The sequence below is a fragment of the Silene latifolia genome, unplaced genomic scaffold (assembly GCF_048544455.1).
Source record: "Silene latifolia isolate original U9 population unplaced genomic scaffold, ASM4854445v1 scaffold_221, whole genome shotgun sequence".
NCBI lineage: Eukaryota > Viridiplantae > Streptophyta > Magnoliopsida > Caryophyllales > Caryophyllaceae > Silene > Silene latifolia.
In genome coordinates this window covers 65,262-137,350 of record NW_027413175.1, presented here as the reverse complement: position 1 = coordinate 137,350, position 72,089 = coordinate 65,262, and the positions used below count along the sequence as shown (strand labels likewise).

The 72,089-nt window shown below is 34.9% G+C and overlaps 4 protein-coding genes and 2 long non-coding RNA genes across 6 annotated transcripts; 2 read left to right on the top strand and 4 right to left on the bottom strand.

The window, feature by feature from the left end:
* Positions 1-4,285: 4,285 nt before the first annotated feature.
* Positions 4,286-9,048, top strand: LOC141638868 (uncharacterized). Its single transcript, XM_074448057.1, has 5 exons — positions 4,286-4,450; positions 6,469-6,718; positions 6,824-6,893; positions 7,463-7,628; positions 8,650-9,048. The coding sequence occupies exons 2-5, from the start codon at positions 6,565-6,567 to the stop codon at positions 8,755-8,757; spliced, it is 498 nt and encodes a 165-aa protein (XP_074304158.1). The 5' UTR covers positions 4,286-4,450; positions 6,469-6,564; the 3' UTR covers positions 8,758-9,048.
* A 22,107-nt stretch (positions 9,049-31,155) lies between these two features.
* On the bottom strand, positions 31,156-33,039 carry LOC141638867 (uncharacterized). The gene has a single exon (XM_074448056.1). It carries the CDS (start codon positions 33,037-33,039, stop codon positions 31,948-31,950), a length of 1,092 nt encoding a protein of 363 aa, XP_074304157.1. The 3' UTR covers positions 31,156-31,947.
* Positions 33,040-35,759: 2,720 nt separating this feature from the next.
* On the bottom strand, positions 35,760-40,446 carry LOC141638877 (uncharacterized). The gene is made up of 2 exons (XR_012542282.1): positions 40,056-40,446; positions 35,760-39,257 (listed from the first exon to the last, which is right to left on the bottom strand). It is a non-coding gene; the product is annotated as an uncharacterized LOC141638877 (long non-coding RNA).
* A 10,151-nt stretch (positions 40,447-50,597) lies between these two features.
* LOC141638872 (uncharacterized) lies at positions 50,598-51,403 on the bottom strand. Its single transcript, XM_074448059.1, has 2 exons — positions 51,276-51,403; positions 50,598-50,928 (listed from the first exon to the last, which is right to left on the bottom strand). The coding sequence occupies exons 1-2, from the start codon at positions 51,401-51,403 to the stop codon at positions 50,598-50,600; spliced, it is 459 nt and encodes a 152-aa protein (XP_074304160.1).
* A 2,008-nt stretch (positions 51,404-53,411) lies between these two features.
* LOC141638870 (uncharacterized) lies at positions 53,412-54,052 on the bottom strand. The gene is made up of 3 exons (XR_012542281.1): positions 53,967-54,052; positions 53,773-53,888; positions 53,412-53,501 (listed from the first exon to the last, which is right to left on the bottom strand). It is a non-coding gene; the product is annotated as an uncharacterized LOC141638870 (long non-coding RNA).
* Positions 54,053-56,651: 2,599 nt separating this feature from the next.
* Positions 56,652-62,061, top strand: LOC141638865 (protein yippee-like). Its single transcript, XM_074448055.1, has 5 exons — positions 56,652-56,909; positions 60,031-60,074; positions 60,805-60,913; positions 60,995-61,050; positions 61,547-62,061. Exons 1-5 carry the CDS (start codon positions 56,814-56,816, stop codon positions 61,641-61,643), a joined length of 402 nt encoding a protein of 133 aa, XP_074304156.1. The 5' UTR covers positions 56,652-56,813; the 3' UTR covers positions 61,644-62,061.
* Positions 62,062-72,089: the final 10,028 nt, after the last annotated feature.

The following is a 72,089-nucleotide window of genomic DNA, read 5'->3' as shown; positions in this document are numbered from 1 at the left end:
TCGAGTTCACAACGTGTTTCATGTTTCACAACTCCGAAAGTATGTTAGTGACCCGTCACATGTGCTTGAGGTTTAGAACATCGAACTTGATGAGTCCTTATCTTATGTCGAGGTTCCTAAAGAGATCTTAGAACCGCAAAGTACGAAAGACAAGGAATGGTGAGACCGTCTTACTCAAGGTGCTTTGGTCTAATCATAATGTGGAAGAGGCCACATGGGAACCTGAGGAGGCTATGAGAGAGCGTTTTCCCACCCTTTTTGATCAGGTATGTTTGGTTACGGGGACGTAACCGTTGTCTTTTTAGGGAGGGTAGGAGATGGTCGCATGTTTTTTTTCGAGTTAGTCTTAGTTAGCTTAGTGATGTTTTGTGTTAGTTTAGCAATGTTTGGGTCGTCTGGTCGGTTGTATTGGGTGTTTTGTTGGGTGTTTGTCTTAAGTAGTAGTAGTAGTTGTTTGGCTTTTGTTGGTCTTGTTTTCTGTGTATAGTGTGAACTTCGGGGACGAAGTTCTTTTTAAGAAGGAAAGACTGTAATACTACGGTTTTCCTAAGCTTGTACTCGGCCGAATATGCTGGCCTACTCGGCCGAGTAAAGGAGTCGTGTGTTTCTGGTCAGTTCTCTGTCCAGGAATACTCAGCCGAGTATGTGGAATACTCGACCGAGTAGAGGATACTCGGCCGAGTATACTCTATACTCGACCGAGTATCCGGTTTGACGGGTGTTATTTCTGCGGTTTGATTTAGAGATGATTAGAGTTATAAAAGACGCGTTAATCAATTCATAATCATTTTTACAAAACCTAAACATTTCAACGTAACTCTAATCCTCTCCAAATCTCTCTCAAGTGCGCGGATTGTTAGCAAGTCTTCTTCATCTTTATTTGTGTCGTCGGTGTCGGTAAGTTATTGATCTCATCATTTTTATTGGTTAATCTTTTAGGGTTTGTCTTGATTTATGAATTGGGGGAAAGGGGTTTTGCATATAGTAATTAGAGGTTATGTGATTGTTGTTAGGTGAGGACTTCGTAGAAGAGTCGTTCTAGATTGCTTTGCTTGTGTCTCGTTGCAGTTGTGCGAAGGTAGGATTTCCTACTCAGTTTACTGTTAATTGAATAAAGATTATGTTTGTATTGTGTACGATTGATTATCTGCTGATCATTGTTGGAGAGATGGAGTTGGTGTGGTTGTTGTGATAGTTGTTGAGTGGAGTCACTTGCGGGAGTGGCTTCACGCCCTAGTTTCGCCATCTGTGGAACCCGCCACAGAAGGGGATGTGCACATTAATGAACAAGGTTATCGCTCGTTGATGAGCGGGATTAGGTGGGGATTGGCTGCGGTCCCCCACTGGCGGCGAGGATTACCTGTTGCGATGGGTAATCTGGCAGGGCTACACACTTCGGTGTGTAGTCGGTTACTACGTGAGAGAGGGAGTTTGGAGGTGATTGATGATCAGCTGGTTGCCTTTTTGTACTTGTCTTACTTTGATTATACAGTAACTGACCTCGTTGTTGTTTTGTAAAATCTGTGGTGATCCATTCGGGGATGGTGAGAAGATTGTGACAGGTGATGATGTTTGCTAGCTATGGGGCCGTCATGGGGAGTCATCACTCGAGTCTAGCTTCCGCTGTCAAGAGACTTGGCTTTCAGTTTTAGTTGTTAAACATTATTGACAATACTTTGGTTTTGGTTTTGAGAACATGTCTTTTATACTTTAATAATTGTGTTTGGATTGTTAACTTTGATATACTAACCTGGGCAACCGAAATGGTGACGGTCTCTCATGCTAGGGTGGTCCTGGTAAGGCACCTTTGTATGTGGGGGTGTCACACAATCACCACTTCCCCGTTTTTTAAACTTTAACTTAATTATATTTATATATGCTCATGTAATTTTGCACGAGTTCTAAGCTAGTATGGATATAATATTAGCGGAATTTAACAAAAATAATTCAACCTTTGATAAGTCTTCCAAAAATAACCCAGACTTTTAACTTATATAGTAATAATCCAACCTTTGCATTTTTCTCACAAAAATATCCCAAAACCTCACCTACACATTTTTTTATCAAATATTGAGAAAGAATATTTTGTAAAATAGTTTCATAAATCTTTAAAGTCTATTTGTTTATTATTTATACAAAAAAATTGATAACCAAAAAACTAGAAAAATTATAATTCCCTTAATTGAACAATGAAAAATTCAATAATAAGACAAATATATAATTTTTGAAAAGAAATAAGATAGATTTTTAACTAGTAGAAAAATACTTATGGGAGATATACTTTTAATTTTTTTAATAAACCCATAATTTTGAGGAATCAAACAATTTTTAAAACCATATAATTTATGTCTTTTAGAATTTTGAATAGTACTAGAAATATTTTTCAACTTTTTTTTTCCATTTTCTAAAAATTATTTTCAAATTATTATTTCATAATTTTATATAATTGTTTTTGCAATATATGTCAATATTTTAATGAATTATGTTATGTATATGAGTAAATTATCATTTAGGAAATATATATGTAAGATGTCGGGATATTTCTATAACATAAAAGCAAATGTTGGATTATTCTTGTCAAAATCGAAAGGTTGGGTTATTTTCAAAATACGTGACAAACGTTGCGTTATTTTTGTTAAATCAATACTATATATTAAATCCAGAAACCAAGGAACTTCAATGTAATTAAAGAAAGTTATACAAATTAATTATATTATATAGTTTTAAATCAATAGCACCGTGTGATGGACCCAATTAAGGGATCTCAATGCAAATATTATATAGTTTGGGTTAAAATTAAATTATATAGAAGCTTGGTAATTTTCCTAAACATTTGTAAGAGACTAAAACATGGTCAATTTCCTTAAAATAAAACAATTAATTAAGATGGTCAATTTCCTTAAAATAAATTATACTATGTTGCATAATTCTTTCGATTTGATTTAATACATATATGTAATATATTTATATAAATATATAATCCTCTTAAAATTGCATGTCTAAGTAGTAAAAGTAATTTCGTAAATAAAGAAAAGAATTGTAGTAACATTGGATATAATTATATGATAGTAATCACTCATTTGAATAGTAAAAGTGACAATATTATTACCGAGATTAGTGAAAGTGGTAGAAACAACAACGGGAGTAGTGAAATAATCAATATTAATGCGGTAATAGTGAAAGTAACAATAATTACTAGCGAGTATCTTGAAATTATCAATATTAATGCTAAAAGATCGATCTTGTGATAACAATAATTACTAAGGGGAGTAGGGAAAGTAACAATGATTACGGGCAAGTAGTGAAATGTTATTACTATTATTTCATTAATAAGAGTAAAATATTAATAGCGGGAGTAGTGAATTTGTCTCAAAATTTATTTAATCGTAATTTTAGGATATGTCATAGAAAAATATATTAATGATAAATTTATGGGTTATGCAACTTTAAATAATTTTATTTAATGAAAAAAAAAAAATAATGGTAAGTAAAGGTAGCCCGGGCGGAGCCGAACACCAATACTAGTATTTATAATACTAGTATTGGTGCCCGGCTTCGCCCGGGCTACCTCTACTTACCATTAATTTTTTTTTTCATTAAATAAAATTACTTAAACTTGAATTATTTATAACCTACTTATTATATTTTTGTATGTTAAATAATTAACATCTCTATATATCTAATAAACTATAAAGTTTAATAAAATTGCATGAATTTTAAATTTAATATACAATTTTATGATAATAATAATTAATACCATAAGTGTGCATATTTATACTAATTAATTATTTTATTTTAAGAAAATTGACCATCTTCTAGTGTTCTATAAATATTTAGGAAAATTACCATGCATCTTTTAGTCTCCTTTAAATTAACCATTTTAATTAATTATTTTATTTTAAGGAAATTGACCATCTTAATTAATTATTTTATTTTAAGGAAATTGACCATGTTTAGGAAAATTACCAAACTTCTATATAATTTAATTTTAACCCAAACTATATAATATTTGCATTGAGATCCCTTAATCTATCCATCACACTCTTATTGATTTTAAACTATATAGTATAATTAATTTGTATAACTTTCTTTAATTACATTGAAGTCCCTTGGTTTCTGGAATTAATATATAGTATTGATTCGTACGAAATATATGAAAATGCATATCATATATACATATAGTAAAAACTGTCTGGCCGCGATGCTTGATTAAAACATGAAAACACGAAGCTTCTTCTTAAGAAAGAAAATCATGTATCGTATATTTTTGCTCGAGACCCCCCTTAGTACACACAGTGACACAGTAGCACACCCTTGCTCCAAAAGTACCAAAAAAAAACCTACACACCCGAACTCCCCACGCACAAATCAACACCCAAACCACCGCGCCGTCCACCGTTAACCACCGCGCTGGTCGTAATCGTCGTCCATCTAACCCGATATTTAAATTGTAAGTATAATTTTAATTATAAGGGTATATTACCGTTGGATGAATGGGAAATTAGGGTTTAATTCGGGGGATTTCAAATTAGTGAAATTCGATGTATCCTTCAATCTACATTGCTTATTTTCTTTGTACTGCCCTTCAATCCTTCATTGCGTTTTTTATTTTTGTTTTCATTGTACTGCTGGCTTTCATTCTTGTCAAGTGATGTGTCATTCATTTTATGCAAATTTGATTTATTTATTGCTGGGATTTTCTGGACACGGGAAACGACACTTCTTTAAAATTGCTTTGGTGAAACTAGGTTTGTAACTTGTAACGTAAATGTTTGAATTTGGATTTGTAACTTCATGTTTGATTTTGAAAGTATAAGACATTAATGTTTGTTTTTTTCATTCACCACTTGATTTAGATGTTGGTTATGAAGGGCTTCAAATTCCCTTGATTTTAATATGTATATTGATTTTTTTTTGCCGTGTCCTAAAAAAATTGCAGTATCATTTCCCGTGTCCGTTTTCGTGCCCGTATCTGTTTTGGTGTTATCTTAGACCATGACTACCTCTATTACCAAATTACTCCCTCTATTCCGGTCATTTGTTGTCCTTTTCCATATTGAGGTGTCTCACTCATTTGTTGTCCTTTCTATTTTAAGAATGAACTTGATGTACAATTTAATCATTCACACTCAATTTGTTCCACTTGTCATTTAGTAATTGGCCCCAACCTCTTTCTTTGATCTTTGTGCCAAAAAACAAAGGACAACAATTGACCGGGACGGAGGGAGTACATAGTTGCGCATCCACCATCTCCATCCCTCTATTCCGATTCAACCATCTCCGTCAATTATCCTATTAGCCTAATACCGTCGCTCTCGCCCCTGCTCGCCACCGATCTAACATTCCCCCTCGCCTCGTCTTCAAAACGGTTGTTCAACTTGTCATTTTTTCCATCATTTTTTGTAGCTTTAGATTTATTTGGTTTGTGTATTATTGTTGCTGTATGTATACATATGCTCAGCAACAACTTCGTATTCACTATCTGACTATCAATATCATTATTATGACGCATTTGCTTATGCTGTCTATTCTTCTGCTGCCATGATAATGGTACTAATTGCAAGTTTTAATTTAATCATAGTCAACTGCTCATTACCAATAGAGCAACACCCTGGCATTGACATAGCAAGGTTTCGGGTAAAGAATAGCAACCCAAACATAGGTTATACGCTGCTTTCACCTCTTTCTAAAATCTCAGTTGTCTGAAACTGAGGGACAAAATCGCATCAAAACCGGTAGCAAATTCAACACACTTTAATCATAGTCAACTGCTCATCTTATTCCTTCTTTTTTCTTTTCTTGAGTGTGCATCCCATTCCTTCTTCAAGACTTGGTATTTCCTTTATATTTCTCTTCCTTTTCCCCCCTCTTGTAAGTTAAAATCTTGATGATGCTCATCTATGTGATGATCATACTTTCATACATTTGTCATTCAATCTTCGTATGATATGTGTTATGGGTATGTGGCTATGTGCTTGTGCATGATTTGCAATCTGAACATGCCAAGATGATTCTTCATTGGAGTATCTTATTGACTTATTCTAGTGAATCTGCTTTTGTTTCAGCCAATTGCGAGATGTAAGCAAGGGATGTTTGTATGTTACGCTTATTGTCAGTAGCATCATAATTATAAATGATTGAAGAAATGCTAGTTACTTTTGCAGTTTTAATCTCGGCCTTTTTGTTTAGAAGATTGTTTATGTTTGATGATTTGGTCAATCTGCCAACTACAATTTGATAACAAGCTCTACTTTTGTAAAGAAATATGGAGTAATAAACAATCGAGATAACTCAATATGCTCCGTGGTTCTCTTTTATACTCCCTCCCGTTCACTGGAATTGCAACATTAGTTGAATATTTGTGAGTAGTATTTTTAATGAAATGTCGCAATTCCAGTTCTGCTGGAGGGAGTATTTACTTTGATGCGAAACAAAAATTAACCCGTTATGGCGTCCTATGAATCCCAGGTCTTTGGTTTTATATACTCCTTACTAAAGGGTGGTTGCGGTTGTTGGAAGTGAAGCAATTTATTTCACATTGCTGATGAGTATTGGGTTTCAAACATGGCTTATCCTAGATTTTTATGGGATGTTGCCAAGAAATGTTTTACTGCTGGCCTTGTAGGCTTGGCTGTTTCTGACCGTTTTGGGTGTGTCACTCACATTCGTGGATATTCCATGTCTCCAACATTGAATCCTTCAAATAGTAGCTTCACTGGTAAGGTGCTATGGTATGATGAATCATGAATGCTGTGATTATAAGAAATAGTTTTGCCTTCCAGCCAAGGATGATTTACCCTCTTCTTTTATTTCTATTCTGCAGATTATGTTTTAGTTGAAAAGATTTGCCTTCGGAGATATAGCTTTTCGCATGGTGATGTGATAGTTCTCTCGTGAGTTTCTTGTATGACTTTTGTATTTGTTGTTGGAAAATATCAAGAGATGCTGATATTGTTATGGCGCGACCCCTACAACCTGTCTCTCATGTTTAATCTGTCACATGGTTAGAGTTGTAGCAAAAAATTTCTCATGCAACCTAATTTAAAAGTAATTTGTAAATAATTAGGATTTGTTTGGGGGGAGGGGGTTGGTAAGTGTAGAACTTTGGAATGCTGATTGTTTCATCTGTTTTGCTAATTATTACTCCGTTATGAGTTGAAGAACAAGATTGCAAGTTCATCAACTAAAATATCAAATGATTTGGGCTCCAACTCTCTTGATCATGTTCAAATCTATGTTACAGTGGATGCAAGTCTGAGAGTTGCACACAACTATCTGGTGTTATTGTTCATGTTTTGGGCCTAAAATTAAGTGTAAGAGTAGTGTATTGTCGTGTTGTTTCAACAGTCAACACCAACATTGTCAAAGTGAGGTGTTGAAGGAACATAGTTTCAACTGTGATATCTTGTTCCATCCAATGCTTTGCTAAATTGTAACACTTTCTTTCGTGGAAACCCTATAGGTCTCCAACTAACCACAAGGAGAAAAATGTGAAGAGGATCATTGCTTTGCCTGGTGATTGGCTCAAACTGCCTGATATGCATGATACAGTGAAGATTCCTGCTGGCCATTGTTGGGTGGAGGGAGACAATTCAGCAGCCAGTATGGATTCAAGATATTTTGGTCCAGTATGTATTCTCTGATTGTAGTTTATTGTTACTCGGTGCTTTATTATTTTGCTTCGTATACACTTTTATTCCATCATTCTACTTCTTTGTTTACCCACTTCTCATTGATGGTTATATATTACAGGTTCATAGTTGTCCACCCTAGCTCACTTTAGGATTAAAGCTTCATTGGTGGTGTAGTTGTAATAGCCTAATGTGGCCTGGAAGTAATATATATGGCCTGATATATGGTCACGAAGCCATTCTGTTCATTCTAACATTTCCTTTTCTTTTTCAAACGGCAGAAAATTTTCTGAGAACTACTCGTATTAGTGTTTGGGCCATTTAAGGCATATGTTGTGACCAATTTGAGATGTTCCCCAATGTTGTGGCTCTGAATGCTTGAACCTAGTAGAAATCCTGACGTTCCCATGGAGTTGCTGTTTTTATCATCATACATATAAGGACATTGACATAATTGTTGAACCTCCAACTATTTTATGCAAATGAGAGATCTACAACTAGAAGTACCGAGCTAAGATTTGTGCTTTTATGCATCAGCCTGCCAAAACCCATGATGTGCAGATAAGGCGATGATTCTTCTGATATTATTTTCTTCACAGATTGTTGTGTAGGACACCACTAATTATCTGCTAAATATGTTAGTTATGATTATAAAATATATCATGATGTCTGAATATCATGATGTCTGAATAATAAGTAAATAGGAGTACTAAACAAACCCTAATATTTTTGGGCAATTCTTCTTTTGAGGCAGTCTCATAGTCTCATGTAATAAATCTGCTCTCTAGTAGAGTTTTAATATTTTTCCCTTCCCTTTTCTGACGATCAGTTGTGCTCCCCAGCCCTTGAACCCCAACAGTGAGAACCTTCAAGAATATTGTTCTCATTTACAGTGGATGGCAGTTTATCTCGATAGATAATCAGGATTACCCTAATCAAACTAAAATTTTCGGTATTGAATGATCTTTCTATGTTTTTTCTAAGATTGTCTCAAGTAAAATTTACATTTCTCTTGCAGGTTCCCCTGGGTTTAGCCCAAGGTAGAGTCACACACATTCTGTGGCCGCCTCAGCGAATAGGTAAAGTGGAATCACAAGTTCCTAAAGAACGGCTTTCACGGTTCTGAGTAGGCAAGCGCTGAAAACAATTGCTGCTCTTGCCGAGGTTTCAAATCCACCTTTTGTGCATTTCTGTTGAACTCCACAATTTTGACAGCAGTTAGTATTGTAGTTGTGCCTAAGACCATGAGGTTAGATATTGGCTTAAGGTTTACTTATCACAGTTTAGTTGCTGTTTCATTATGCAGTATGTAGTGAGCGATCATAAATGTGAAACACTAGTTGCGGTTGCTAACTTGTTTAGACGGTGAAGTTATTGAAATGGTGGTGGTATTCAACTATTGGACTTGATTTTGAAACTTGTCAGTATCCATGTTGAAGTGCCAAACGCTTGAATGAATCTTCAACAACATATTTGAATCTTATTAAGCTGCTTTAATTATGGTCTTACCCTTGATAACGAGATTTTTTTTTTTTTTATGAAAGTAAAAGATACTCCGCAGTAAAGCATTCATAAATTTTATATCCGAGTACAAATTTTCTACCAAGTAAAAACTCGTAAACGTTTTTGAATTTTTACCTTTCACCAATGAATTTAATTTAGACAAGAAGAAATGATTTTTGAATCAATTCAACGACCATCTCACATCAATCAAGTACCCCAACCCAAGATTAGTTTAATGAGCAAAGCCATCAATCTTGCGCTTAGACACTTGCAAATGGATCATTTGAATCACATCTTTGGTTAACTACTAGGTAGCACGAACACTTCTCTTAAGCACCCGTCCTGTATCGGACACCGACACTCCTCGGACACATGCCGAAACGTGTCGGACGCCTATAAAGCCGCGTCTAACTTTCAACATTTATTTGGGCACGTGTCCATGGTATTTGGGCCGTGTCCGACGCGTGTCTATAACATTTGGACATCATTTGGGGTGAATGATGTTCTTTAGACGGGAAATGAGCTGTTGAAATAGCTTGATTAGAAGATGGGTTTTGATGGAAAATGAAAATGAGTTATAATCATGGATAAGTTTTAACTTTACTTATTTAAATTTAATATCAAATACTTTTATAAAAATAAAATCGAATGTTTATAACTATAAAATATATATTTTATTAAATTTATATAACGTGTCCCGTGTCCTAAATTTCATGGGATGCCGTGTCACGTGTCCGTCTCCTAACTTTTAGGTTAGGTCAAAAAGTTCACTTTGGGTTAGAATGTGGTTTGAAAGATACCACTCTCTCCATCACAATAAATTGTTTACTTTTGGTTTTGAAGTCAATGTCAATGCAAACGAATAAAGAAGTACTTTATAGAACTTCGCATAGGAAGGTGAATACCAGAAATAGAAACGTGAATAAATGACTAGACACTCTAAAAGGAAAATGTAAACAATTCATCCGAACGAATAAGGTATTTCAAATAACTACTTTTAGATCATTTCAAGTAGCGCTATATCTAGATTGGTTATTCGAGGTTAATCATATTAATTTTAAGGCCATCTTTAAATCGTACTTTGCGGTTAGATCATATTTGAGAGAGACCCGTTAGAATTTAATGAGTTTGTCAATATGGATCTTAAGCGTTTATGTTGAATCACAGTTTATGTTGAAGTGCCATGTTTATGAATCTTCAACAACATATTTGAATCACAACATTTTTTAGATCTTCAACAACATATTTGAATCACAGTTTATGTTGAAGTGTCAAACGCTTGAATGAATCTTCAACAACATATCTTACTGTATTATTTTTTTCGAACCCCAAGGTCCAACCTACTTGATATACGCAATTGACCACGCATTCACGCAATGACGCAATAGTGCATTTACGATTCACAATTTATTTTCTCTGTATTTTAATTTATGAGGCTCCTTTACTATTCTTTGTTTATTTTTTCTCCTTCCTTTTTCTATGAGCCTCATATAATTTGTCGAGGCTTGTTACTCTAGACTAGATGTGATATTGTTTTTTCCGAAGCGTTGATATTAATTATCCGACTAAACTCAACTATCACAAAAAGTGGTGCCTAGAATACAATCTCGACACAATATAACTTAAGTGGCTCATTGAGAAATAATTCCAAATAGTTACAAATAAGCTCATTACGTACATAATTATTTAAGCAGTACAATATCGATAAAATCTCAAAATTCATGATTTATTGATAGAAATATCATGCAAGTATTACCAAAAGGTAGTGGTAAAGGGGTAAGGTAAACCGGGTAAAGAGGTATAAATATATAATTGTCAACTTCAAATATACTACTCCCTCCGTTGTCCCGGTTAATTGTTATCCTATGGCTTTGGCACAAAGAACAATGAATGAGGAGAGGGTCAATTATAAGATGATAAGTGGACTAAAATGAGGGTGAAGGATCAAATTGCTCATCAAATGTAATCCTCAAATAGAAAGGACAACAATTTACTCAATATCTATCTATATTATTAAAGGAAGCTTTTTACGAGCGATTATAGAGACTCCAAGATTTACAAAATACGTATAATAAAGGATATACAATAACAAATAATTTAAATCTAAACAACTCAAATCAGACTCCAAGATTTACAAAATACATATAATAAAGGATATACAATAACAAATAATTTAAATCTAAACAACTCACATCAAATTAAAAGATAGAGTTTGTAGGAATTATCGAACAAAAGGAAGCTTTTCCGAGCGATTATAGAGACTTCAAGATTTAGAAATTACGTATAATAAAGGATATACAATAACAAATAATTTAAATCTAAACAACTCAAATCAAATTAAAAGATAGAGTCTGTAGGAATTACCGAACAAAAAGAAGTCTAATATGACTCAAATATATTTCATAACACCTACCTCCAAATGTTATATATACTCCATGCCATAAACCATTTGACTTCATCTATTGTTTTTCTACGCAAGTTTTTTTATTTGTTCATAGTATTACGATAATGATTGCTGATTTCTTTCTTTCTTTGTTTTTTTTTCCTTTTTTGCGGCCCGTATCTAACTCATACAATAATGCTAATCTCATTACGTATGAAGGTATTGTCATGGCCTTAGCCCTCATGATATGGTATGAATTCCGTTTATTTAGCTTCAAACGATATATTATCTACTTCAATATACTCCTTTATTTTATTTGCTTATGGGATGTATGCATATCAATAATCTTCTTCGGTATTGTAGGACATAATATGAAGATTCAAATACGAGGATCAATTTTAGGAGCTTCAACCGAAGGGAGCACCGAGACCGGGTTAGTCTCCAAACTACAATTTCTTTGGTGTTTTTATAGTATTTTACTTACTCTTCTTTTAAATTGCGTTTCAATACTCCAAAGAGTTTGGTAATATTAGCATAATTCACATATTTACGTAATTGAAAAAGTGGTAGTATTGTCCTCAAAGATTATTCAGTTAGTTTGCCAAATATTTTTTTATATAATCAGCTACCTTATCAGTTTAGGCCTTTGTATGCATTATTATTTTAACCTTTGTAGTGTTAATGGTGTGCTTATTGAATATTGCTATACAAAGAGTTCACCGGTGCACTCAAAAGGCGTGCATATGATGGATACTAATTCATTACGAAAGATTTAGTGTTTATTCCATGCCATTAATTTCGATTTCATAACTATCATGCTGTGTCTATCTTCGAAATTCTAAAGATTACTTTTTTATTGCCTTCTACATGATGAAATAACAGGTATGGAGTTAATTCACACAATGCATCTTCCATGTTACCATGCATATAGATGTGTGTGGTCGGATATGCCAGCTCTGACCGCAAGGCTATACGTTTTGATTCGTTATTATTATAATAAAGCCTTCGTATTTTTTTCTTAAAAAAATATATATATAGGTACTCTTACGAATTAACCTTTTATTATTGATACTACTAACCAATGAAGTAGGCTAAAAACGGAGTAATGATGATCCAAATTTACGAAAAAAATTATAATTGTAAAATTTAAGTTACTTTCTTGTTTTGACTTTTTATTGCTCGAAATTTATCAACTATTCTAACATATGTAATTGTATACATGTCTTTTATCCCAGCATTTATTGATGTCTCATATTGTTAAGAAACCTAAATAGGATTCGTCGATTTTATTCATGGTACGTCTTCTAACTTTCTTAGCGCATTTGTATTATTTACTAATTAAAATATTTTATGTTCTATTTGATAGGTCTGAGAGAGGTTTTGTTTTCGAATGGGTGTGCGTCAAATAATACTGAAGAGCTAATACTCACTTTTTTCACCATCTTGCATATTATCGTAAACTATCTTTAAATTGTTATTTTTTTAAAATTTTAACTTTTAATTATGTAATAACTCTTCATCTAATCAAATACATACGATCCTTGCTTACATCACCTACAAAAGCAAAGAAATCATTAGTATACATTTGCATTCAGTGGTGGAGCGATTGCGTGGGGGTGACCGCTCTGCTAACGTTTGAAAATCTCGAAATTGGAGTTAAAATTATCGAATTTTTTTGAAGTCCCCTTATAATATTGCCCTTTCTCCCCTGCCGGAAATTTTCGCCCCCGCTGACTTAAAATTCTGGCTATCTAAATCCATTGGGTATCTAAATCAATTCCAAAAGACTCCAACCAAACATTGGAATGGAGCAAATCTATTCCAATCCATTCCAAGAGAGCCAATCAAACACCCCTTAATTCTTAACTATAGAATAATAGTAAGTATAGAATAGGCGTACAAATATCTAAATTTACCTTCCTATATACTCTTTCGTTTTTGTCATTTATTTACCTTTGGTTTTAACAGAAAACCAAAGAAAAGGAGGAGCATTTGTGATGATTGTGTAGTAGTAGATAAGATGTGGACATAATAAATGTAGATAATCAAATAGCCCATAAAAAATTCACCTAATATAGAAAGATAAACAAATGAATGACACAGAGAGTATGGATAAATGGAAGGGATTCATACTTCTTAATACAAGCTTACTAACCTTACCTGTATTAATAAAATACGGCATTGATAGATTTGCAATATAATTAATTGATCAGGACATTATTACTCCTATCATGACTCAGGAGACTCAGGAGTAGAACACTCCACGTCCACAACACACAGTTTCGGTCATACTAGCATTTCACGTTACTGCATCATTCACGATAGAACATTACAGATAGGCCCGTGCATCGCACGGACATTAAATCTAGTATATATATATAAAAGAAGCTTTTTTCGAAGCACGTGATAGTTTCCAAGTTTCTCAAAACACGTATACTTATAAAATAATTTAGATGACATTTAGATAGAGATTTACATTTTATAAAAGTATCTATACAACTATATGGTAGTTTCCAACAATAAGATAAACCGGTGAGAACAATATAATATAATAATGAGTTATAGAATTTTACGTAACCGGAAACTAAATAAACGTGAGGATAGAGTCCAGAATATGCACAATACTATTACTCAGGGCAATGTATATATACGGTCATGTCATGCAGTCAAGCTATTCATATGCTTTTTTATTTTTATTGGTGTTAGTCAGTACATAGGACTTTATTTAGTTATTTGTTCGTTTTTATAAGTTCTAAAATTAATTTAACTATTCTTACGTAGGGATACAAATTTATAAAAGGGTTGATTAAGGATGAATCAAGTTCTCGCACCACAATTACTACAGATAAAGGCACATGTTCGACATTTATTTACATTTATTTATGATTTATAATTTCGGGAGTACCTTGCTTTCATATTGTATTTGTAGACATATAATAACTCTTCATCTAGAATGTATGTACGTATACTTTTTCGAGATTTTTAATTACATCGTTATATTACTGTGTATATTTAATGATTGGAATTAATGATTTTGCTTCTCCTTTTGCTAGATGACAATAATTTATATACAACTTTATTCAATTGTCAATTTGTGTTTAGAGAAAATACAATATGCCTATGTTTTTCATGTTTCTGTTATTTGTCAATTTGTATACATGTTTCATATTACTTTTCTTATATATCTATGTTTTGTTTGAACTAACAAGGTTTTCGGTGATGCAAGAAGACTGACTACAAGAGTATAGAGAAATTTGGTTCATCAGAGATTGAAGTCCAGATGTGTAACTTTATAACTTTGGTTGATAATTCCCTTTTGGATTTGTTTTAGAACAAATATGTAAAGTGAGTTCTTGGTTCTTCATTAATTGGATTGGATCTGAAATCTCAACAATTAGTTTAACTTTTTGATGATATATGGCCTCCACTTCTCATTTGTATGCTATTATCTTTGGTTTCAAAAAATACTTGACTACAAAAAATTATTAAAAATAGTGATGGAGAATGGGTAATTTGAAAGTTCACTATTTTACTTACCCAAAACAAAACCAATAAGTCTCTCTTGTGACGGGTATATCCGTCACAAACTTGTAACAGGTCAAATATCTCATACTCTTATAGATAAGACAAGTCTAGGGAAAAACAAAGTATTTATCTTTATCTACTAAGTGGGTAATATTTGACCCGTCACAAGTTTGTGACGGATATGTCCGAGAATTTGCGAAACAAAGCAGCCAAATTTATTTGAAAAAAACAATTAAGACGAAAAGAGGGACCAAACCTTATTCAAATGGGGTGTTCTTACAATTTTATGCAAATATATAGTCTTATTGAAGGAAATGTAGATTCATATACATGTTAACATACTCTTATATGTCTAAATAATTTGTCATAAAATTGAAACGGATCTTATGCATGCAAACAATAATATAAATAGAGGAGAAATCATGTCCTTACAAAATGGATTTCGGCTATTAGGGCACAAGAGAGATCACCTATCTCTTCTTGTTCTTGAGCTATTCCAATGGAAGAACAAAGATCTAAGTGTAAGATCTCTCCCTATGCTTAATACCCAAGGCTTCTCTTAATTAAATCAATATTACAAATACTAGTTATAATATTAATCAAGGTAGAAAAATGGAACCAAAATATTTATAAACTCTTATACTATTTCGGTTTTTAGAGAGATAAAAGGGAGGATTTTAATTCTCTCTAAAACTATATTTTGGATGATGAGTGGAATGAATTAATTTCTAACACATTTTAGAGTAATAGGTAAAATAAAAATGAAAAACCAATGATGGTTTTTCACATCAAAAACCGGGTGGTAGGGGGGGCTTTTGGGTGAGCCAATGCATGAAATGGTTTGTCTTCACAATGCACCATAGGCTTGCATGGCTACTAAAGCAAAACAATCATTGTGTTTAGCTACTAATTAAACAATTAATTAGCTTAAAAGCCCCTCCTATTTTCGGCACCTTTAGCTAATATGGATTCCATATTAATTTTGTCAATTGTCAATATGTTACATGTCACATGTCACATATATTTGTTATGTACTTTTAACATATTAAAAATCAACGTATTAATAGAAATACGTCACATACAAAATCGACTTAGTAATATCATAATTACTTGTGCCAAAATATTTTACCAATTTATAAATCACAACTGATTGTATTTATAACAATTCATTCAATTTAATTGTTTCATTAAACAATTATTTCATCCGAGTAATGATACAATTTAATTACTCAGACCGTATCTTATTAAATCACATTTCAATATGATACGTAAATTTTACTTCCAAAATCGTCCGTCAATTTTCTAGTAATTTAATTAACTCGTAACATTATACGATTAATTAAATAATCAATTAAGAGTATTGCCCTTTAGGTATGACCTAGGGGGTCAACTGATCACCACCGTCACACGACAATAATGTCAAACTCTAGTCACCAATCATTACCGATATATGTTGACCAGTTGACAACATAATATTACTTCCCAATTGTATTCATTTTAATGAGACTTAAACATGTGATCATCATGATCAACAGTCGTGATCGCATTATTGTCGGAGGACACATATTCCAACAATCTCCCACTTGTCCTCGACAAGTGTGCGTCACCAATTCTCTTGTCCTATTACTATCTCCCACTCAATGCAAGGTGTCTTTCAGGTCGTACTTGCAAGTGATCATATCGAGAGTGGTTTCCTCGATCTGGAGAATAACTGATTGACCGGATTTATCCACTCTGGATGCCATCCGAGCGTGGCCACGCATTTCCAGTTCATTACTCCTCGAGTGGCCCTGAGATATTGTTATAACCCTGACAAGGGGTGGACAATTCCTATCGCACTCATTCCCTTCGACTAGCCACAGCCATCATAACCCAAAATATGCCCATTTGACCCCATTTACGAAGGTCGTAGTAACACAAATCAAAGTTAATCTGAAACTGTGCCATCTTAGGAGAATAGTCTTTAGTCAAAAGAATCGACTCATTCGAATACTATAGTAGCTCTCGCCACGACCAGGCTATATAAATTTGCCAGAACTCTATAAGCGGTCATAAGGCCCGACAAAATGTTCCTAACAGTCTGCCTATGTGATCGACTAGTCATCTCACATGACTGTATGGCACTTGAACTTGCCATCAATCGCCTCACACTCTAGTCACTTCGAGACGTCACCTCATATAAGTAACTATGGGCAAAAAAATGTTAATCCATGTTCACTTTAACGGGGTTCAATTGTCTCCACAACCCGTTTGGATATAACAATGTACCAAGTGAGTTAATAATAACTCAAACGACAAATGTCGACATCACACTCGGGTAGTCAATATCATATTACAACCTTGTGATGTTTATCATAAGTGTAAACACTTATTGATTGCAATAGAAGTTTAACATCCCATGTGTCCATGTGTTCAAACTTCTTGCACTTGCAATTTCCTTCACATTCATGTTCTCATAGCATGAATCTTACCAAGTACACATTAAGGTTCTTGACCTTGGTTTTGGTTCTTTAACTTGAAAGAACTTTCTCATCGCTCATCTCATAACAAACGAATTTGCGATGAATAATATAACTTGTACCGATCAAGTATTCCATCCACACACAATGCACTAGGTATATGTTTTGTAGAATCTTGTAACAATTGACAAGATTATTAGCTTAGTACTTCTCACAAGTCCTAGCTTTATTAGGAAAGATTGTTTTGAATAACCTCTTATTTAACCAAGTATCTTTCCAAAACTTCTCATTTCTCTTTCTGGGCTTGAAAGATTTGGGATTCTCATAAATCCTCATATGTGCTCGGATTTTCTACAATATGTGCAAACTCTTGACACACAATAGAACATCCGTCAATCACTGAAATCGCTCATCGGATTCTACTCGAGAATTCATGACGCTTCTATTATGGCTCACCAAGTCAATCATCATGCTCTTATGCATATGATTCATAATTGGACATGTACATGATTATTCTAATGGCGGAAACATTAGTTACTAATAATCATGAGATCAACCGTTCTCGGTTCAATGAACTACCATGATTTGCTAATGGTAATCCCATTTTTCATTCATATGAATAACCTATGTAAATGTTGATACGATGTGTATCTCTTTAATACTAATCCAACATCTCATGATGTAATTGGATTCATCATTGTCCATTTTCATCCCGAATTGAAAACTCAAAAGCTTCTTTATGAAAGAAGATATTAGCTCGTCATTCTTTAATGAGTAATGAGTTTTATACATTCAAGGATGATAGCTCCCACTAAATTCTATGTCTTCACATGAGAATTTCCTAACTCCCACTCAATTCTACATATTTCGAAATTGACTTCTTAATCGAAATTTGTCAAGAATATAAATATAAATCGCTTTGCCAAGTTACTAGGATAAAACCATATATGTTCCCATCATATCCTTTCAAAATGCCTATTTTGAAGTGGTCTCATCTCAACCTTACGAAAAGAGATTTTAAATCTCTAACACACTCATGTCATAATGATGTGTAGCAATGTCATTATTCAAATACAAATAATATTTAGAATAGGTCCTTTGGAATACCCTTTCGGAAGGAGGTTTAACCATTTCATAGCGAGGTTAAACAATGACATTTGCGTGGTTAAAAACGTTGGCTATTGAAGATATCGGAATATCAATCTTTGCAACTTGATCATAACTAGTATGTTACTATGATTCATTTAGGCTCTTAAGTAAAACTCATGATTGAAACTATTGGTCAAATGATTCATAACCTTAGTCAAAAGCTTGTTAAGACTTTACATTAGTCATTTTTCTTCCAAAACTTCTTTTGGTCTCCTCGTGTAGTTATCTTGAGAATAAACTCTTATGATTACTTCACTTGGTCTCTTAAGTCATTTAGAACTAACTTGAGACTATAGATCTCATCTATTTGGTATACTATGTAAATAGATATACCTTCATTCAAATCATTCTCTCTTGCGTAGATCTTCATTTACACAAGTACACAATTATATCTTGCCTTGTGTGTTGTGTCCTCATTTTTCTCCCACTCTATCTTTAGAATGAATACACTAAGCATTCAAAGATAGCATATGAGACACATATTAATGATGTTGAAGTATAAGGAGGACTACCTCATAGGTTGACTAATTGTTATTGATTTCATATGTGTACTTGGTGGTTGACATACCTTTAAGAGAGTTCATAGACTCAAAGTCACTTTATAAATGATCATACACAAGCCTTAAGCATGTGGACATATAATGAAACCCGTCATTATAATTGTCTATTAGATCACTTTTAGTGAATAATCTTATGTTTCAAAACGCAAGCATTTAAAGATGAATTTTAGAACATTAAAAGGATAAATGATAAAACGGGTGACTTGGGTTGCAAACCAAGTCACTATCATCCAAAATACAACTCATTATCCAAAATACTTTTCCATGTCGAACACGGAAATTTAAAGTTCTAGAATCCAAAACATAACTTAAAATAAGACAATGAAAAATAAAGCTCCATAAAAGCTATCCTTAGCTTCTCCATGGTTTCTCATGCTTGTTTTTCTTTTCCCTTGTCTTTGCTTGGTGGAGGCCCTATTTACAATAAAAAGGAGATACATTATCACAACTTTGCATCATAATACCATAGTTGAATTTAGAAACATAAAAGAAGGTTAGTCATTTACCTCTTTGGAGTGATCTTTCCAGCTTTGATATCACCAAGGTATTTGGAACAATTCCTCTTCCAATGTCCCATGCCATTACAATAATGGCATTTGTCAAGAGGACCCTTCTTGACTTTGGAGGTGCTAGCTTCACAAGACTTAGCTTTGGTGAATGTGGGAGCTTGCTTTTTACCCTTTCTCCCATTCTTCTTGAACTTCCCCTTACTCTTTGTGCTTATGTTAAGCACATCCTTGGGAGGGTTCACATTTAACCCCATGTCCCTCTCGGCTTGCACAAGTAACTTGTGCAACTCCTCAAGAGACACGTCCTTGTCTTGCATGTTGAAATTCACCCGGAATTGCACATATGCCTTGACCTTAGACAAGGAGTGTAGAATCCTATCTACGATGAGTTCTTTGGGGATTTCAACCTTTTGAATTTTCAAGGTCTCGACAAGCTCCATGAGTTTGAGCACATGAGGGCTAACCTTTTGGCCCTCTTTGAAGTCGAGATCAAAGAATGCCGCGGCCGCCTCATATTGGACGATCCGCGGAGTTTGTGAAAACATGGTCACAAGTTTGGAGTAAATCTCATTAGCATTGCCCATTTTGAAGGCTCTCCTTTGGAGTTCCGCCTCCATCGCAAATATTAAGACATTTTTCATTGCAGCGGACTCCTTTTGGTAAGCCTCATAGGCTTCCCTAGTGGCCGCGGTGGACCTAGTGGAGGGCTCGGGTGGAGAGGCCTCGGTAAGGTAACGAAGCTTGTCGTCACCCTCGGCGGCTAATTTGAGTTGGGCATCCCACTCGGAGAAATTTGACCCATTCTTTTCAAGTTTACATCGATCCATAAAGGATCGGAGCCAAGATGAAGTAGCGAGTGGTGTAGCATTAGGAGTTGGTGTTGATGTTGCCATTTGTTATGAAAAAGAAGTGGTCTACAAAACAAAATATAAGGAGTAAAACAATTGTCGTTTTAATTATACTCGTAAAAATGTATGATTTAAACAAGTTTTACGCATTTTTCTAGTGACCTCTACCCAACTAGATAAATGATTCCAAGACCCAAATTCATATCGACTTAGGCACGGTGGGGCCGATACATCCTTCATCAATATAACTCGGTGGATTAACGTTTAATCGATTCTACTTTTAGAACTCTTGGTCGATAATATTACATTAACAATTATCTATAGCCCAAAACATATCGACAAGGGCACGGTGGGCCGATACATCCCTTATCAAATACTTTTGTTGAGTTCAATCCAAATTTCGAATAAATGTGTCCATGATCCAAACCCACATTAACTTGGGCACGGTGTGGCCGATACATCCCTCATCAACATGAATTCGGTGGATTAACATTCATCACCCACTTCCCCTACGTAACAAGGTTTGTACCCCGGTGGGGCCGAGCGCACTCCCTCGCGAAATAGGTTTTCATGGTTTCTACTATTTGGTAAGGCTATGTCTCAATTGATAGTTTTAGCGAGAGGTCATGTCAATTTATTATCTATCACGTTTTAAGTGAACTAAAGCGTTGAACTACGATAATTCTAATTGACACGGTCGAAAAACTCGATAAAAGACAATGCATGTTTAGTTATGGCGATTTAGCGATGCATGTGACATAAAATAAAATGCAAGCATAAAAGTAAATAAATCCTAGTATGGCCTTTCCTAAAATAGAAAAACTATTAATCTATTACATATTCGGAAACCAACTCCATTGGTCCCTTGAACTTCGGTTGTGGCACGCATCTCGAGGTAACACCGTCTTTATGTATCGCCATTCTTGAAGAAATCCGTCTTTGGGAACTCCTAAATGAATAAAATTACATAATAAATTACATAATTTCCTATTATACATTTGTAACTAAAATAAAATAAATCTATTAAATTACAAAACGGTGATACGAGATCACAATAAAAATTACAACCGAATCGATATTCCCATACATTTCGGGAAATACCAATTAAAATCTAAGGCCATACTAAGTAAAATTACATAATTCAAAATTACATAAATTAAAATTATGACAATCATAAAGAAAAATGCAGCATTATAATATGTATGAACATGCTCAATTTTTATGCTAAATCGCCTTTAATTAGCCAATATCATATATTACTCGGTTTTTACGGATTTGCGTGATTTCAACATTTTATAATCACAAAAATACATAAACTCATATTTATGCATAAGTTAATTACCCTAACCTCTTAGGACTCAAAATATAGTCTTCACTAATAATTTTGACCATAATTAACTTTTATTTACAAAATTGTTCATAAATGGACCAAAATTACAAAAATAAGCTATTAAACTTCAAATAAATCACAAAATTTCAAATAAATTCAAAATTCAAAATTTAAATTCATGAACATTCTGGAAAAATCCATGACACTCATAATGTTCAAAATCTTAGGTTAAAAATTTCGAAAAATTTCCGGAAAAACAATGTTGCGGTTTATCGATATTTAATAAAATAATCATAAAAACATGGAAAAAATATTTTCATTAACTTTTCAATTTTAGATCTGAAAAATACAATAAAATGCAACATTAGACGTTTTTCCTAAGTCATAGATTATGTTTTATTAATTTTACACTAATAATGTCACTATTTATGCTAATTTTTCTTCAAAAATTCATAAATCATGCTAAAAGACTTCTTTATAGCCAATTATTTTACACACATTTTGTAAAATTGCATGTGACAACATATTAATTTTCTATGACCAGATTCGAAATTTAACTCATATTAACCTATTTTTCTCTTAAAACCGAATTTAATAATGAAAAATTCATTTTTCGAGCATAACAAGTGCAAAAATTATGAAAAATTACAGGTTATCTCAAAATAATATATGTGATAACATATCCAAAGATCAACTTAAAATTCGAAGTATAGCTAATTTTCGACCAAAAATGACATTTTTATTCATAAAATCACATTTAAATGCCATTATTGTAAATTATGAACAATAAAAATCCGAAAAATTAACCAAAATATCCTAAAACATTTTAGGACCAGAAATATTAACATGCATGTAATAATTTCGTGATATATCATAATAACACAAATTTTACAAGTTTTATTTTGTTATTCATATAACTCGGAAAAACTTTTAACCAATTTGCATGCAAACAACCGTGGCTCTTGATACCGATTGAAGGAAATGTAGATTCATATACATGTTAACATACTCTTATATGTCTAAATAATTTGTCATAAAATTGAAACGGATCTTATGCATGCAAACAATAATATAAATAGAGGAGAAATCATGTCCTTACAAAATGGATTTCGGCTATTAGGGCACAAGAGAGATCACCTATCTCTTCTTGTTCTTGAGCTATTCCAATGGAAGAACAAAGATCTAAGTGTAAGATCTCTCCCTATGCTTAATACCCAAGGCTTCTCTTAATTAAATCAATATTACAAATACTAGTTATAATATTAATCAAGGTAGAAAAATGGAACCAAAATATTTATAAACTCTTATACTATTTCGGTTTTTAGAGAGATAAAAGGGAGGATTTTAATTCTCTCTAAAACTATATTTTGGATGATGAGTGGAATGAATTAATTTCTAACACATTTTAGAGTAATAGGTAAAATAAAAATGAAAAACCAATGATGGTTTTTCACATCAAAAACCGGGTGGTAGGGGGGGGCTTTTGGGTGAGCCAATGCATGAAATGGGTTGTCTTCACAATGCACCATAGGCTTGCATGGCTACTAAAGCAAAACAATCATTGTGTTTAGCTACTAATTAAACAATTAATTAGCTTAAAAGCCCCTCCTATTTTCGGCACCTTTAGCTAATATGGATTCCATATTAATTTTGTCAATTGTCAATATGTTACATGTCACATGTCACATATATTTGTTATGTACTTTTAACATATTAAAAATCAACGTATTAATAGAAATACGTCACATACAAAATCGACTTAGTAATATCATAATTACTTGTGCCAAAATATTTTACCAATTTATAAATCACAACTGATTGTATTTATAACAATTCATTCAATTTAATTGTTTCATTAAACAATTATTTCATCCGAGTAATGATACAATTTAATTACTCAGACCGTATCTTATTAAATCACATTTCAATATGATACGTAAATTTTACTTCCAAAATCGTCCGTCAATTTTCTAGTAATTTAATTAACTCGTAACATTATACGATTAATTAAATAATCAATTAAGAGTATTGCCCTTTAGGTATGACCTAGGGGTCAATCGATCACCACCGTCACACGACAATGTCAAACTCTAGTCGACCAATCATTACCGATATATGTTGACCGGTTGACAAGAACAATATTACTTCCCAATTGTATTCATTTTAATGAGACTTAAACATGTGATCATCATGATCAACAGTCGTGATCGCATTATTGTCGGAGGACACATATTCCAACACTTATTCCTATGCAAATCAATATAAAAATCACAAATTCTCATTATTGACGGGAGATATCCGTCTATAGTTATAGACGGGCCAAATATCCACCCACTTTAAACATAAGACAAGCAACAAGTTGCATGGTGGGGCCAAAAAATGTCACCACTTTAAGCATATTTAACCCGTCTTTCACTATAAACGGATATATTCGTCTATGGTGAGACTAATTGTATAAAAATAGAGTTTAATTCTTAGCCAAACATGATTGCAACAATGTTGCGTCAAAGTCCTATCCCTATTCATCACAAATATCTTTCCGGGTACAAGCCCGATAGTCCGTGTTGAATAAAAAAAAAAGGTTGGATCAAGGTCAAAATTGTACATACTTTTTTATTTTTATTTAAGGTTTTAAATAAGAAAATAAATTTCGGGTCGAAAGGATAAGGCTGACTTTTAACCTTAAATTAACAGGCTACTTTGAGTTAGGGTATTTTCGAGTTGATAAGCAGAGTCTTCGTAATATTATGAGGACAACATTTAAGAAACACTAGTTGTTGTACGGCGCGCGAAGCGCGCCGTACCCCAAGTTAGCCGGGCTCGCCTATTAGAATTAGAATCGCTTCATGCATTTCGTATTGTTGTTTGTTGTACCGTGACAGTTGTTTATTATCTTCGCTGCTTTAGTGGCCTATATCGACTGGTTATATGAACATTCCATTGAATTTTTTCGCTGTGCAGCATTGATTCCGATACTGTGGAGTTGTTCTATGGTAGAGGAGTTGAGATCTTATGTCCCATATCCTATTCTATAGCCTTTATCTTACGACACATCACCACTCGCATAATAAATATGGTAATTATTTTTATTAAGTTAATAATGTGTCATAAGAAGGGATAATGAGACACAAGATGAAACACCTATGGGACAGAGAATCCACTCTCATGGTAGAGAGGCAACTGAAGTGGCTCTATTTGTACACCAAAAAAAATGTGATCAAACAATTTTAACATTGCCTTGAATAGTGTAGAAATCAAACATCCAAAAAATCCTCTTTCTAATACATTATACTTCCCTATAATACATCATCATCACACCACATTTTGAATGATAAATAAAAATGGCGATCGTACAAGTTTTTACCATAACTCAGAAATGGAGCTTAATAGCAGCACAATGGGCATCGAATGAGGCCGTCCTCATTGCAATCAGGACACCTCTGAAGACCATACTCGTCCTCTTCATATTTTTCATCCTCCCCTTCACATTCATAGTAAATTTTACATCTTTCTGAACACATCTCACAAGGAAAAAACCTTACATCACTACAAGCATCACAAACTGCAATTCAGTTGCCACCATCATCTTCCAACATTTCACAATCTTCAAAAACTTTCACAAGCTTCCGGTCTTCGTTTAGTTGTCTTACCTCTCCTTCACCTAGCAAATGATACGCTCGAAAATTCTTAGGTATAGCTGCAAATTCGTCAAATGTAAATGCCTTGGCATAATCTCTATATGGTCTCCCATTCTACCTTCTTTTTGCCCACATAATGTATCATTCACCTTCAACTCATCTGCTCAATAACAAAGAAAAAGATACCCAAATCAGTCTTACTATGAAGTGTTGAACCAACAATAATCTAGAAAAAGTAGTGTCCAACGCAATACTCATGAACTGCACTAAATAGTCACGTGATCGAAACACTCATAAAGTGATCGAAGCAATCATAAGGTACCACCAAATATGCATAAATGTAATCACACAAAGAAAAAGTTATGATCTTTAACCTTTAAGAGCCTAATCACAAATACTCCTAATCCCAACATAGCGTTACATTTGTATATGAAATGCTTCAGTGTTATCTTCTGAACTACTTAAAAGATCCTCATTTCTCAATCATAAACACATATAAGAATGAAATCATGAACTCCCTCCATCCCAATTTTAACGTCCCCTCTCATCCCAAAATTTATTCCAAATTAATTTTCCCCTATCTAAATTATGGTAAATGAGTGAACTACCTATTTTGTCCCTAGGCCATTAGCCACCTCTCCCTCCATCAAAATGACTTTGTCCTCATTCTCTTTAACTTAAGGGATGAGGTTGTTATTTTACCACTATTCCTCTAATCTTTCCCAAAGTAGAAAATGAGTAATTTATATAACTGTAATCAAACCAGTGAGGTCAACAATATATTGGTCAACAACGAAGTAATGTTGATAAAACAAAGAGAGTATTTACAGTTCTATTTTGGAGTAAGAGAATCTAATCATCCGCAAGCTATTTCGATTTGCTCATTTCTCTCTCCAATGCTATAACCGAATTAAGAGAACTAAATTTTCATCTAAAATAAACTTACATCTAAAATATAAAGATGTAAACTAAACCTAAAGAGTGAATTTTATATTTATATCCTTGACCGTGAAAGATGGTAGAATCCAAAACTAACAGCTCTACCAATAGTTCGTCTAATTAATCTATGCATTAAGGCTATTACCTTCCATTAGTAATGAAAAGACTAAAAGAATACCTCAATATTCTTGACTGAAATTCTCCAACCATTTACATGGTTGTCTCCTCATAGCCAAATTAGCAGTTACAACAGCCCATACAAAATATCCTAGTGCGAAATAATTTGCAGGAACAAGACCAGAGACATGCCTCACACTTATACCAGGGAAATCTAATCGAGTTTCAGGGTCCAAGGGTATGTGCTCAACCAAACAAAGGGGTCTGCTTGAACAAACAATTATGTAAATTAGCCTAGAGACCGAATTATAAGCAGCATGAACCACAATCCAACTCACTAAGAACCCAACAAATAACTAAGAGAGACAGAATCAGATTATAGGTAACCCAAAAAAACACAGAAACTTATTTACAATGAAAATTCATAAATACAACTCTTGAGTTTTGGTTTCTCCATAGCCACAAGGCCCAATATAGGAGAAACAATCTTCACACATAGTTCCAAGTCAGAATAAAAACGCGAGGGAAAACATATAACAGATGAGGAGAGTAGCTAAAACAATATAGAATTGAGAAGACTTTGTAAGTTTGTATTAGCCAATTCAGAAACATATTAATAAAGAGAAATCTCACCTCCGTGCTTTCGTAAATGAAAGATGACAAACGACAAACAAAATATAAAACACTAAAATTTTTTTTCATCATACGTAATCTTACTTTAGGGTAAAGATTCAGGTTCCAAAAGAACTCCTCGCATCTTTCCTAAGAAATTATAATGGAAACAAGCTTGAAATCTACTTCCAGTTAGCATATTAATTCATCAAATGACAATTAAATGGGAGCACTCTATCTCCCTTTTCCCCTCTATCTCCCTTTTCGGTGAATAATTATGGATTGGAGACACTTTTAGGCCATTAGCAGTAGCAAGTCGCTGACTAACCGCATATTCCTATCCCTAATTTAAAAAAATAATATTACCGTATATGATTAATGAGCTTAACACATAAGAAAATATATTAAGACACCTAATAATTATGCTTTATACGTACAATTCTCTAATTAGTGTGTTAATTAGCCAATTAGGGGCCAGCCATTTTAATCAATTGGAGATTGTTATTGGGAGACTACAATAATAACATCTCCACCGTGAACCCTAATGTCTAAGCTAATCCTATTATGTAGTACAACTGGTAAAATGACTACTTTTAGTTAGAACTTGTACACGACTACTTTTAGCTAAGCTTGTACACAGACTTAGCAAATCTAATCAGACTTGAAACTTTCTAACCTGAAGATTGCCTAAATAAACATGAGATTCACTATAAAATAAAAAAAAAATAAAAAAAAAGGTGTGAGGATTTCTTGTGAGGGAAGTGATACCCGTCGTAAGGTGTCAAAAATAATATTTATAATTCCAACTACAACTATAGATAGCGGTAGCAGGGTCGAACCACAGAGAGGCGGATGCAATTATTAGTTGTCTAAATCTAGTCTAAGGTAACAGTTGTGTGGGGGTTTGTTTGAATTGTTCTATATCTAAAGGCAATGAAACTAAAGAAATGTGTGAAATCAAAAATAAAAAGGGGTACTAGAGTGTTCGGTTCATTGTAGTTTCGGCGGCAATATACTAGGTAAGTCTAAAACAATCACGTGAGACGGGAAAATAAGAAGTCCTCTCGGTCCATTCTTAACAGGTAGCATCTTTCGATCTAGCTACGGGTCCCTAATATCACTAATGCTAACTTTCGTCCTGAAAAGTGACTAAAATGTCTAAATTAACTTATCTTTCGACCTCATTAATCTAGTCATTTTAATTAGGTAGTCTATTTCCCTCCCCTATCTTTCGATCTTTATTGGGTCGGTCAATTCCTAAGCATTTAACTAGTCGCATGCATTCGATTCGTCAAATATAGCAGTTTAATTAATTAAAACGAAGGTAATCTCAGCGTGGCCAGTCGATCGACCAGGGAGCCCAGTCGATCGACCATGGTGCGATTTAGGTCACTATTCTAACGCCGCCTACTTCTACGGATTCCCTACATCCTAGCACACAGGGGGGAGGGGGGTTTAGCTACTCATACTTACGATGAAAACAACAATAAGATTTACGAATAAAGCTACTGAATTCATGATTAACTTTACTAAATAAACAACTAGCATAAAACGATAATTTAGCTTCTGGGAAACTATTCTAGCAATTCTAATCTATGAACAAATAGAGCAATAAAACTGAAATAAGAGCAGAATAATACCATAAAAGCAGGAAGGAAGATCAAAAACCGAATGCAAAAGTAAATTGTATTGAATGATTAAAACTTTGAATGCCAAACCCTAATTAGTTCCCTAATAACTGAATGATTATCATGAAAAACAAAAGCTACGTTATATAGGAATATACGTAACACTTATTCTTGAAACCTAACTACTATGGGCTTCCTATTTCTCGATCTCTTAATTCACGCAGATTAGCGGCTTGGTCGATCGACCACTGAGGCCGGTCGATCGACTGAGCTATCGCTGAACAGTAGCTTCTGTAAGTCGTTGGTTGGTCGATCGACCATGAAGGCCAGTCGATCGACTGGTTTAGCTGATGGTCCGCTTCTAATTCTTCATAGAATTGTCTTTCAGGCCTCGAAATGCGCACCAAGCTCGTTTCTTGAGTAAATACTTCACGTCAAATGCAATGCAAGGTACTTGGGGACGGATTTAGCTTGATTTCCGCTGGATTCTTCACATTTCTGCAATAATGTACAAAAACACGAAAGTAGACGGAAATAGGGGGAATAGTAGCATAAACTACATAAATGAGCTCTGAAATGCGTGTAAAATGGGGTGTAAAACGTCATATTTAAGACACGCATCAAACTTCCCCAAACCAAACCCTTGCTTGTCCCCCAAGCAAGAACAAGACTCGATCCTAAAACCTAATTGGAACGATTTCAATCTCAGAGCGAAATGCAACTATAAAGCCTAAACCAGTTTAATGCAACAACTAACAATCAATTAGCAATATGAATCATGCAAACGAGTTATATAGTTGTTAAAAACTGTTGAACCGTCAACTATAGAGACTTATCATTATGGACTTTCACGGGTCGCTCAAATCACATATAAGCACAGGTGAAAATATGTAAAAGATAGAAAGAATTCATTTTGTAGTGACACTCACCTAACTGCGACCTATAAGAACATGCCTGCAATCTAATATGAAAATAATCTCTACAACCGTACATATGCATTCCAACTGAACAAATGACCATGACACATGCCGAGGTAAATATGGATATGTGAGGTATGGGTAAGAAGAGGCTAAACATTTATGGGAATGTGGGGGTATAGGTGATCAAGCTAGTACCCAAACAAAACCATATGACAACATCCAACTTCTTGCTCAAAATTTCAACAGTAAACCCGGTGCTAATTATCAAGCACAAATCTCACAATGTCCGAAATAATCAACTCCCATAAGATACAAATGCAACATGGGAGCAAAAATCGCCATTAAATAAAGACTTGAATTATGCGAATTGATTTTTTTTTCTTTTCTTCTTTCTCGGGCTTCAGTCGATCGACCAATGAGGCCAGTCGATCGACCGTCCTTTATAGTATACATGCGTTTTCTTTTTTTTTTCTTTTTCAATTCTATTTTTTTCTTCTTTTCTTCCTTTTTCATCTTCCCAACATCATCTCAAAATGAGCATTAGCCACTAAAAACAAAGTAACAATCCCAAGAACATGAACTACTAGCTTGACGAGGGCAGGCTAAATGTAGGATGTAGTTAACGGGACAAAAAAAAACTATTTTTGGCAGTGTGGAGCTTATGGGCAAAATGAAAAAAAAAGGGTGACCTCTTCCACATGTGTCAACTAACCACAAACCGAACGCATACAGGTATTAAGAAGATTAAGTTCATATTTATGCATATTTATGTAACACGTCTCATAAGGAGTAACTACTCACATCCTAGATAAACTGGTCATAGATGACACCAGTTATAAGCTCTAAACCTCAGAATTATAAGTAGGTTGCCAAAAATTCTAAGTCAAGTCTCAAGTTCAGCAAATAATTAACGAAAACTCGTAGACTATGCATATGGGATTCTACTAATAACATGTCAATTAAGCATGGCTTAGGCATAAACAGATGAAAATGCAATGTCATCATTGAAATACTATCGATCCGACTTGACCTATATGCTAAAATAAACGTGCATTTTTTGAAATTTTTGAAATTTTTCAATTTTTTTTTTTTTTGAATTTTCTGTACATATAAGAGAAAATAAACAACGATGCAAGACAAAATGTAAACGTTAATGCAAGCAAATGAAATGCAACGCAAAACCCTTCCCCAAACCAAATCGCACAATGTCCCCATTGTACAAAATCATGTAATGAAATAAAAAGAAAACGGGAATTTGCGTGAAATTAACTAAACAAGACATGAAGTAAGGACTCGAAAAACTCACAAGACTTTAAGCGCAGCAAAAGGAAACCTCCCAAACCAAATTTTGAGCTAGGAGGTTTCAGTAGCCAGCAGTGCTACCAATAAGTACCTGAAAAGAAGCAAAAGTACCATGCGTAAATCCGAGAAAACAATTATTGAAACGTAAAATTATGTAAAATATAGAAACGGAAGAAAACAGAAATGAGTCGGAGAATAAAGTGGAGAAAAGACTCCCTCAATCTCCGCAAATCGATCAAACACAGCAAGGGGATGATCGAAAACAGGTACAGCAGCGCAGGGTGGTCGATCGACCACATCACCCAGTCGATCGACCAGGGTGAACAGGAACAGAAGCTCCTGGAAGTCACAGCTCAGTCGATAGACCACACAGACCAGTCGATCGACTGAAAAAACCGCTGTAAGTTCTGATTTCTTCGGATTAGCTCAATAAATTTAGCCAACACGGTCTATAAACCTGCAAATACACATAATAACGCGCCCAAAATTGCGCAAAACCCAGAGTGACAGACTAAAGTGTATAAAATCCTAAGAAAACTTATTAAAATGCGAAGTCTCGCGCACACGAAAAACGATAAATAGTCTTAAAGAGCAATAAAATGTCGTATGAAAAAGCCTTAATTAGTTGATCAAGAACGGCCACGGAATGGCCCACTTGCTCGGCTCCTGGCTACAAGAGGTAGCCTCTATAGTGCTCATCGTCTCAGCTGCACTCTTCTCAACTCCAACATCCGCAGCACTCAATGGATCAACATCTCGGACATCTTCCCAATCAATGACCTCCTCTAGCTCGTCAGAATCCAAATCGGACTCCGTCGCTTTGACTGGCTCATCATCGGGCTCCTCATCTGTGCCATAGCTAAGACATCCTAAACCGCCTCTTTGAACGATTGGCTATTTCACAGCTGGAGCAACATGCGGCTCTTCCTTCCCCAAACCAGCTCCTGCAATATCCAAACCAGAAGAATCGTCCTCCAATTTGCTCCCAATCTGGGGCGGAGGTGTTATAGCAGAAACAGGCATAGAGACAGGCATATCAGGAAGCACAAAATAGGATTTCTTTTCAGAAACCGTATTACAAGTGACAGGCCACATGGGGTCTTTCTTCTTAGCTGTCTGGGCAAAGACAATGGAATGTTTCCCCACTTTGAAGGTCAGAGTCCCTGAACTAACATCAATAACTGCACCAGCAGTGTGCAGAAATGGTCTACCCAATATGATGGGAATGTGGGCATCCTCGGGCATATCTAGTACAACGAAGTCAACAGGGAAAAAGAACTTTCCTATTTGCACATGAATGTCCTCTAAGACTCCTATAGGCTGGACCGCAGAACGATCAACCATCTGTACTGTCATGTTTATGACTGCAAACCTAGTCAATTTCAACGTCCTAGCAAGACTCAAAGGCATAACGCTAATGCTATCTCCTAGGTGACACAATGCCTTCTCTATAGAAAAGGTGCCAATACTACATGGGACTGAAAAGTTACCTGGGTCTTCTAGCTTATGAGGTGCAGTATGGGTCAGATAAGAACATGACTCCTCAGTTAGTGCGACAGAATGCACGGTTTCAAGTGACTTCTTTTTAGATAAGAGTTTCTTCATAAATTTCATGTAAGCAGGCACTTGATTAACTAACTCAAGAAAAGGAACTTGTACGTTTAAGCTACGAATAACATTTTCAAATTTATTAAACAATACTTGTTCCTTCGTCGGCACCAATCTCTCCGGATAAGGGGCTGAAAGAAGTAACTTAGCCCTCTCCTCTAAGTCTCTCATGCCGGCATCGGTGGATTTAGGCTGAAAATACACTACCTTCTCTTTATTGTAGCTTGACCCTTCCTCAGACCATCTAAAAAATGAACCATTAATCGTCATTGGGTCATACTTTGAAACCGGAACTGACCCATCAACATTTGGGTCTTGCCTCAATATTTTCGGAGTAATCGTACCCCGAAACAAGTGGTCCCTCAAGTTATTTGGCATTGGAGGACGAAAAGACTCAATATCAGCAGCGCTGTCAGTCGATCGACCATGTTGGTCAGTCGATCGACTGACTTCTACAGGACCAGAAGCTACTGTATCTCGCGGACTGGTCGATCAATTGGGTATATCAGTCGATCGACCGATATACCTGGTAATCATCTTTTTCCTTCCACTGTTCGTTCCAGCCTTCTTCTTACTTGGTTCCGCCTCATCTTTTTCAGTGACATCCTCGACCATGGCGGGCCCATCAAGGGTAGACCCACTCCTCAAGGTAATTGCATTTAAGGTCTCCTTTTGATCAGTCTGAGTCGGTAAATGTCCCGGAGCTCGAGTTGTATTCTTGCTAGCCAATTGGGCAATCTGGCTCTCCAACATTTTCATCCCGGCCTCTCTAGCTTGAGACTCTTTCAGCAACAAATTTTTCAATTCGGCAAATTCGGACCCTTGGGACTGCTTCTGCTGCTGAGGGACATACGGAGGCTTTTGATATGGCTGCTGCTGCTTGTGAGGGGGCACATAATTCTGCTGCTGCTGCTGCTGTGGAGGTTGAGTCGGATTCAAGACATTTTGGCTAATCCACCTCAAGTTCGGATGGACATTTGGCTCATAATAAGTGTTTGTCTGCCTATAACGTTGAAAGGCAGCACAAGACTCATAGGGATTAGGACAGTTATCTGAAACATGTCCTTCTCCTCCACATCTCTTGCAGACGAAAGGACCGTCTGAAATAGCATTCACATGATAGATCCCTCCTTTTGAAGCTCCTCCCAACTCGTATTTATCAAATCTCACCGTAAGAGCCTCTAATGCAACTACAGAAGGGGATTCAGCACTCCTTTGATTTCCCCTGGAATTTCCATACTCAGCTTTATGGGTGACTAAGTCATCAATAATTTTCCACCCCTTAATCTCTCCCACATTCTCCTGGAATCTGCCATTAGCTGCTGCATCCAGGATAGCCCTCTGATCATCATAAAGCCCATTATAGAATTGATTGCATAGGCTCCATTTTTCGAACCCATGGTGCGGAATAGTTCGCACCAGCTTCTTGAAACGGACCCATGCCTCATGAAAGTTCTCATCCGGACCTTGTTTAAAGCTCGTGATCTAAGCTCTAATGGCATTTGTCTTCGAGGCAGAGAAGTATTTCTTGTAAAATGCCAGGGCCAACGACTTCCAATCAGTGATTTCCGTTAGCAGCTCGATCCAGGTCTCTGTACCACTCCCTTGCAGCATCACGAAGAGAGAATATGAACATGGTCTCCTTAACCTGGTCCTCGGTCACACCGGCCAGGTGGGGGTATGGAACAAAGAATAATCAATGAAAGTCTCCATATGCTTAGCTGCATCTTCATTTGCAGCTCCCCCAAATTGGTTTTTCTCAACTAAGTTGATATAGGACGGTTTCGGCTCGAATTTTCTGTCCGTCCCTGGTAATGCGAATCCCTTATAGAGATTCTCGGCGGTCGTCTCAGAGTGACTGGCTATACTCGCTTCTTCAGCCATGTCAGGAGATGTGACAGTCTCAGTTGATGAAGTAGAAACAGGAGATGAAGGTGGATCCTCCTCAAATAAAGCGTTCTCGTAGTAACTAGACAGAGTACTCAGCTCTTCCTCTGTCGGCAATACTCTAGATGATCGTCTCAACTCACGCAAAGTCTTCTCAATCTCAGGATTGAACAACAGTAATTCACCACCCTGTGACCTGCGCATAAGAAGAAACTACAAGTAGAATATGAGAATAGTTTAAGGAACAGATGTCCCTTAAACTAATAGAAAGACTAAAAATAAAACAACTAAAAATTTTAAACAATTGCCTCCCCGGCAACGGCGCCAAAATTTGATACCCGTCGTAAGGTGTCAAAAATAATATTTATAATTCCAACTACAACTATAGATAGCGGTAGCAGGGTCGAACTACAGAGAGGCAGATGCAATTATTAGTTGTCTAAATCTAGTCTAAGGTAACAGTTGTGTGGGGGTTTGTTTGAATTGTTCTATATCTAAAGGCAATGAAACTAAAGAAATATGTGAAATCAAAAATAAAAAGGGGTACTAGGATGTTCGGTTCACTGTAGTTTTGGCGGCAATATACTAGGTAAGTCTAAATCAATCACGTGAGACGGGAAAATAAGAAGTCCTCTCGGTCCATTCTTAACAGGTAGCATCTTTCGATCTAGCTACGGGTCTCTAATATCACTAATGCTAACTTTCGTCCTGAAAAGTGACTAAAATGTCTAAATTAACTTAGCTTTCGACCTCATTAATCTAGTCGTTTTAATTAGGTAGTCTATTTCCCTCCCCTATCTTTCGATCTTTATTGGGTCGGTCAATTCCTAAGCATTTAACTAGTCGCATGCATTCGATTCGTCAAATATAGCAGTTTAATTAATTAAAATGAAGGTAATCTCAGCGTGGCCAGTCGATCGACCAGGGAGCCCAGTCGATCGACCATGGCGCGATTTAGGTCACTATTCTAATGCCGCCTACTTCTACGGATTCCCTACATCCTAGCACGGGGGGGGAGGTTTAGCTACTCATACTTACGATGAAAACAACAATAAGATTTACGAATAAAGCTATTGAATTCATGATTAACTTTACTAAATAAACAACTAGCATAAAACGATAATTTGGCTTCTGGGAAACTATTCTAGCAATTCTAATCTATGAACAAATAGAGCAATAAAACTGAAATAAGAGCAGAAGAATACCGTAAAAGCAGGAAGGAAGATCAAAAACCGAATGCAAAAGTAAATTGTATTGAATGATTAAAACTTTGAATGCCAAACCCTAATTAGTTCCCTAATAACTGAATGATTATCATGAAAAACAAAAGCTACGTTATATAGGAATATACGTAACACTTATTCCTGAAACCTAACTACTATGGGCTTCCTATTTCTCGATCTCTTAATTCACGCAGATTAGCGGCTTGGTCGATCGACCACTGAGGCCGGTCGATCGACTGAGCTATCGCTGAACAGTAGCTTCTGTAAGTCGTTGGTTGGTCGATCGACCATGAAGGCCAGTCGATCGACTGGTTTAGCTGATATTCCGCTTCTAATTCTTCATAGAATTGTCTTTCAGGCCTCGAAATGTGCACCAAGCTCGTTCCTCGAGTAAATACTTCACGTCAAATGCAATGCAAGGTACTCGGGACGGATTTAGCTTGATTTCCGTTGGATTCTTCACATTTCTGCAATAATGTACAAAAACACGAAAGTAGACGGAAATAGGGAGAATAGTAGCATACTACATAAATGAGCTCTGAAATGCGTGTAAAATGGGGTGTAAAACATCATATTTAAGACACGCATCAGGAAGAAACAATTTCTACGGAAGGATAATAAAACACTACTCATCAGCGAATAAAAAATATGGTTATAAATTATGAACACATTAAATTTCATACTTCTTAGATTTCTACAACATACAAGGCTAGGTGATTCCACCTATGCTCACTGTAAAATCTCGAATAATGCCCTTGAAAGGCAAGAAGGATCAAGCCCTATCTCAGTGATCTAAATTTAAAAGAGTATCTTGAAACTTGAATATTGTGCTCCCAAGAGCACGGAATAACAACTGGATTATAGGCTCATAACGAAAGGAATTGAGCCGAGTAGACACAATTAGAAAATTAGTGTATTAAAGAGCAAATTTTACAAAAACTCAGATGTCTCTCCCTAGCCAAAGTACCAGCATAATAAAAAAACACCAAGTTCACATGCCTACCTTATACGAACAATATCTTCATAATCATGCATCTATTCACTTGGGGACAGGAAGAGACTCTAGAGTGAATGTGAATATGTGTATTCTTCACATGTATCATTCTTCGTATTTATTAGGATATGTGAATTGTGATATAAGAAACTCTCGAGTGTGCAAATAACAGCAAGAGAAGAGAGAGAAATTACGTGAGAGGAAAAATCTATCAAAGATCACGGGTTTAGTTACAAACACAAGAATCAATTACAAAGATGGTACAATAGACTCATAATCAAACATCGCATCAAAGGTTCCTCATTGTTACTCGTAATGTAAACCCTTTGTGATATAAAAAGCCAACAACCTATTAATTTTCTAACCAAGCATCTAGGTTACTTCAACACTTCACTTTGGTGGTGTGGCACATCCCACACTACGACTTTCCATCATGACACAACACTTGGACACTTCGTATTGGAAAAAGAAACATAAAACCTTTTCCAAAAGTAGCTATTTCCGACACTCAACACCTTAGCGATTCCGACATTTGCAGCCTGGTCCGATTAATATAGCCAAGCACAGCGAACATAGTTCTAGAATGTTGCACTATTTTATTTTATTTTTTGAACGGAAAAAAGGGAAAGGAGAAATGGCATAAAATCTGAGCTAGCTAAGCCATGACGCGGATCTGTAGGTCATTATGGTATTAAAGGTTACTACGACCATATTTTGAGGCGATATATGCCGCATTTATGGCACAAAGACCAACGACAATCAAATTTTGAGGCCGTCTGGATCCAAGATATATAACACCTATCAAGAATTATCTACACAATTTCTAGAGCGTGTTCATGGGTATACACAGCAGGTCAGAAAGAAGAACATACGCAGCACACAGAGGAAGTTTTGGATCAGAACAATATCGTGGTTTTTCAACTATTTCTCTGGAAATCAACCAGATTATTAAGATTATGTAGCATAGGAAAAAAAGTACGAGTACTTATCTCAAGGCAAAAAAAATCACAAAAAGCTACATCATATCAATAACTAATATGCAGTAAAACTGAAGCGGGATATATAAGTAAAAAAAGAAGGCATAGTTGTTCATTTCTTGAACACCTAGCCTCTTAGTCAAATGCCATGTCAAGCCATTATTATGCTCAAGCGTCAAGATCTGTCTGAGAAACCTCTAGGCCATGCTTTTTTAGCAAAACCTATATCCAAAACTCCTCCAAGATCAGGAAAAGAAAAGGACATTATATAATCTTAAACATTCATTAAAAAATGTCAAAAAGTAAAAGCCGTATAAAGCACATTCTCCTTTCGAAACAAATTTGAAGCAATTTGAGTCATTGAGGTAAATGGAGGACTTGCCTTGAACGACCACTAATGACTCAGACCTTGATTTCTGAACCATCATCAGTAGATTGAAGAGGTAAAAATTACAAAGTTAATAGTGTTCACATTAGAGGACAATCTTGCCATCTATTTTACGAAAGATAACCATCGATTTTCAATCCATCGTTAATTCATTATGATGTTAGTCTTTGAGATTATAAAAGCTAGTGTGCTCATACATACGTCTGACGGAGAGGGCTCTACATACAACTTCAAAAATTAGTTCTCTTAATACAACACACAATTCTAGTTATGTACTTCACATTTGTTGCAACTGGTCCAAAATCAGTAACCCTACAACTTACCCAATCCAAAATCAGTAACCCTACAACTTATCCTTACTTGATTTCCCGAAAACCCGGTTTCTGGATCCATCATAGACTCACTCATAAAATAAAAAAATGTCATATTTTACTGCTAATATATGGGATTAAGCAAGTACCCACTTTCAGTGTTTTTTACTGTAGAGTATAACGAAAATAGTAAAATGAAGTCACAATCAATGCATTAATACCCTTGTGGCGAAAATAAACACTAATGGGTTTGATTATAAAGTAATAAAGTTGAGTGAATTTATTAGCAAGAGTAGTTTGTATTATGCAAGAAGGGGTGCCATTTTGTCAGCCACTCAGTTGCTAAAGAGAGATAATAGTCTATAACATCTACTTTTTTTAAACTTGATAGAAAGGAAAGAGTCGGGCATGGATCTCCATGATCATTCTGTGATCATTTGCATAGGATCTTAAAAGTAAAATGTAAACCCAAATTGACCCATCCGCGAATTGCTATTTGAAGCAAAAAAAAAAAAAATACAGACAACAATGACACAACTCGCATCATATTCATGGGATTGTGAAATTCTTGATGTACTTCTGAGTTCTGACTTATGTTGGCAAACAAAGATGTTAAAATGATTAAATTTCACTCATTCAAAAACATAATCACAAAGGAATTACCAATTTAACAATATACAAGGAATTCCAAGAGTCGTACCACAATACTTACCAAGAACATTGTTGTGAAGAAAACTACAACATAGTTGATGACGGACTAGAAGATATCAGTGAGGGTCTTTGGATGCCGTAGTGATCGCTTCGACTTGATAAGACCTGAAAAAAACATGAAATAGTAAACAATAGTTCTTAGGAAAGGCTATGGATGGGAACAATAAAGACTACTTGAAAGCCATGAGAGCAAAATCTTGTTCATCCCAAGGATAGGGCCATTCAAACGGATACATCATACCACACTCCCCATACCATCAGATTACATTTCTTCAAAAGTCAAAGATAGCTCACAACTATCAAATGGTGAACCTTTACATTAGTCAAATACTTATGATCTAAGATCATAGTGAAACCAGGAACATGAAGATGAAGAAATGTAAGCATGGTGAATATCACCTTATCTCAATTAATCTACCTCCCTCTTTCATATTCATTTGCAAACATCACCTAACCTGCATCTACCATTATAAAATTGATTGACCTCCAATGCAGAAAATCATTTTCTTATTTGCATCGAGAACCTAAAACAGACAAAAATCAATATATAAAACAACATTTTCGGGAAAACAAACACACACACACACACACAAAACAGTCAACAACCCTACTTCAACCAAAAATCACACGGATCCTATTTCTTAAATAGGACACAACTACTTTAGGGTTGTTGTATTGTGTCGTCCTATCTTCGGCCTTGATCAAGACTGCTAGTAGTGGAAGATGATTAAGTTGGATATGGCGAAGATCACCGTTCATCAATTAATGTACGCATTCATTTGCAAAAATCATTAGCTTTTTACTTATTAGCATCGAAAACTTAAAACAATCAAAATCAACCAATAAACCAACAGTTTCGTACAAAAAAAAAACCCTAATTTTGCAAAGAAAAATCACAATAACCTAAGATTCTCGACATGACGAAAATTGGCCGTCGCCACCGCCGCTCTGTCCTCCGACGTTGATCCTAGTGTCTCCGCTGGCATAACTTGAAAAATAGGAGATAATCAGTGGAAATGGGAATGATTCGGAGAAAGGTTGAAATGGTAGGAATGTCAAGAGTAGAGCGATAAGAGACGGTATAATCGAGATGATAACTGGCGGTTTGCATAGTGAAATAGTGGGATTGTGATGATGGTTTTGGGCTGAGAAATAGGAATAGTGTGTTTTGTTGATGAAAGAGGAAAGAAAAGAGGAAAGAGGAAAGAACATTTGAGGAAGAGGACATAAAATAAGGGATTAGCGTAGAAATCAAAACGCAGCGCACATGCGCAGTAGAAAAACCCAAAACGCAGCGGATGAGTACTGTTCATTTTGAACAGTAGACGCTCTTACTCACATTTTAGGTAGACTAGTTGGTTGCCCTGCGCGCGATGCGCGCGGTACCCCAAGATATTTACATCGCGTTTGTTTTACGTTGTTTAATGTAATATTCTAATTATTCCACCTATGATGTAAATAAGTTTTTACCTGTTGACATTATTGAAATACTCAAGTTAGTTTCATAGAGTGTAATTGTTGAACATTGATCGTTAGCTAAAGTTTTAGTTCATAACGAAACAGTGAGGGTTCATTAAAATCTAGCCATTACATTTGGTTCTAATATTATTGATTCATATCTCCCTAAACTTTGAGAAGTTGTTGTTGCCGCTTGAAGAAATGATTTTGTAGTTTTCCTATGATTTTAGAGATACATTTGAACAAATGCTCCAACGATGTTGGCATATGCACTGATTTCTTGTGAATACAATTAGTCTTACCAGTCGTTGCGCGCGGTACCCCAAGATACAGAATTCGCCTATTTTGAATGTTACGTAACTTATTGTATTACTATATTAAACGTTGTTAATTTTAAATTGAACTTTGTATTATTTTGAAATTTATATTTTTTAATTGTTTTTTTTTTGGTAAAATGGTAGGACTACATTATGCTCATTTATTATTGATGACTGTTGTCGTTACATTCATCACTAATGTTTTGTACTATTTGGTTGAAATGAAATTCCAAAGACGTAGTTATTTTATAGGTCGAGGATGTACTAAGCTAAATCTGCATCTGCAATCTCGCTACACTAATATCTCCTCGACAATTCTTGTTAACCTTGTAACATTTGTCTGGAATAACGTAAATTGTGAATACAATTATTCCCATGACTTGTTCTGGGTTTTGTGAATAGGCTCTTCCAAATCTTCTTTCTTATATATTCTTCGATTTCAAACATACTTGAAGATTGACTTAGCAGAATCAGCATCCACCATCTTTCTTGATGGTACCCTAAGATAGTTTTGCATGTATAATATATTCGACTTGATAAATATATTATGAAAAAATAGTTTTGAAGTCTGGACGACGGACATTCTAAGTTTCGATTGACTTCGTATACCCTTTTAGGGCAGATTATATTGAAAGTATTTTCCGAATGTCTATATGAGATAAGAAGCGTTTAGGCTTAGAAATCATAATAACATAAACAGATGCTAGAGTACTTTAGATTGCAATGTATACAGTTAAACAAAGAAACCATATTGATTACCTTTTACACAATTTTTAACGGTGTATATTGATATTAATCTAGAATACAACTTTTTCCATTATTTTACATATTCTACTTTACTTTTCATTGTCCCCTAAAGAAGGTTGAGACAGCAAGTTAATTGATAGTATACATGCAAAATCTTCACCCTCTACCTCGTCCTCCTATTTCTATCCCTCTATTCTCTCTAACGCCGCCGCATCCTAAGCCACCCCCCCCCCCCCCCTCCTCAAAACTCGTGGTCCTCCTTCTTCCTCCTCTCTAACTTTTGTGTTCCTCTATTTTCTTCTTATATATTCTCTATTTTCCCTCATTTTCCACTTGTTCTTATACTCCTTCTCTCATTTTCCTCGTACTCCTTCATATCTTCACTTCTCCTCCATATTTCGATATCCTCTTATCGTTGGCATCCTCTCTCTCTCTCTCTCTCTCTCTCTCTCTCTCTCTCTCTCTCTCTCTCTCTCTCTTCTCTTCTCTTCTCTTTAACATTGTCTTCTCCTTATGTTCCTCCATCTTATCATCCTCCTTCTCCTATTACTTATTCGTCTTCTCTCTTATATTTTTGTGGCTCCTTACCTTCTACTGTGACTCCTCCATCAATTACCTCATACTTCTTCTAAGATAATGACATTTTTATTAAGATTGTCTCTATTAACAAACACATTAATGCAAAAAGAAACATGATAAGGTTAATAATTTTTTTAGTCGATTCTATTTAGTTTCATTTTTCATTTTAATCGTTTCTCTTCCTATTACTATTCCACCCTCTTTCTCTAAATTCTCTTTCTCCTTATACTACTTGCCCTTCCCTCCTTACCCCTTCCTACTTCCTTCTTTCCCTAATTTCTTCCACTCTCATCGTTTTTACTTTTTCCCTTCATCATTGTATCTTCAACATTCTCGCGTCCTCATACACCTACGCTTCTCCTCCCTTTTCTACTCATACTATTCGCCATTCTCCCTTTACTCTTTATATTTCTCTTTCTCCTCTTTCCATGCCTTCATCTCCCTCACTCTCTCCTTCTTCCTCGCGCTTCTATTTCTCTCTCCCTTTCTCTTTAACGTTGTCGCATCTTAAACCACATCTCTCCTTTCATCCTCGTGTTTTCCTCCTTAACTTTCCCCTTCCTCCTTCCATATTCCTTCCATGTCCCTCATCATCCTCTTATATATCCTTCGTTTCCTCTCTTCTTCCACTTGTTCTTATATTTCACCTCGTGCCAATTTTCCTCGTATTATCCTCCATATCTTCCCATTTATCCTCCCCACCTTCCTCATCCTCCACCATCTTATTGTTATCATCTTTCCATTTACGGAAAAATCTTTTTTACAAATCTCCATCAAGTAACGTGAATGTGTCTTGCTCGACATCGGTTAGCAAAGGATTCCTTGAGGATTTTGGAGCCGGGAGGCAATCCCAGAAAAGCAAGCGTTAAGCCAGTCGTTGGAGTTTTGTTTAAAATGGTTTCTCAACAACCAAGTATTATATAGTTTAACTACTTAGTTCATTTGTACCGGCATTTTGAACTCATTTTAAGCTTCTTTCGGCTAAACGTTGCGCACGGTACCCCAAGATAGTTTTACATGTAAATTATATTCGACTTGATAAATATATTTTTAAAAAATATTTTTAATTTGGATGGACATGGGACATTCTCAGTTTCGTTTGACTTTGTATACCCTTTTAAGACCGATTTTTTTATAATATTTTTATTTCATTATAATTACTCTTCCTCCTACTCCCTTTCCTCATACTAATAGCTCTCCTCCTCCTCCTCCTCCCTTTCATTATAATTACTCTTTACTCATACTCTTCTCCATCTTTCTCACTCTCTACCTCGTCCTTCTGTTTCTCTCCCTATATTCTCTCTAACGCCGTCGCATCCTAAACCACTTCCTCCTCTTCAAAACTCGTGGTCCTCCTTCTTCCTCCTCTATAACTTTTGTATTTCCCTATTTTCTTCTTATATATCCTCTATTTCCCCTCATTTTCCACTTGTTCTTATACTACTTCTCCCATTTGCATCGTAGTCCTCCTCCATATCTTCACTTCTCCTCCCTCTTTCCATATTCTCTTACAGTTCACATCCTTTCATTTCTCTTTCTCTTACCTTATTTTCTTTCCCATTACTCTCTTTCTGGATCTCCACTCCTTTCTCCTTCCCCGGATCCGTATTATCCTCTTTCCTTTTCTCCTCATACTACTTGTCCTCCTCCATTTACCCCCTTCCTCATTGTCTCCCTTATCTTCTCCCCCTCTCTCTCTCTCTCTCTCTCTAACGTTGTTGCCTCCTTATGTTCCTCCATCTTATCATCCACCTTCTCCCATTTCCTATTTTTTTAAAGTTCAAACTTCCCTATATTTTTTTTGCACCGTGCACACAAATTTCCAAACTCGGTCACTTCGCACATTCACTATAAACCACTCTTCTCATCCCCAAGATATTTTAATCTCTTATATTTTTGGTGTATGTGATATCTTTTTTTTTTTTTTTCATTCTCACGTCCGATTGTACGTATTTTTTGGGTGGCGGTGTAACACCCCCATACTCCAAGTAACCTTACCAGGGACCACTCGGGTATAAGGATACTACCATCTTAAAGAAGTAAAATAACATCTTTGAATTAGGCAATGATAATCATAAGACAATAAGGAAACGTACTTTATTAAATAAGTTTAAGTGATTACATAACAAAACCAATTCCCCTTACTCGATCGAGTACGCAAGCAAAATACAACTGTTCTCAAACTATAAACCAACTGAATGGAACTTTCTTAACAAACACGGCGGAAGAAGACTAAAGACTAGACGATATGTGATGACTCCATCCCTAACTAGATCCCACGCGTATCCAAGATATATTTCCATGTTACTAATACAACAACATTACAAATACACTCCGTCACCTAAACATATTCATAATCACGAAATTCATATTCTCATCCACCACTCCCAATTCATCCATTTCCAACAATGGATCACCACAACAATTTTAAAACATTTAAACGGGGTCAATCAACAACATATGAAATCACTAATCACACAATTCAATATATCAACAATAAGATAAACACATAGCGATCCCGACTCTTAACCGGTTCAAAATTGTAGGCGAGTTCGCGACTTTAGGACGTCTCCCACGCTCTACAACCACACCAATTCCAATCATCTCAATCATTTGTAACACCCCCATACAATTCCAATCATCTCAATCAAAATCACAACTTATAAACCAATGGAATCACTTTGGACTCCATCCCAAGATCCCACGCGTATCCCCAAATGCTCACCACTCCCGAATGGATCACCACAGTGGGGGACACAACAATAATCAATACCCACCAAATCCCCGCTCCACATAGTGAGCGATAACCCTGTCCATTAATGTGCACATCCCTTCTGTGGCGGGTTCCACAGAAGGCGAAACTAGGGCGTGAAGCCACTCCCGCAAGTGACCCCACTCAGCCGAGGCCACGCCTCGCGAACCATAGACAACGATCACAACCACAATCACAATACAATTACTATATCAAATAACCAAACACAACGCATCAACCAATATCCCATTATGGGACTAATACTGAGTAGGAAATCCTACCAAACAAAACATCCCCGTAACACAATCGATCGACGGTCTCAACAAATCGTATTAAAATTCCTCTTCTACGAATCCTCTTCCTAGCATATAATCACATAATCACTAATTACACAAAACTACTACAAATCCCCAATTCCCAAAATTAGGGTTTAACGAAACTTAATTAAATATAACAAATTCGATACATAGATCTTACCCTCGACGCAAGGATCACAAAGATGCAAAGAACGATGAAATCCGACACCTCTAGCTCCGGGATTTGCTAATGATGCGATGACAGACAAACTACGTAACTCCTTTTCTCCTCACTTAGGTTTTTAGAAAAGATAAAAGAAACTAAGAAAAGTGACGGACAACCTTTTATACTTATCTCGCATCATTTAACAAAACCCGACAAAACATCCTCCGTAAACCGGCTACTCGATCGAGTAACTGAGGTACTCGATCGAGTGCCCCCTTACTCGATCGAGTATCAAGGTTACTCGATCGAGTACCCAACAGGTCAGAAACTATTTTTAAAACGCAACACACTCTTACTCGACTAATAAATTAATCCGAAAGGCCTACTCGATAGAGTACCCAGAGACTCATAAAACCGTAGTATTACAGTCTTCCCTCCTTAAAAAGAATTTCGTCCCCGAAGTTCAACCCATACTCAAAAACAAACATACTGACTCGATCAAGACACAACAACGCAACTAAGAACTCAAAACAAAACCCCAACCTATAAAACATGAACTCTCAACACCAACTCCACCAACATCCTACCTCCAACATGAACTCTCAACACCAACTCCACCAACTATTCCTACCTCCACAACTCGCTCACGATGTCATATCAACTACATCATAAACTCTCCCGACACTAACTCCATATATAACCAACTACATAAACATCAAACGGAATGTTACAGGCGGTGACAATCAAACTATTGATGTTTCATGGTTTTCATGGTTGAGTCGATTACATTAAAAATTATTTATCCTTGTTGTAAGCGTGAATATCCGAAAAAAAAAATACGCCTTTTATCCTACTACTTGTCCTCCTCCATTTACCCTATTTCCCATTTTCTCCCCTATCTTCTCTCTCTCTCTCGTCCTTATCCGCCCCCCTCTCTCCCTCTTTCTCTATCCCCCTCTCTCTCTCTCTCTAACTAACGTTATCGTCGCCTTATGTTCCTCCATCTTATCATCCTCCTTCCCTCATTTCCTAGTCGTCTTCTCCCCTATATTTTTGTGGCTATTTATATTTCATTTGAGAAATTGTCATTTTTATTAGGATTGTCTTATAAAGTACATGTATGCAAGGGTAATAAAATGATCGAGTATATTTCATTTGGTTAAGAAATAAGGAGGGATCCAAATGGAGCTCAAAAACCCTGTGATTTGTGAACATTTCGGCTTCTTTTCATTTTGTTATAGCCATGCCCTGGACAAGATAATTAATATCGATCTCGTATTTGAGGATAAACTATAATTCATGTTGGTACAACTTAGATCATATTGGCTTTGTTATTGCTGGAGTGTAATTTCCCAAAAACAGCTATAGTAAAATTGACCCCAAATATAAATATAATAATTTTTTAAGTTGAGTTTTTTTCTATTTATTTTAATTGTTTCTCTTCCTATTACTACTCCTACCTCTTTCTCTAAATTTTATTTCTCCTTATACTACTCGCACTTCCCTCTTTACCCCTTCCTATTCCCCTCTTTCCCTAATTCCTCCCCCTCTCATCGTTCATACTTTTTCTCGTTACCATTTTAACTTCAACGTTCTCGCGTCCTCATACACATACACTCCTCCACCCTTTTCTACTCATACTATTCGGCATTCTCCCTTTACCCTTTATATTTATCTTTATTCTGTTTTCCCGCCTTTATCTCCCTCGCTCTTTTCCTCTTCCTCGCGCTTCTATTTCTCTCTCCCTTTCTCTTTAAAGTTGTCGCATCCTAAACCAACTCTCTCCTTTTTTCCTCATGTTCTCCTCCTTAACTTTCCAATTCCTCCTACCATATTCCTTCTATGTCCCACATCATCCTCTTATATATCCTTCGTTTCCCTTCTTAAATATATTTGACTTAAATAATTGTTTAGGGAAGATATTCCGGTTGTATATTTACACGGACATTGTGGTATATTTGTTCCCTTTGCATGATTCCTACGGAATACCCCAAGATTTTTTTTTATTGTTGACGTTAAATGCGTATCCTAGCATATTTTTTTTCACATTGATTGTTGTTAAACTTAAACTATTGTTATGGTACTTTATTAATAGTTAAATCGTTTTTAAACCAAATTACTGTATTATCTTGATTGTTGATGTTTCATGCGTGAACTAACATTGGATTTCTATGGCAAAGCCAGGTTTTTCTTTGGCAATCAGATTAAAGAACTTGAAAACAATAAGAGTAGGTCAAATGAACAATGACTAACGAAAACACAACACGCCTAGTAATGCGAAGTCTCACGCCAAGCTGGCACACCTCTGAAACAGTTTATGGATATTTTTTTTTTCGAGATTGTTTTAGAATTTTTTATTTATTATAGTTACGATTCCTCCTCCTCCCTTTCCTCATACTAATATCTCTTCTCATAAACCTTTTTACTCCTCCTCCTTCTTTTTCTCCACCTTCCCACTCTCTACCTCGTCCTCATGTTTCTCTCCTTATATTTTCTTTAAAGGCGCTGCATCCTAAACCACCTCTTTCTCTTCAAAACTCGTGGTTCTCCTTCTTCCTCCCCTATAACTTTTGTGTTCCCCAATTTTCTTCTTATATATCCTCTATTTTCCCTTCTTTCCACTTGCTCTCATACTACTTCTACCATTTTCCTCGTACTCCTCCTCCATATCTTAACTTCTCCTCCCTATTTCCATATCCTCTTATCGTTCACATCCTTTCATTTCCCTTTCTCTTACACTCTCTTCTTTCGCATTACTTTCTTTCTGAATCTCCACCCATTTCTCCTTCCCCGCATCCGTGTTATCCTCCTTCCTTTTCTGCTTCTACTACTTATCCTCCTCCATTATTTACCCTATTTCCCATTTTCTACTCTATCTTCTCTCTCTCGCCTCATCCCCCCCCTCTCTCTCTCTATATTTAACGTTGTCGACTCTGGCTCTTTATATTTCTTCCGAGAAAATGACATTTTTATTAGAATTGTCTTATAAAGTACATGTATGCAAGGGTAATAGTCGAGTATATTTCACTGCTGTGATTTGTAAGCATTTAGGCTTCTTTTCATTTTGTCATAGCCATGCCCTCGACGAGCTAATTAACATCGATCTCATATTTGAGGATAAACTATAATTCATGTTGGTACAACTTAGATCATATCGGCTTTGTTATTGTTGGAGTGAAATTTCTCAAAAACAGCTATAGTCAAATTGCCCCCAAATGTAAATTTAATAATTTTTTAAGTAGAGTTTTTTTCTATTTATTTTAATTGTTCTCTTCCTATTACTACTCCTACCTCTTTCTCTAAATTTTCTTTCTCCTTATACTACTCGCACTTCCCTCTTTACACTTTCCAACTCCCTTCTTTCCCTAATTCCTCCCTCTTTCATCGTTCATATTTTTTCGTGTTACCATTTTATCTTCAACGTTCTCGCGTCCTCATACACATACGTTACTCCTCCCTTTTCTACTCATACTATTCGACATTCTCCTTTTACCTTTTATATTTATCTTTATCCTCTTTCCCCGCCTTTATCTTCCTCGCTCTCTCTTCCTTGCGCTTCTATTTCTCTCTCCCTTGCTCTTTAAAGTTGTTGCATCCTAAACCAACTCTCTTCTTTCATCCTTGTGTTCTCCTCCTTAACTTTCCCATTCCTCCTTCCATATTCCTTTCATGTCCCACATCATCCTCTTATATATCTTTCGTTTTTCTTCTTCTTCCACTTGCTCTTATTACTCCTTTTTCTCATTATACTCGTTCTTCCCTTCTTACCCCTTCCTACTTCTCTGTCTCCAATTCTCGTCGCTCTCATTATTCAGTATTTTTCTCTCTTCATTTTCTCTTCAACTTTTATACGCCTCCAGACACCTCATCTCCTCCTCCATCGTGATAAAAAAAATTCTCAATGAACTTATACATTAACGAAAAGGAAGTTCGATAAGGTTAATAAATTATAACTTTTCAATTCAAGCTTTCTTAATTTGGTTTTTGAATTTTTCGTCATAACAACTTCTCATCCTATGACTACAACTCCTCTTTTTCATCATATACTTGCCCCTTTTCCCCTTACCCCTTACCCCTTCCTACTCCTAATCATCCTCCTCTTTCCCATGTAACTTCATTTCTCCCTTGTTATCCTTTTTACTCCAACGTCCTCTTGTCCTGAACAACTTCTCATCCTATGACTACAACTCCTATGGACGTAACAGTTAGGAGACTGGAGACATGGGGAACACAAAAGGTTGCTAGGGATAGAGGGAGACCAAAATAGACACGGCTAAGAGTTATAGAACATGATATGAGATTTCTCGGGCATAAAAAAAGAATGGTGACGGAGAGGGCACAATGGAGGAAAACGATACATGTGAATTTTTAGTATATGCTCTTGCTTGAAATATTTAGTGTTTTAATTTTAATTTTTAAAAAATCTTTTGTTCTTTTCGAATTTATTACACATTTTACAAAAAAAGCTATACTAAGAGAATATCGAGGGATATTAAGTACTTCCTCCAATTCACAATAAACCTCCCATTTCATTTTAGCACAAAAATTAAGGAAGCACACTACCCCACCATATAATTAAATTTGGACCACACAAATACACTACCCCACCATACAATTAAATTTGGGCCACACAAACACTTATCAAAAAAGGAAATAGGGAGGTTATTGTGAATAACCGAAAAAGGAAATAGGGAGGTTTATTGTGAATTGGAGGGAGTATTATATAGTAGTCGGTAGAGTTTACTTTAAATAGTTAGCGGCTAGTCTTGATTAGGATGGAGCAGGCGTTTGTGTTAAACGTTGTCATTTATTTCCCGTCTTAAATCAGAACTTGCCAAATAGTTAATATACCCGACTCGACTCTTTTTCTTTTTAAAGTAGTTTCCACGTCCCAATATATTTTACTCGTACTTAATTTTGAATGCCTCTAAAATTTAACTAAATGTTATGAGAATAGACTATTGAAAATATTTGTAATTGATTATACGGTATTTTCTTACAATTTTAAATGAAGCTAATATATAGATCCACCATTGCTACTTCTAATTACACCATTACTCTTGCTACATTACAAGGTCTTTCCTAAATATATTAGTTATCATATTTCCTAATTCTATAATGTCGTTTAGGTTACTTTCCTAATTCTAGAATTTTGTCCAAATCATTCGGGACAACCCGACATCCTCCGTTATCATCTTTGCTGGGGCATAAACCCTTACAATCAACCGAACCTTGAGATGAGGCCTCATCTGAAGGACTACCTGGGCTACTGAAAATGTGAGCCCTTGCCTTGTCATACTCCTTTCTCTCTTTCACGGTTCGTATCAGCTTCTTCCGCTCCATATCAGCTGCATCACCAGAGGACGTCCTACCAGGCCTAGTCATGATAACAACTTTCACTTGTTCGAGCTTGTTGTTATCCGACTGTTTAGGAGATGGATATTTGCTCTCGGCAATTTTGCTGAACATAATTTTAGAACAGATGCAATCAGTAAAGACCCTTGTACAGCTGCCATCGATCTTTCGAATCTCTACAACGATACATCAAGACCAAAAAAAAGTCATAATTAAAAACTGCTCACAGTTATGCAACTTTGTGTCAAGCTGACCCGAGTTAGACTAAACAAAATAGCCAAATATGACAGGAAATTTGTGTATCTTTTTGGATTATATCTGATCTCAAATGACTCATGGCTTCACCATGTTGCTTAAAATGACTGGTTGGAAATTGCATTGACCTATTTCTAGATAAGTCTAACAAAACTCGTAATAATTAAATCTGCTCACAGTACATTTAGTTAGGATTACCTTTCACATCTAACTGGCCGATACAGACCAATAAAAATAAAGAGAAAACTACCACATGCCAAAACACAAGCATTAAAAGCCGATAAACTTAAATTGAAGGATAAACTCTCCAAAAAGGAAAAAGACATAATTTAGGTACACTATCTAGATGTAAGCCATAATATATTGAGAGCAACCTCGCTAATTGAAGGACATAGACACAAAAGGAACAAATCCTATTAATGGAAGAACATCAGCAAGGATGTAAACCATCATTTACACACAATCTCAATGGCATAACATTACATGATTGATCACACATTCATACAAATAGAATGCTAACTATATTCTAATTCTGAATCCTGAAACAGAAGGAAAACATTCACCTATTATAAGCTCAAAAATCGGCATTACATAAATTACTTCGTTTCTATGAACCGAACTCCTATTAAGTCACTCTTTACAAAATATAACCGATTTCTTTATACAGACAACAAATTGTTGCTTCAGGTATACATCATTTCTAACCTACATGACTTCATCTCGAGCAACCTTGCTCACACATTCTTACAAACACTACTTATTTCCTTCCATGCAATCGATTGATTTTAATTCAATGTGCCAACCATCTCACAACAAACAAACCCACAAACTAATTTAGGCCCCGTTAAACCCAAAAGAATACTCATTTGCCCACTCAAACATCAAAATCTAGCTACTTATTATATTGCCGGGCCTCTTGATAATCTCATTATGAGACCGTCGCATAACAGAATTTGTTAATAACAAAATGCTTACACTAACTCAGAACAAACGAAAACGACATAGATGCATTCACTGATATCTCTCTTAATCTTCAAAATTAAAACCAACAACTTGCTTCAATCAGCACAAAGCTTACAAAATTATCAACTACATTCCGCTACTCATCCAACAAAACCCTAATAATCCCAAACTACTCTCACAACTTCCCCAAAATTCATGAAAATTATTTAATTAAACAACACTCACAATCAGTTGCAAGATTTCTCATTGCTTCAAAAAGTTTGGTAATTGCAGCATTCTTTATAATTTGTGCATCTTCGGACAACCTGCAGAGAAGCTCTAGTTCTTGGAACATCAAAAAGGGCTCTCAAGCTCTCAAGGTCATAAAGATGAAAACTTACTCGGTACCAATCATTTGCTTACTTTTTATTCTTTGTGAAAGGTATCAAAAGTAAACAAATGAATGAGACAGGTGGACTAACTAACTAAGAACACATTAAAATTACCAAGAGCAACAACAACAACGTCTAAATAGTTATTCAAAGCAGCAGATAGCACAACAACCGTATCAAACCCAACAGAGACTCAGCAAACACCCGACCGCAAGGGTTTTAACAATCATCAGCAGCAAATTCAACAATATTCGAACAACTCTTTAGCATAACACCATAAAAATTCCAGAAATCATAGGGCAAATTAAGTAACTGGAACCCGTTTACGAACAATAACCTGAATCAGCAAACATTGGTCATAAATCAACTATATTAACTTGAAATTAGCAGTAATAAAATGAGCAAAATTGTACCAACATTTTTTTGAAGCTCAGCGGCCGCGAAGGAGATGATAAACCCGATGAAAGTTTCGAAATTTCCCTTAAAATCAAGTAAAGATGTCCAAAATCAACCTTGAGATGTCGAAATTTGAAAATATGCAAACCCTAGAATTTGAAAGCGGGGGTTTAGAGCCAAAGCCTTCTCCAACAACTACAAATTAAGCACACAGAAAGTCAAAGTAAACTAACATACAACTATAATTCGCATGAGCACGATACATTTGATGAATATATAACGTAAGCATTGCACAGAAAGTCTGCGTTGTGTACCAAATGCGAAAAAATCATTTCCTAAATGTGTGAAACAGCTATAAATAATTAAAAACTGAAATAAAAATTTAACATGGCATCATACATGTGAAGTCGAATGATGAAATTGTTCTTGCTAAGCTGATTGCAATCCAAGCAATCTACCATATGCAATCACATGTTTCTAAATGTACATGCACGCAGAATCCAGAAATCAGAAACGTTGTCATTTATTTACGGTGTTTTGCAAATATCTGCGCAACTGATGCACATTTCATCCAGGCAAGAAATGCCACTGATTATCTGTTGGAAGATGTTCCTTAATTTTCTCAAGTCTTTTTAGTATGTCTAAGAATGAAGGCCTCTGGTTCATGTCAGCAGCCCATCACTGCTCAACTAACCTATATAGAAGAAAAAACTACAAATCAGACTCGATAAACCGCAACTCAAACAGTTACATGATGTAATGTGAAATCTTGAATGGCTTTGTTTATTGGTTAGTTTTCTAGTCGAGTAATACGGAATTTGTAACAACATTCCAAGACTGAAGGCCTCTTCTTGTAGTATTGGCTCAAAGGCATGTAATACGGAATTTTGCTTTCTTAAGCACTACATGTAAGAGTGAGGAGTATCAAATATCTACTTGTATAAAATAGTGAACATTCAACTTACTCTCTGAGTTCAGGGATAAATCCCTTGGCCCTAAAATTAGGACGATGACCTTCTGCTACATATTTTGCTGCCTCGTAAGGTTCATAACTTGACATTGGGGGGTCTCCCTCAAGCATCTGAGAAATTAAAAAACGATGAGGAATAGAATTGAATGGGACTCAGTTACCACTCCAAAATCATGAATATGAGCTTACCTCGTATAATATCATGGCAAAAGAGAAAAGATCAACTTTTTTGTCATATTTCCGATGCTTAAATACTTCAGGAGCCATATAACGATCTGTAATCACAAACAATAGTGAGTACAGGTCAAGAATACAGTCCCATTCAGTTCAGAAGTAAGATAACCACTTACAGCTTCCTATTTCGCCAGTCATTTTGTAAACATCATGAGCATGTTCAAAGTCATAAAAATGAAAACTTACTCGGTACCAATCATTTGCTTACTTTTTATTCTTTGTGAAAGTTATCAAAGGTAAACAAATGAATGAGACGGGTGGACTAACTAACTAAGAACACATTAAAATTACCAAGAGCAACAACAAACAACAATGTCTAAATAGTTATTCACAGCAGCAGATAGCACAACAACCGCATCAAAACCCAACAGAGACTCAGCAAACACCGGACCGCAAGGGTTTTAACAATCATCAGCAGCAAACTCAACAATATTCGAACAACTCGTTCTCATAAATGCATCATATGCAACAATATCTAAATTGGATCCTCAACTTACAACTCATTAAAAATCCTTTTCTTGATCTTTAATCAATGAAAAAAGCAAAAAAATATCACTTCCAATCCAATTCACCCTACCACAAACATTGAATCTTAGAAATAACCCTAGAATTTTTTCTATCATGAACCAAAACACCAACATTCTATGGTTGGACAATCGATTTGATTCGATCACTAATCCACTCATGTCAAACCTCAAATTTTCTCACAAACAATAACAATAGTTCCATAAAATCAACAAACAAACACATTCAACCCCTCAAACAGCAGGACAAAATCAAGTCAACCCTCCAAAAATTTGCTACAATACACTAACAATCAACCTAAAAACAACACTGCATGTAAAAAAGTTCACATCTTTAGCACAATGGGAAGATTATCATACTACCAACATAACAAAATTCAACAAACAACTTCAAATAATACAAACCCAAATCAAATATCCTAAATTTATCCAAAATCTATTAAAAAGCCGCAAACTTTATCAAAAAATCAAACCACACATCAATGTACGCGGGTATCAAACGACCCACAAACAAAAATTCAAAAAAAAAGATCAGCTGAATACCATACGACATTTTAAAATGATAATAATGGTGAAGCCGGTGAGGTGAATTAACCCGCTCCATTTGAGTCCACCGATCTTTATACCAAAAAAAAATTGGTCGGCAATTAACACAGAAATCAGCGATTAATAAAAATTAGTTAGCTACATTATGAATAGCATCAATTTAATCAGAGAATCAAATAGATGAAAGTGGATTGAAGGAAAATGAAGCAATCAAACACATCTGACAAAAAATCATACATACAGACCCGAATCATAAACTAATTGTTTTTCCCAAATCAATCTGTCACTCCCTCTGTTTGCGCCTAAACTGCAAAGAAACTACAAAAACGGAGCTCGCAGAGCACCAACATCAATATCGTACCGCCTAACAATAATAATAACGAAATTAAAAAACAGAAAATGGGATTAGGATTTTAAAGTAAATACCTTTTGGGAGTGTGAGATGCTAGGTTTTGCCGAGAGAGTTGTATTGAGGACTGAGAACTGACAAGCAGAAGATGGAGGAGAAGGCGAGAATGAGTGGAGTGGAATAGAGCGTTACAAACAATTGGAAAAGACGTGGGGGAAAGGAGTGATGGAGGAAACGTTGGAGGAGGAAACTTGAAAAAAAAAATAGGCCCAAAAGGAAGCAACGTGAGTATTGGACTGAACCTGAGATTTTTTATGAAAGAATTGAGCCCAGCACACAGACCCGCCTACCCAAGCTCCAAACCCGTCCATGTAGAGTTCAACTATTCATTGTGCATCTACTATTCATTAGCAATTTACTATTCATTGGTGAATAGTAGCTACTCATCTTCACTTTTAGTTAAGGGGAGGATAGGTAGATTAAAGAGATTTTAGGTTAAACTTAAGATTGAAAGTGTCCGTTTCAAATGAAAATTTATGTTTTATGTTTTTGGCCAACCAAAAAACGACTTTATTTTTTCCCGTTATATATCTTATTATAAGTCTTTAAAGAATTTTTTAATAAATGACATTATTTAGTACCGTGCATCGCACGGGCATAAAATCTAGTAAGACAACAGATAAGCGGGACTGAGAGAGTATTACATTTCTAGAGAAAAAATTACGGAAAATGCACGCGGTGCCCTTGAACTTTGATGTTTTGCCCGAAATACCCAATTTTTTGATCCGGAAATTTTTAAGAGGCTATAACTCGTGTTTACAAGCTCGGAAAGTAACGATTTTTTTTTTTTCAAATTGATTATCTTTTCGAGACCTACGACTTGAAAAAAAAAATTGTCGTGTTTGGAATTCGTGACCAAGAGATATGGTCACTCAAAGTTTGTACGGTAAAAAAAACTTTGACGTACAAAAACTCCTAGCCACGGGATCCAAATACGACATTTTTTTTTTAAATCGTAGTTCTCGGAAAGATGATCGATTTGAAAAAAAAAATTATCACTTTCTGAATTCGTAGACACGAGCTATAGCCGCTTAAAGTTTTCCTGAACAAAAAATTGAGTATTTTTAAAAAAAATTCAAACTTTAAGGACACCGCGCGTGCATTTTCCCAAAAAATTATTGATTAGTATATAGCCCACCGTTTAATTAATTCCTGGATTCGCCCTCAGTCATAGCAAACATTTTTCTTCCTTGATACCAATTTCAGTTTAAAAAACATTTTGATAAACGCGTGCACCGTGCATGCATTTACCCCCTTAGGAAATCACCAGGCGTATATAACGCATACATACAAGTTTCCGTGCTTGTTTTCTTCTTTAAAAAAATGGGAAGATTGTTCTTGATCGGATTAGAAGGCTTAATTTACAGTTGCAGGCATTGTGATACCCACCTTGGCATTGCTGATGATATCCTTTCTAAGGTATACATTTTTGTATGTTATTATATTTTTCTTGATTTCCATCTCTTATGTTTGATTTCTCAATTTATAACGTCATCTGTGATGGGTAATTGTTGTTGCCTTACATTTCATTGATTCAATTGCTTGATTCTTGTTATTAATGTCAAATCATGTATCAAGATTTTTTTGTCATGATTCTGAAATTGGGTTCAGTTTTTCTACCCTTTTGGAAACAATAAGTCGATGGTCACTTTTCGTCTTAAGCTTAAGACGGAGTAATTGTTAACCATTTACAATAAAATAGAATCATTTTTTTTTTTGATAAAAAGTTACCAGTAGCATTTGGTTGTTAAAATGGCGACATATGCCCCGTCTCTACAATGTAGATGAAAAGTGCCCGTCTACAATGAGAATTTGCGTTTTGGAAATGTGTGATGTTGTTCAGTGGGCATATAATCTAATACACTGTATGTGTTTACGGGCTTTTTGTGGGAGATGAAATGTGATGATTACTGCCTTATGAGAATTGGATTAGATTCGGCCGGTTTTAAGGCACTTTGATTGTGATCATGTGGATACTGGACCTATATGGAGTCAATTTCTTGTTCAACATTCAAGAGTTATTCTGGTTTAGGAGTCACATAACATTGTCACGTCGGCAATGTAATAGGAGTATTACGGTGGGTAGTAATGGCATTAGTGATTTTAGTAGTCATTATCTGGTAACAATTCATGTTTGTCAACTCAAATCATTTTAGAGGTCGCTTAGGGGGGAGTAATTATCAGGAGAGTAATAGAGCTTAAATGAATTAGAAATGGAGGAACAATGATGGTAAAAGGTGGGAGGAAAATAGGTTAATAGTTACCTCTTTATGGGGAAATAGTTACGCGCTTCCCACATAAGTAGTGCACTACCTCCCATATGGGGATAACTGTTTCTTCATCTCCTTTTCTTTCCACCTTCCAGAGTTTCACTACCACCACTAATCACCAATATCCTCCTCTTTTTCCTCATTTTAAGCTCTATTACTCCCCTAATAATTACTTTCATGTTTCATCATAGTGACCCCTCAGCTCCGCTCGGACTTGGATACGAGGATCCGACACGTGTACGGATCCGAGTGTCGGATCCTTGAAATCTCAAAAACAAGGATTCGGATACGAGGATCCAAATTTAAATTTGGACTCGGCTAGTTTTTTTTTTTTTTTTTTTTTTCTGAAAAAATTGATTTTTAGTTAAAAAAAAAATTAAAGAAAAGAAAGGAAAAGTAGATTCTTCATGTTTAACATTAGTGAAGACACTATTACATCATTAAATTCATGTCAAGATCACCCTTGATATAGGGCTGCTGTACAAAACAGAGGGTAAGAACAAAACACTCTCACACCAAAGGATCCGATTTTTCATAGAAGGATCCGTCAAGGGACATCCGGATCCTGTCCACCGGATCCACAGAGTCCGAGCATCACAACTCAGGAGTAAGGAGTAAGGTGGCGTTGGTGGTGGTTAAGCCGTTAAGGTGTGTGGTTATGGTGTGAACTAAATGATGGAAGATGACATCAATATTTTGATTATGGGACATAAATCAGCCAAATATGGAAGATAAATTGCAATAGTATGATCTATATATTACGGAGTAGTAGCTTTTGGTGGTGGTGTAAAATTCGTGAAGTAAATCATTTTTCCTATTACTTTAGGATGACATGTGGGTTATATCTTACCTTTTTATGAATGTGGATGATCAATTCCACACAATGTCAAATAGAAAGGTAGGGCTCATACTAAAAAAAAAAGGGATATGTAAATAAATGATTTGAATAGACGGAATATTTATCTGTTCCATTTGAATAAAATTCATTCATTCTTATATCAAATTTGTAGAATACTATCTCCATTCATTTGATTTCCATAGGTTTGTTCAAGAATATGCGAGGAGCTTTCTAAACAAACATATGGATAAAAATGAATGGAGGGAGTACCTTGTGTACTCCAAAATAGGACAAATTGCTAAAAGAGGAAATAAAAACTTTGGTTGCATGATGACCTTCATGTTAGACCACATGGATCCACCATTGGTATTAAGCTGTAACATATCATATTAACTCATGTACCACAAATGTAAAATTCAAACTACATGGGTTTGGGCGTCTGCCTTAGAAGACCTAATCCTAGGGAATATAAAAGCTCTAGGTAGAGTTAGTTGTCGGAATTGTACCTTAGTTATTCTTAGTGTGTACGCGCCGTGACTTGCGAAATGTGCTGGTGACAGATAGGTGTCTTGGTTATAGTTCATATCAAGTTTTATTTTATAAACACACGAGTATAAAGGCTTCCAAACTTCAATGAAGGGACCTCTATACACCTTTTAGATTTCTCTTCAGCATTTTGATTTCGTATGTGCAACCGCCGGGATGTGATGTGGTCAAAGCATGTGTTACAAGATAAGCATCTTCTTTTGCATGCTTATACAAGTTACTCCGTATGCTTGAGTGGGCTGATGATTTAGGTGTTCTATGGGCTTCTAGCTTATCGTTTTGTTTATATCTCGTGGAGTAATTTTAACATGTTTAGCAGAGCGAAGGAATAAGGCTTTTTAACTTTCAAATAGTCCATCATATGTATATCTGCCAGTTCCATATAAGAATTTTGTCAAGGTTTATTGTGACTTTTGATATAATGCCGTACTCAATTGTTTTCTTAATTACATACTTCTTACTTTCCGGTACCACATTTTAAGGTAGTATTCACTAGTTTGTCTTTGGGAATTATTTTAATTTCTAACATGACTTTCGGAATGAAGCGAAACGACTTCTAACATCACGATTGCCAATCACTTTGTCCCTGTTGAAGTCAGCCATACATTCCAGTTATTCTTACATTCCAGTTCTTCTTACTTCGTATGTTGTATGCTCTTAAATAGGAAAATGAGGAATGCTAGTAATTTACAAGTATTTTGATTTTGAAAATTGATTGCCTATACTACCTTTGTAGGAAGTTACAAAACTAGTCCCTGAAACTTTGTGAAAATTGCAATTACTATAATAATCTAATACGAGTATCATTTTCCCCTTGTAATTTAGTCAATGGAATTTAGTATCTGAAGCGTTTCGTCTCACCACAACTTTCATGTGTTTGTATCAGTCATTCCATTGCAGACATGGGAAAGCATATCTGTTTGATAAAGTGTACGTGTTTTTTTTTTATTAATTTTTATTTTCAAATAATCACTCACTAGCTGCTGTTAACAATAGTATAGTCGCTGTCAGAAATCGAATGCCGTAAGGCCCGCTAGTCGCTACGATGTAATTATGTTCCTGTTATAGAATGGTTTTGAGTTCCTAACAACCCTTCGAGGGAACTCAAGATAGAGGGCCAGAGAAAATTCAATTGCTTGAAATTTATTTGAAGATTTGAGTATTTTGCAAGTCCTTAACACCTTGAGGCTTTCTTAGGACTTGGGAGTTGGGATATGAAAATACAACATCTAATCTTCTGGGGTTCCCCTATTTTTTCGGCTTTGGCCCGTTCTTGGTATTACTTCTCTATTTTGTGCATCTTTTGTTGCTTAATTGGAGAGCAAATAAATCACTACTTCATTGGTGAGACCCACCGTCCACGCATCACGTCTCAGAAATTTTTACAAAGTTGAGGCACTTATAGGGAATTTTGAGTAGTAGTGGGAGGGTAGAAAGCAGTGATGATTTCATTCGAAATCCCTCCTATGTTGCACAGATATGATTTGGCTTGGAGGGAGAAAAACGGATCCCTCCATTTTTCTCCTCTCCATTTTCCTACAACCAGACTGTTAACTCAATAAGGGAAATTGTCTCCTCCCCTTCCTTTTTCCCTATAAATCATGTCTTAATTAAATCCATTATGGGGATTCGTGTGATTGATAATTTTTCCTTACTGCAGTGTGAACATCACCACAGGAGACAAAGAACAACGCCTTATGCTAACAGGGATGCACACGGTAGTTGACATATTCTGTGTTGGCTGTGGCTCAATTGTAGGGTGGAAATATGTAAGTCTATTTCCTGCAATTTAACTGGCCCCATTACATTACTACATTATTTAAAACAGTCACATTTCTCATTTGTTGCAGGAGTCTGCACATGAGAAGAGTCAGAAGTACAAGGAAGGCAAATTCATTCTAGAGAGGTCTGTAAATTATTTTGAGACTTTAAACAGGTTCTTTTGCAAGTTTTTTTGGCTGTTGCTTGCACTAAAGACCTCGTTACTTTCTCCTCCGTTTGTCACGCCTGTGTTTTTATCGTTTTCTGATTTAAACGAAAGAGAATTGGTCCAAAACTAACTATAGGCTCTGTGTTTCATCATATGGCTGAGGTCTGATATTTCTGATATTGATTTTATCTGTGTGAAACCTAGCTTAAGTATACTATATTACACTTTGCTAATTCTCATTGTCTTTTCACTAGAAGCTATACTTAGTCTAGGTAAGGTACTATGATGTTCTTTATAGGTCATATTTCGAAACGTGAGATATTTGGGCGCATGCAGAGACAATAAGATACCTCAACACAACTGTAAATAAAAATTGATGTGGCCGTAGGAGCTGCAATTAATAATTTCTTGCCTTAATTACTGAATTGTGAGTTTTATAAATGGTTGATGCTTGAGTTTATTGCCGGGACAGATATCAGGTGATCGGACCGGGTGGAAATGAATATGTATTCAATCATGAAGCTCAACTCGGAAGTGACATAGATGACGCTCAAGTCAATTTACAGTAGGACTCTTTTGTACATTCTTTGAATCATTAACCAACATGATATGATGGTACTCAGGAATCTCTCGTAAGTTGTAGGTCATGAATCAGGCAAGTGTTGCATTGTAGCTACACCTGCATTCTACTAAGGCTCTTAGCATTTGCAGTTAATTTTTTTTTTTAAGAGGAAAAGCCCCGAAGGGCATTAATTCATTAATGACAAATCGAAAATGTCAACAGCATTCGCCGTCGGAGGTAGTAAATCCGACCAAGTAGTTTTACCAGGAATTCTAGGAAAGACATGAGCAAGAGCGTGAGCCACACAATTGTTAACACGGCTCTGCAATTAATTTAGTTTACTGTGAAATTCCAACAAGCTGATTTCATTAGAATTGATTTTAATAGGCGGAAAGCATGGTTTATTATTTCAAACATTCTTAAAAGGAAATATACACATTACCAAATCTCTAAAAGCAATATATAATAATAACTCAAGTCAAATCTTTTAAAGATTGGCTAATATGTGTATTTTTTTCTCTAAAATGTTTGAATTATAATGATTTTCAAAATTTTGACTCAACCAAAATCTTTTTAGAGGTTTGTTTGGCGTTCATTAGTAGAGAACCCTCATAACTTACTAATTTTCCAAAAATGTGCAATTAAGCACAAATTAAATATTCTACCATTTCTTTAACTAAATCTTATTATTTTCAATTATAAAACCATTTTAAATATGTCTATATCCATATATAAAAATTAAGGGGGCGTTTGGTTGGAGGTCTATAAGAAAGGGAAAGGGAAATAAAGTTATTGATTTTCTTTGTTACCCTTCAACCATCTTATTTACCTACCACCACACTTGTAACTCCCACCACACCAGTCACCATCAAGACGCCACCACCACCACCACCACTACCACCACCCTACATAAACCACCACCACAACACCACCGTCACAACCACCATGACGCCACAACCACCATCACCACCACCACAACCACCCCAGTGCCACCACCACCCCAGTGCCACCACCCACCACCACCATCGCCACCACCACAACTACCCCACCTAAACCACCACCCACACACCAAAACGGCAAAACAAACCACAATCCACCACACTTTATTTTTTGGAATTTGGGGTAGCGAGTCTTGATGTAACCAAACAAACCACAATCCACCACACTTTATTTTCTTGATGTAACCAAACAAGTAGTTAAGTTTTAGGTAATCCCTTACCTTTCCCCCTCTTACCCTTTATAATTTCTTTTTCCTTTTCCTTTCTCTAACCAAACGCCCCCTAAATAGAATATATTTCTACATATTAAATGAAATTTGTGAACCAGATTTAATTTAAACAAAAATTCGGTCACGTAGTTTTTCATTGTAACTTCACAAAAAAATCTCATATTTTGAATATTTTTTCACCAAAATATATAATAAATTTCATAAAAAAAAAAATATTTGAACATGCTTCCTAATAGTTACGAGTTTAAGGATTTAGGTGTCGTTTGGTTGACATGACGAAATTAAATGGATACAGGAGTTTTTAATTACGGGCTAATCAATAGTTTTGACTTTCAATAATAGTAAAATTTTTAATTTAGTATATTTCATTCTTATAAATTAGATATGTTTACACTTATGGGGGTGATTTGTTACATCTATAAATACTATTAAAATGCTACCCTAAAATGTTCAATTAAGTCCACGTAGACAATGCCACGTAGGATAAAAAAAGCCACGCAGACGTTTGAAGCCCACCTCAACCCCATAACCCAAATGCCACATACACATTCATACCTAATTACCCCGTCTCTTATCATCACTGTTCCTACCGACAACGACAATCCCCTTTTTTCCGCTCATTTTGTTAACCGGCATTAATTTATTATTACATGGCATTAATTTAATTCATTTATCTATAAATTAATTTAGTTCAATTATCTATAATATTAAAAGATATTATCTATATTCTTAAATGATTTTTGTATACTAAATATATTGTTTTCCCAAATTTATGTAACCTTAGAAATTACATCAAAATTTCATAATTTATAGTTAATATTGACATTTTAATTGAAATTTTTGTGATAAAACATGTTAATAAAATTTATAATTTATAATTAAAATTGAAATTTTTATAATAAAATATGTTAATAAATTAATTAAAACTCTTCATATTACTTACCACCCACCATTTTTATTAACATTTTTTCCTATTTAATTCATTTTTTTTTAATTAAACACGGAAATAAATTGATTAAAACTCTTCATAATACTTAACACCCACCAAAGTAATTAATTTTTTTTCTATTTAATCAATTTTTATAATATAATATGTTAATAAATTGATTAAAACTCTTTATATTACTTAACAGTTAACACCAATAATTTTCATTAACATTTTTTCCTATTTAATTCACCTCTTGAGTTTTTCGGCAATCAATTATCTAATTAAATAATACCACAAAATAAATTAAAAATAAAATTAAAATATTGGATTTTATGGTTGTATAATGGCTATAAAACCTATAATAGTTTCTATCTATAAAATCTTATTAAAAGGCTAACAAAAAAATGTGACATTGCAAGTTTAATTGTGGTGTGACAACTTTTAATGTGACATGGTAAAAAAAAGTGATATGGATTACCAATTTAAGAAAATTAAAAAATATAAGCTAAAAAAAGTTAAAAAAAAAAATATAAGGGATAAACACAAAAAAAAAAGAAAAAAAAATTGTAAACCATTGATCTCCTCTCATAATTATTTATTTATTTATTTACCTTATTTATTTAATACCATTATTTCCTTTATTTAATGAAATGACCTTTTAACTTTCCCTTCATCATTACTATATATAATCCTATTTATGTACCATATTTTTTTTATTTTTCTTTCATTCATAAAATTTTGAGAGAATTTGTAATAGAATTTTTCATATATATACCTATTATATTCACCCTAATTTTCAATTTTATTCAAAAAATAGCACCTAAAGTATACATAGAAAAGTAAACTAATTGTTTCATTTTTCATTTTTCTTATGTTTTGTATTAATTTGTTATTATTTTTTGTGTTTGTATTAATATTTCAGGAGAATGAATTTTCAACTTTATTCAAAAAATTGGTAGGTAAGGTATAGCTAAAGAACTAAATTAATTATTTCGCTTTTTATTTTTATTATGTTTTGAATTAATTAGAATCTTATTAGTCACTTTTTTGTGTCTATATTAATATTGCAGGAGAATGAATTTTCAACTTTATTCAAAAAATTGGTAGGTAAACTATACAATGAGAACTAAATTAATTGTTTCACTTTTTATTTTTATTATGTTTTGAATTAATTAGAATTTTATTAGTTATTTTTTTGTGTGTGTTTGTATTAATATTATAAGAGGATGACATACTCGCATATCAATAACAATGCACGAGATTCGAAATAATGGCTATGGATCTTCTTTACAGATTTTTTTCTTGGTTTGGATGACTCTTTCATTTTTGTCAGTTTTTCATTTTTCTACAATGGTGTATTAAAAATATCGAATGGTAGCAAAAATCTTTAATAAGTTAATGACATGTTGTTGCATTATTGTCCTTCACTCTTTCATACACTTTAGTCTCCTTTGTAACACTTATGTTTTATTTTTACTTTGTCAAACAGGTTACAAATCAAATTTTTTAGCCAAATTACAATACACATGTCAATTTGATCTTATCATAGTGTTATAATATGCATAAATAGTAATTAGTTAGAAAACGATTCTTATTCTCCAATTCATTGTTTCAATTCCAATGTGTAATTATTTTTGCTCATCTTATACTAATAATAATAATTATTAGAGTTCACCTATAAAGTTTTGATCCTTACTTTACTCTCTTACTTTTTGTCCCATATCTAATCTTATATATACTACGGAGTATATTATTATAACACAAAATGTGATATTTTAAATATATGTAATCTTTCCTTGGAATTATTTGGAATAGTTGTTAAAGTTGGTCACATAAAAGTTCACGACCGTTTCTTTGCAAGATAAACATAGGACCAAGTACTTTAAAATGCACCAAAACAACAATAAAAACAATATCTTCATTCAAGCAATAAAGAGGCAAAATGCAATGTTTGTTGGTGAAAAAAACCATTCATATTCTATAATCTTTAAGCCGGTCAAAGCAATGGTTAAATAATAAAGAGACAATTGAAGAATCGCTAATTAAAGAGACAATTGAAGAACCATTAATTGAACAGGCAATTGAAGAATCATTAGCAACTCAAACGAGAAAATTGAGAGTCATTGATTTTCTTTCTATAAAATCTCATCAAAATACCAATTCATATTGTCTTATTTGATACCAGGTTGTCGAAACCAACATTACCCGTCCTTTGAAAACAAGGGACGACAATGGAGCGCAATTTCATGTTCCAATACTTCTATGGCGTCAAGATTGTCCATAAGACCAGAAGTACTCGAAAATTCAATTTGACGGATTGTGTCCTCACTTCAAAACAACCAAGCTATTCACATTTTGGTTTGCGTACCATCCAGAATCAAAAATTTGGTGTATTAAACTTTTGTTTTAAAATACCGGTCCCCCAGTCGTGTTTATTTATTTACTTTTTTTTTTTTAATTATTTGTGAGTGGTTTTTTAATTAAAATTAAACAAATGATTGAGAGGGGGACTACTCCATATAAGTTATTCACAAATTAAACACTTAAACACAATCAATTATTAACGATCCCGTGATTTTCACGGGCTCCAAAACTAGTTTATGAGTTAAAAGGCTTTATTACATATAATATCTAACTTATGGGGGTGATTTGTTATATTTCTCGTAACAAAATTTTGTTATGTTTTAATTAGCCAACTAGTGTAGATATCGTGCATTTATGCATGATTTTTAAGACAATAATATATACAGACGATAATTATTATAGCTTGGCAACATGCTTAAAATGTAAAAGAGATAAAATATCATATATAGTTTTGCAACAAATAAGATTGACCTTGTAAGTGAACCTAATAATTACGCAAATACCTTGATTATTAAAAAAATATAGTTAAACTATTTCAGTTACCAAAAAATATTGATTAAACCTTGCTCCTTCACCACCATCAACCCCTCATCTCTGCCACCCTGCCTACCCTATAAACCCTATTTTTCATAACCCTCAATTTTATTAACCCTAATTTAATTTATTCAACTTAATTTGATACAAACAATTAAATGCAAAACTAAAGATGTTAGAATTCTTATTAATATGACAACTAAAATCCTTAATTGTAATTTGTTGATATTTTGATTAATTTTGAGAGGAAGAGTAAAAGAGAGAATTTGTTTCTTTGTGTTTTAGAGTAAGGGCGTGTGTGGAAATTGTGGCAAAAGGTCCATGATTGACTAAGACTCGTTCATAAAAGAGCAATCACGTTTTTTTCCCTTTTTTTATGACATTGTCAATGATTTTGTTTCACCTACATTTTTGGAATGGATCTTTGTTATTACCTTTTCTTATATATGATTACACTAGTTTAAAACCCGTGCAAAGTTGCACGAGTATAGATAAAATCACTGTAAAGTTATAATATTGTTTTAGTTTAAATTTACAATACTTGATAATGGCAATTTCCCTTTCAAATATATTGTAGCAAAAAAATAAAGAATTGTTCCTCTATATAGTTATAACATCCCATTAATATAACATAGCCCCAATTCTTGTAAATCCTAAATTTGTCATGTTATCATCTACTACTATTTTTAGTGACAATTATACCAAGGAGATAATATGACTATTATTACTGCAAACAAACGGCCAAAACATTTACTTCTCATCCAAGAAGTGTTGCTTGTACTTCCCACCGAGCTTCCTTGAATATCTCATGTCAATGGACTCCTTTGCTCAATGTCACATCGAATCAATTAGAGATTATATTCCACATGATACATTAAAAACAAATTCTAAGGTAGTCTTCAGTTCATCTTCTGAGGCTACAAAAATTTAAAATCCAACCTATTATTTTTTTTTTGACAGAAGGTGAATAACTTACATTATTGTAAACAATACAAAGTAAGCTACTCGACTAGGTAGCACCAAACACTTCACATCTAGATCTAGCACTACAAAGCCATACATAAAGATTACATAACCTTTAATTAAAAGAGCAGCTACAACACTAAGATAAGCAAGATAAATCCAACCTATTATAAGTGCTCTGTATAGGGGAAAATATCAACCAATTAGTGCATTAATAATGCATGGATCAAAGTTGCATATTTTATAAATATAACTCTTCAAAATACCTAGACTTACTAATACATACTCCCTCTATTCAACTTTTATTACCCCACTTGAATATAATACCCCTCACATAAATTGGAGAAATGGGGTGATAATTGTTGAATAGAGGGAGTAGTTCCAAAACAATCAACTTAAGTTAGCTTGTACGGAGTATTATTTCTTTAGCAAGGATAGTTGGAAATTTATTTGGCTAATATCACAAGGCCAATACTTAAAAAAAAAGAGAACTAAAAGGATAAATTGTGCGATACATATCATCCCTCAAATGTATAATTTGATCATCAATGCATCAACTATTGAAGTTGGAAAAAATGTGTAATGAATATTGCAGATGTTAATGATGGAAGACATTCAATTCCGTTTTAATTTTTTTTTTTAAAAACTATAACTCATTTCTATTAAACCTAAAAAATGGGCTGCTCATGATATTCGTACACAAGACATTATTATTAAGAAACTTCAAGCGAATAATAAATGAAACGAAATAAAATTATTTTTAGCATACGATCAACCCAAAACATTTTTTAAACTCAACTATATATCACTGAGTCTTTTAACTATTATGCCCATTAAAAAAAAAAACATCCTACTACATCTAGTGCTTGTTGGAGATGCTTGTATGGACTAAAAAAATACGCCCTCCGTTCCATTCATTTGTTTATTTTTTTTTTCATTCATTAGGAGGGGTATGTTAATCAAAGGTAAACAAATGATTGTGACGGAGGGAGTAGTTTTTTTGTAGTAATCAAACACTAGAACAAACAACCTTCATGACCTGCAATATTTCGTTAAAGTTGAAAATCTCTCGTATTAAGGTTATCTTTACACAATAAGCATAATTACAAAGATTAGAAAAGAATAACAATAGTGTCACTTGTACTCCAATTTGAGATCATCAAATTAAATCAAGTTGTCTAAAAAAACTACTCCATAACTACTAAACTTGACACTAAAAGCAAAAAATATATCGGTAAGACTCAATATATTTGATTTGCCTAAGCCGCCACAGATGCCCTGTTAAGTGTTAACTAAGACTCTGGCATTAAGAATGGGCTAGATTGTGTGGCTAACGAACCAAGTAGAGTCAATAAGCCACGACTTTGTAAATGTTTACTTAGACATTAGAATCAATTTTCGCTCTAGTGGGAATACTCAATTGCTGTGTATATCTCTTGACCAATATGCTCAAAGAATTCATACTTCCTCAACATCATTCATTTATTTATATTATGTATTCTTTGTAAAGGGTATTTTAATCAAAGGTAAGCAAATGATTAAGACGAAAGTAGTACATGTTTTGTAACATCACCTGCAACCTTAGTATAAAACTCGTGCACGATGCACATTAATATAAAAAATCGTTAATGTGTTTAAAAATATGGAGTACGACAATTATTTGCATAGCAATATCCTCTATTCTAGACATAGCATAGAACCAATATCCTAAAATAATGTAACTAAAAACTATGCTTGCATATCTATGTTATAAAAAAACACATTAGCAGGATAAATCATGAATGCATATACCAAGGTTCTAATTTATGCATGAATAGGCATGACTAACTGGAGGAAGTCATTGGTATTCAAATAAAAAAAATTTATATTAGGTTCTATGATTTATATCATATGGAGCAAATGCAAAAATTGAGCATGTATTGACAATTTTTTGGAAAATCATTTATTAAAACAATTCCTATGGTAAAAATAATAAGGCATCCATCATCTTGTATCAGAAGAGTAACGATACATATAAATTGTATCAAGACCAATTAGACACTGTATTCAAGGTAGTTGGCAATATCCGTTTATTCTTATGGGGATCGAAGTTAATTAAAATCAAACATATCTTAATCGAAATGGAAAAATGAGGAAGAGTACTAAGAAATATCATATCTCAACCGTAACCGAAATGAACAATTAAGCATACCGGATGAAGATGAACTTGAAACTCGAGCCTTCCATGATTCGCTCTCTCGAGTCGTATTCTACATAAAATTAAGCGAACACGGAAAGCATAAATCAGTGAAAATAATAGTACAACTGTAGGCACGGAAATTTTATTAAAGTGCCGAAAATAAAACAAAATAAATTATTTTAAGTTAATATCAAAGTTTAGCTTAATTTATTTATATTTCTCCCGCTTAACGGAAACCGGATCGACCCATATTGCAATTGGATTATTTGGGCTCTAAAACCAAAAGTATGGTCAATTGGGCCCAAAAGAGAAGTCAAGCTCACAAACAAAGCCCAAACTTCAAGTCCATTTACCAAGGAAGAAATCTCTATAAATAAAAGACTTCCCCACTATTTCAAGGTGGAAAAAATCACTTTACAAGAGAGAAAAATCACTTGAGACAAACCACTTGTGAAAGTTAGAGAAAGAAAGGCATCAAAAGCTCTCAACTTCTCTCTAAAAATCTCCTTGGCAAGTAGACAACAAGCACCATAAAATCGTGCCGTCTACACAAGGAAACTCAAACCAAATTCAAGCATCGAAGAGAGACTCAAGTCAACGTGACCCTCTCAAGAAGCTCAAATCAAACTCAAATCAAATTCAAGCATCGAAGAGAGATTCAAATCAACGCGACCCTCTCAAGAAGCTAAAGTCAAGTAAACGAGCCTCGTAGATCGTAGACTCATATCTTTAATATTGTTGTAGAATCAGTGGATAAAATAGAGGCTGTATACATAACTTTCTGATATTATATAAACTCATTTGCCTATCTGTTTTGTGTTACAATTTTATTGCAATACAAAATTTGTTGTTACAAATTTTTGGTGAACCCGACGTGAACACCTCTACCTCTCATCTCTACAACAAGTTAACTTCAAGAACAAGGATGTCTTCCAACACATCAAGCACACCTTCAAGAACTTATGCATCAATCCTCAAAGGGTCTCCTAGTGTTGCACCTTCATTAAGCATGCCCTCAATTGGTGTTTCTATAAGAAGGATGTCAAGGAAGGCTGCTATCAATGCAGCTGCTGAAAGCTTGCGTACCGCCCATGTCCCTAAGAAGCCTCGTAAGTACTCAATTGCATCCATTACTGCTGCTGCATGACACGGCTATCGCAACCCTATCAAAGATAAAACCTAACGGTCTTAACTAAAATGTAGCAGAGGCAGTCGAGTATCGAATCCACAGGGAGGTAATGTAATTATAGCTGTCTAATTCTAATCCTATGGTAACAATTGGGGGTTGGTTGAATTTGATCCTAAACTACGAGATTTGAAGGGAAGAGAAATAAAATAAAGAGCAGTAAAGGCAATAAAATACGATTTAAACTATCAAGAAGAGAGGGACATGTCGGGATTTCGGTTCACTACGGTAGTCCAATAACTCAGCTGTAAATGATTCAGACGAACTAATGTGAGACGGATGTTAAAAGGTCCTTTCGGTCCACTTTCTATCCTAAAATACCACTAACTTAACTTTCGTCCTCATTAGGGTAGTCTACTGTTTATAGCAGGCCTATTTAGTCCAATCTTTCGATCCAGGATTAATTTTAGCCAGATTAAAGGTTGACAAAGAAGCGTGCACTCAACTAGGTAGGAAATTACAGTTAAATTGCTATAGTGACAGAGTCTCATGATTAATTCGTCTAATTCATCTACTAAATCGTCATCTTTCTACCGCAGATTCCCTAATCCCAACATGAAAGAGTTTAGCTACTCATGTTCTTAATTAAACTAACGAAATAAGGTTCCAAAGAGAAAACATAATGAATAAACAAAAACTCGCAATAATGAAAATTAGGGCAAAGGAAAATAAGAACATAAATGAGAAATTAAAGCAAACAAATGATTATTATTAATAAAGGAAGAGAAGGAATTACAATCAATGCGAATCCGGCGTAAAGAACAACTGAATCCGAGCAATAATAACCCCAAAGTAAAGTAGCAGTGAAGAAGAATAAAAGTTACGTAGTAAAGTTTCTACTGTGAAAGCTAGAGTAAAAATATAATAAAAGATCCTCCTTTAACCTAGTTAACATAGGTTTAAATAGAAAAGAAACTAAAGCTTGCGGAATAAAACATCACACGGACTGATTAAAAGCCCATAATGACGAAACCACTCGATCGAGTGGATTAAAACCACTCGATCGACCAACTCTCCAGCAAAAGTTACTCGATCGACCAAGAAGTCACTCGATCGAGTAGATGGTCCTTG

Bases quoted from the DNA above. Each gene is read 5' to 3' on its own strand.
- LOC141638868 (XM_074448057.1), top strand. From the start codon at position 6,565: ATGGCTTATCCTAGATTTTTATGGGATGTTGCCAAGAAATGTTTTACT. The intron at 6,719-6,823 runs GTAAGGTGCTAT...TCTATTCTGCAG, and splicing joins TTCAAATAGTAGCTTCACTG to ATTATGTTTTAGTTGAAAAG. The intron at 6,894-7,462 runs GTGAGTTTCTTG...GAAACCCTATAG, and splicing joins GGTGATGTGATAGTTCTCTC to GTCTCCAACTAACCACAAGG.
- LOC141638867 (XM_074448056.1), bottom strand. From the start codon at position 33,039: ATGCCAAATAACTTGAGGGACCACTTGTTTCGGGGTACGATTACTCCG.
- LOC141638865 (XM_074448055.1), top strand. From the start codon at position 56,814: ATGGGAAGATTGTTCTTGATCGGATTAGAAGGCTTAATTTACAGTTGC. The intron at 56,910-60,030 runs GTATACATTTTT...TGTTTGTATCAG, and splicing joins CTGATGATATCCTTTCTAAG to TCATTCCATTGCAGACATGG. The intron at 60,075-60,804 runs GTACGTGTTTTT...TCCTTACTGCAG, and splicing joins GCATATCTGTTTGATAAAGT to TGTGAACATCACCACAGGAG.
- LOC141638872 (XM_074448059.1), bottom strand. From the start codon at position 51,403: ATGTCTTTTTCCTTTTTGGAGAGTTTATCCTTCAATTTAAGTTTATCG. The intron at 50,929-51,275 runs GTAATCCTAACT...AATTATGTTCAG, and splicing joins CGGCCAGTTAGATGTGAAAG to CAAAATTGCCGAGAGCAAAT.